The following is a 72,089-nucleotide window of genomic DNA, read 5'->3' as shown; positions in this document are numbered from 1 at the left end:
TGATATCTTTGTTCTTTGCCGACCATCTTTTATCCTTTTGTTTCTTAGTGGTGTTGGTAAAGGAGATTTATGAGTGCTTGGTTTATTTGTTTTCCTTCTTGCACTCATATCTCGTAATTGTTGGACTAAAGTTGTTCTTGATAAGCATATTCTCTTTATCTTAGTTGTGTTCTAAATGATATATAGGGAGTGAGGATTCCATGTTTGTGCATATTGTATTCAAATGCAAATATTATAAATTGTGCACGAACCTTGGGGAGCTTTCTTATTTTATTTAAGAGCACTATATCTCTCTTATCATGATATCTTTGTTTGTCCAATTGGATCTTTGATTGCTTGCTTTACTTGTTGAAGCTCATTTCACCATGTTATCTTTATGCAATCTTTGATCCTCAATATAGTTTGACTTCCTTCAAGTATTCATCATTGGATATGTGCACTTGATTCCACTCAAATTATGAGAAGTGCACACTTTGGGGAGGAACTCACATTATATTGGCCTTCTAAATTTTTCACCCATTTTGACAATCGATGCCAATGGGGGAGAAGTTTAGAGGGTTTAAGGGAATGGTTTTTATACTTAAGATTGGTTTGTGCTTAAGTGTTTTGCCTCTCATGCATTCCATATTTATATGTCTGCATGGTTGTATATATATAGTGGAAACTATCCCAAAGGTTAATCTTGACAATATATGCAATGAATTCATGTTCATCACACATGCATACATTGTGGGGGAGTTTTGTCTATATATATTGGTTCTACTCACATCCATTGCATTTGTTGTAGTTGTGTGAGTAGAGCCGGTTTTGATATGGGCTAGTAGCTTTGTGTTACTTGACCATATCAAATACAACCTCTTGTATACAACTTATTCTCGGATAAGTTGCGTACTTGTCACTAATATTCATTATATAAACCCTCTTATTGTGGTTGTCATCAATTACCAAAATGGGGGAGATTGTAAGGGTACATTGCCCCTATGTGTGGTTTTGGTAATTAATGACAACCCCTATGGACTAATGTTTTCATTGAGTTTATATGAAGGAATATTCCATAGGTACTACTTGCTCTCCATGTGTTGGATTCAAGTATGGATGCCATGAAGATAAAGGTATATCTTGTGTATTGGCATCAAGATCATCGGTATGAAGATATATATATGTGATATGATCAATAAGAAGAAATGAAGATGGAGTTCTTATGTGGGACTCAATATTAGCCATGCTCTATCTTATGTGAGTATGTGAAGATACAAGGTTGAGTTGGGCAAGTTCAAGATGAGCGTCTCAAGTGAATCACATACTTGAAGCTTGCCATCCATTTGATGATAATGGACTTGTGAAGATGTGCATCAATGGAGCTTTCCCATCATAGTGTATGGGGGAGCATTTGTGAGTCGTCACGAAGCAACATTGGTCAAGAGAGGCATTCCGGCTTGAGTGAAGCTTGAAGAGTTATCATCAAGATCAAGCGGGATGCGCAAGGCAAAGGTATGGCCTTGCTAGGTTTTCCTTTTACCGGTCTCAAGGTGGATGTTGGGAGACCGGATTATAGGATAGATAGCCGCACTATTAAGAGGGGCTTTCGGTTGGGTAACTTGATCACATCGTCTTAGGGAGCTCAACCCTTTGCATACTTTGCATATCCTTATTGCTTCTTGGTGTTTCTCTATGTGAGGTTCTTGAGCTTGTTGCTAGCTTTACAACAAGCCCAAGTTCATCGAAAACGGAGTTCACCTGCATCTTCTATTGCGTTTTCGAGGTTGGGTGATTTTACCGGTTATTCATGATATAAGGTTCTACCTTTTATATTCATGATAAAATCCCCTCCTACAGATTCTTGGTTTTTCACTTTCTATTAGATAGCATTCGTTGTTATCTTCCAAACAAAATTGGTTTCATGCGATTCGGGGTTCGGGAGCATTTGTTATTAAAGAAAAGATAAAAAGGGAAAAGAATAAAAAGGAAAAAGAATAAAAAAGGAAAAAGAAAAAGAAAGGGGAGGGGCAGCCGGCGGGCGTCGGCCTGCCGGCCACACGCCGGCCCACCGGCCAAAACCGGCAGGCGTTTGTGCTGCCGGGCGGGGTCCGGTGGGCTTCGCGGCCTACTCGGCCCGGGCGCCGGTCGCTGCCGGGCCACCCGGCCCGCCCCCGGCCAGGCCGGCCACCCGACCGGGTGGGCCTTAGGCGCCCCCGCGCGGCCCACCTTCCCCCGTGCGCTGCCTAGCTCCCCGCCGCCCCTGCGCGCCCTGCTCCCTTCCGGTCGGTGGCCCGGCTGGGCCGGATGGCTGACCGGCCTCCTCGGCCCAGCATCCGGTCAGCCGGCTGGGCCGCCGGCCTGGGACTTTTTTGGGGCGTTTTTCCTTTGTTTTTTTTCCTGTTTTTTCCCCCAACGGTTCTATTTCCACCTTAACTATAAATAGGCTTCTTCCACCTTGAGCTGAGGCAGTTCTTCCCATTCTCTCACCTCCATTGTTGCTATTTGAAGAACTTGCTCTCCCCCTTGATTCCTCCAACCATTCTTGCTCATATTTGAGGATTTGAGAGAGGAGATCTAGATCTACACTTCCACCAAACCGTTTCTTCTCTAAGTGAGGGAATCTCTTGGGATCTAGATCTTGGAGTCTTTGGTTAGCTTTCCCCCTTGTTCTTCCTCTCCAATCTCATCCTAGCATTCGTTGCTTTGGTGGGATTTGAGTGTGAAGGACTTGAACACCTCCGGTGTTCTTGCTTTGCATCATTGCATAGTGTTGAGCTCTCCACCACGATTTGTTCGAGTGAGAGACCGTGAGCTTGTTACTCTTGGAGGGTGACCTCCTAGTTGGCTTGGTTATTGGTGCTCCGGTGATCTCTTCAAGAAGATTGTGAAGAGGCCCGGGCTTCTCCTTCGTGGAGCTTGTGAAGTGGTTGTGGAGCTTGCCATCTCCGGAGCGGAGGAAAAACTAACCATAAGGAAAGGGCCATTATCCTTCGTGGGTGTGGTTCGGAGAATAGGGTGAGCCTTCGTGGCGCGGGGAATCCTTCGTGGGACCTCCACTCCTCCAAACGTGACGTACCTTGTTGCAAAGCAAGGGAACACGGGAATACATCCTCGTCTCCGCGTGCCTCGGTTATTTCTATACCCGAGCTCTCTTTCCTTGTGATAGCCATCGTGCTTGAAGTACATATATCTTGCTATCACTTGTGCTACATATATCTTGTGCCTACCTTGCTTAGCTCTAGTTGCTATTGTTACACTTAGTTGAGCTTAGCATATTTAGGGTTTGTGCTTGTAAACTAAACGATAGTTTAATTCCGCATTCATACAAGACAAATCCGCAAGAGTTTGTAATTGCCTATCCCCCCCCCCCCCCCCCCCCCCCCTCTAGGCGACATCTCGATCTTTCACTTCACAACATGATCATTCAAGATGATGTTTCCATGGCAATGTAGGCACCCGAGTGCAACCTCAAAGGAATCCCGATCGCGTCGAAGCTTTCCTTCAAACTTATCGACAGATTGAGAATGCCACGACTCGTCACCATTATGATCTGACAATGCACCACTGGAAGCTCCATGGTCATCGCCACACTTGATCCTACCATTCCATTGTTGAGACATTTAATTATTTGTTTTATGATTTGGAAAATATTGTTGCAATTTGGTTCAAACATTTGTTTATTTGTTTGATTGATGTAATAATTTGAACGATTATTGTGTGCTTAAAACTATTATTTACTTTATGATTGGTTATTCTATGTTTATGTTTTATATCATGTTGCATTTGAATACTGTGATAAAACTCTGATTTTACGGTTCAAACGCTGCTGTCGCAGAGCCTGCAAACCGAACATGTAAAACAGAGCCTGCAAACCGAACCTATAAAACAGAACGCAAAGCCGTATCGCCGCACATTATGAACTCTACGGAATGCTAGTGGAATGTAGATGAAACAGTTGGCAACATCCAGGACCTTTCCATTAGTGTAGTTACTGAAGCATTGGGGAGGTGTCTCAGGCCTGCACAAAAGATTTAGTGAGAAATACTAAGAACACAAAGGTACACATAAATGATTTCACGTAATTAGTCCGCCCATTTTCACAGTGAATGCAAAATCTTAATAATTTCCTTCCAAATTAATATTTTATTCTCTCCTTGGATTTTCCAGCTCCTTTTGCTCTGAATATTACGTGAGGTGTTAACTTCAAATATTAAACCAAGACAAAGTAGCAGCAATATTACTGAAGTATATTACTGGATGGATAAGCTTCATCAGATCTTGCTGTTGGTAAGCTTACCACACCAAATAAACTACTATCCTACAATCCTTAATGCAGTAAGCACCATACTACTGTACCAAACAACAAGATGGGTTCAACACAACATTTACTTAATGCTGCTATCCAATCGAAATACTAGCACCAATCCCAGTGTGATAACCAGCTAATCACCTATAACAGAGGAGGGGCAGAGCAGCAGCTCGTCAGGTTGGGAAGCCGGCACTCCGCAGTTCCGCAGCAGACTTCCTCCTGCCGGCACAAGAACACTGAACAGTGAAATACTGGAAACTGAGAAAAAAAAAAATCCAAAGGGTTCCTTTTCGGGGGAGCCCCCGGTTCCAACTTTTATATAAGACGAAAACTCCTTTTTTAGTGATGGATTCCAGTAGCCAAAGCAACCGAACCATAGATCCAGCTTTGCAGGACAAGCATAACGAAAGTTGATCAAACCTGATCCTCAACTATCGCTTGAATTGGAAGAATCAACAAACATGAACAAATTAAGAAATAATGCACGTACCTACATACGTGAATAATAAATTGATCTTCTAAACTTGCACAAAAGAAATCAGTAAATCTGACCACTTAACAATTCCTTGCACCATAATACAGAATACTCTTACATAGATCATATAAGAGGTCAAAGCAACCAGTCAATTGAAAAATGTTCAGTACACTTACAATTCAAAAATACTATCATGTGTTCAATAAAAGAATACTCTTGTTCATGTCATCCAAATAACGAACTTTTATGCACAAGCAGTAACCACTTCTGCTACCAATTTACATGTCCTTCTCAAGAAATGGCGTCATATATGTTCTGTGAAATAAAATGTGCACACAGATAAATAGACAAAGACGCCGTAAATGGCTCAACTACAAGATCCTAGATACTTGTTGATTGCATATTCCACAGAGTTACTTTAAATCACTCGGAACAAAACAGGTTTTGCAACTTTTATATAAGGGCCCTTTTTTGGGGGAGACCCGCTTCCAACTTTTATATAAGAAACCAAGCAGCAGTACGGTCTAGGATTACATGCTGCCATACTGGAACTGAAACAAAACTATACTACAGGAATTACAAGCCAGGTGAAATGAGGCTTCTCCTGAGTACTTACTTCTCGTACATTGCCTGCAGGTCGCCCTTGTGTCTTCCAAACACAGCAGGCGCAGCTTTCTGAACTGGGCTCTGCGTCCGAGAACTGGTCTGTGGCTTCCCCGAGCTCGCTGAGGCTGTGACTGCCTAAGGCGAGGCAACGCCTTGTTCCAAGTTTCAGCAGTTATTTTAGATCACAAATTCTGCGGTCTAAGGGCATGTACAACGCGAGGCATTTAGGTAGAGGCGCTAGGATTTTTCTCCCGGCTGATGGCGATTGTGGCATGCAAATCCCGGCCGCGGGCGCTTAATTACCAGCATCGATGCATAAAATTGCGTCGGGTGCTTAGTTTTTTTTTTCTTGCGGCATAAAAGGCAGAGGGAGCCGGTTAGCGAAAAACTAGAGGCGTGCGTTGCAGCTCCAGACGCTTAGAGGGACGCTAGAATTAATCTAATTTAGTAATCATTATTTTTATTTGCCTAAGCGCCTACCTAAATGCCTCGCGCTGTACATGCCCTAAGAAGTGCAGTGGGAGAAGTTGTGCGTGTTTAACCTTGTAATCATGTCGACGTAGCAGTAGATGCGCACCATATGCAGCACCACTGCTGTGGTCATCATCGGTGACAAAAGGCAGGCCGACGCCGCCTTGTGCGTCTTGTCCAGGGTCAGAGTAGGCAAGCATCCAAACAAGGGTAACCACGCCGGCGGCGACAAGCAGAAGCGGGAGATAACCACTAGCATCTGGTAGGCCATGTATCATGGCATTCCTCATATTGCATAGTTCCTCGACGATGACGAGGCTTGTCACGGACGGGCTGGATGATACCTGCGCATCGGTTGGCGCGGGGGTCGATCCTGTCGGCAGAGTCGTCATCTCCGAAGGGGTCTGCGTCGATGCAGGAGACATGCTGTTCGTCGAAGCGGTGGGGGTCGACACCGCCAGTAGTAGAAAAAACCTATTTAGTACCGGTTTTAGAGGGCTTTTTTTAACCGATTTTGAAGTACTAAAACCTCCTCCTTTCGTACCGGTTCCTTACAAACAGGTACTAAAGGTGCCTCCACGTGGACACGGAGGAGCCCGCGGGACTGGAGATCTTTGGTACCGGTTCGTAACACGAACCAGTACTAAAGGGTACCGGTGCTATTTTTTTATATCAATTTTCTTTTATCTATTTTACGCTCCCTCTTTTTATCTATTTTTTCAAATTATTTTCCAATCTCTCTTTTTATCTATTTTTTCAGAATTTCTAATATTTTAGTTATTTGATAAGTTTAGTCTCTAACTACATTTATGTCTAGTTAAATTACTTACTCGTGGTCAAACTTCCCGCTCGACCACACATCCTCTCACTACTCCAACACTAGCACGCTTAACTTTCGAATTCCTTCCCATCTCACTTCCAAGTGCTTCGCGCGCATGTTATTGATAGTAGTATCATATCAATCCTATTAAATGTTGGTCAGGATATCACACTTCTTTATTGTTTGAATTTCACATGATTATTTTAATAAACAACAATAAAGATATAAAAATAATATTGAATGAATAAATAAATAATAAATTTTTAATTATTTTTACTTTTTAAATATATTTTAAATTTTAATTTATTTTTGCAAAATCTAAAACGTAAAATTTTGTAAATCTAAAAATTTACTAACCAAGTAATAGTAATCTTTATGCAGGAAAGAATTATTAATTTAAATTTTTTAAAATAAAAAATATATAAAATCCTGAATTTTTGGCGAAAACTAAATAATCCTGCTTTCATATTTCCATTTGGAATTTTGAGAATCTAAAAATTATCTAACCAGGTAAACCCTCATGGAATCGGATGTAACTTTTTCCCACGATCATTTTGATATATTATACGCTTTTTCCGACATCGTAGGCAGAAGTTAATGCCATTTTACCTTTTTCTAAACTTTTTATGCAAAAAAAATCGAAATTCAAAAAAATCAAAATTTAAATTTGTTAATTTTACCTAATAGTAGGTTGCGTAACATACAGGAATCTCAAAAGATTTTATTTTTTGAATTTTTTATCATTTTCTTTTGTATTTTATAGAGCAAAAAAAAGGTGATCCAAGGGGTGTGGAGGTGCGTGGGGAGCAGGAGAACCTTTAGTACCGGTTCGTGACACGACCCGGTACTAAAGGTCTACCCTTTAGTACCGGTTCGTGTCACGAACCGGTACTAGAGGTTTTCCGGCTGACGCCAACCCTTTAGCACCGGTTCGTGACACGAACCGGTACTAAAGGTCTCACACGAACCAGTACTAAATGTTGCCGGTGGCCTGGGCAGTGCAACCGGTACTAATGCACCCTTTAGTACCGGTTTCTTTACGAACCGGTACTAGTAGGCGGGCATCTTGCTCGTCGTGGAGGGATCGTAGATCGGCGCAGGAGACGTGGTGCTCGTCGAAGCGGTGGGGGTCGGCACGGCGGGCGTCTTGGTCGTCGTGGAGGGATCGTAGATCGGCGCCGGAGACCCGCTGCTCGTCGAAGCGGTGGGGGTCGGCACGGCGGGCGTCTTGCTCGTCGTGGAGGGATCGTAGATTGGCGCTGGATACGCGTTGCGTGTGGAAGCGGTAGGGGTCGACGCAGCTTGCGGCGCCTTGCTCGTCGTAGAGGGGGCAGGGATCGGAGCAGGCTACGGCTCGCTCGATAGGTCCACCTCCGTGACCCGCAGGATTGGTCCCAAGACCGGTTCTCTGAACTTGTCCTCGACGACCGGCGGCGGTGGCGGCGGCGGGCGGGGCTGTGGGTATGGAGAGGGGCGGTCATATACATCCTTCCCCAGGCGATATAGCCTCAAGGATCTGCTCCTTGTCTAGGGTGGGGCCTGGGAGTCCTCCATTGCTGGGGGAGAGGAGGTGGCGGCCTGGCGGGGCGAGAGGGCGAGAGGAAGGAGAAGCGGAGGGAAGCTGAAATATTTTCAAGCCAAATGTGATGGCGCTGCGTTGGGGGGAAAGATACGGTTGGGGTTTTGGGCTTCCAGTTCCAGCTTGCAATCAACGGTACCTCCTCAAATCTCGGGCACACACGTGTCCAACATCTGTTTAGTCTCGACATGAATTGCGCTTTCTTCTAAAAAAATGGTTCTACCCGAAATGTTGTGGTACTAAGGCTAGTCATAATGCTAGTATCATGCACATTGATGTCATAAAAAATGCTAATGTGGTAGCTAATTAAGAAGGAGAGAGGAGATTAGAGTAACATAGGTAGATACCGTATCAGAACGCAAACAACGAGAAAAAGAAAAGTTAATGCTAAACAAAATCTTGTACACAAATTTGCATTGAGATTCTAAAAAACAGTAAATATAGCATAATTATGATACTACCCACTATAAAGATAGTATCATGTAGTAATATCATATACATTATACTACTTATACTACTACATGATACTTACCACTATGACCAGCCTAAGGTTATCCCTGTGAGATTTTCACTTTTATAGTGTATTTTGCCTTTTCTAGTTCAAATTTGTGTGTTAAAATTTACACCAGAAAGAACATAATATACTACTAGGATTTAGATGGGATCCCATTTCACACCCTAGGTGGGATTTCACTTTTAGTGTATTTTACCTTTTCTAGTTTAAATTTTTGTGTTAAAATCTACACTAGAAAAAATAGAATGTACTACAAGTGGGATTTAGATGGAATCCCACTTGACACCATAGGTGGTGTTCATGGGCGTAGCAACGCCTGAGAGCATCTTCAACAGCTGCCATAAGACGCGGCACAATAGTGAAGTGCTTTACCAGGCGCCCAAATAAATAGAGCGCATGTATCATTGCTTCACCAGGTGTTATAAATGCAGCGCGCTGGGGCCTCCAAAAATATCAAGCAACAACAAATATAGAACAATGAATATCAAGCACAAACATAAATAGTTTAAATATTATTATAATGCATGCAAATAGTTTATTGTCAATACAACAAATTGTGCATCAGGAATTGTGGGCGCCGATGAGGAGTCGGCGAACCAGTCACCTTGCACGCGGGAGGGGCGCTTCGAAAGGGACACAACGTCGGTGTGGCAACGGCGTGGCCGGTAAATGTTGTAGGTTGACCGGCAACGGTGTGGCCGATTGACGCTGTCGGGAGGGCGATTCAGCCGGTTCAACTCTCGGCGGCTAACGGGGAGTGGCACCGCCTTAGTTTTCAGCGTGGGAGTCGACGACGACACCGGAGGAGAAGGGTGGCGGAGGATTCGGCGGCGCCGAAAACGCGCGTGGAGGATTCAGGGTGGTAGTTGGCGATGTTGATTTTACTGATGGATATTGTAATATCCCAGGTTTAGAGGCAAGAAAAAGAGAGAACACGAGAGTGTGCATTGCATTCATGCATAGAAAATCCGGGGAATTTTCGCGCATTCATCTAAAACACAAAGTGATCGAGGTTTCTCTTATGTCGATGGAATAGATGTATGTCATCGACACAAGTGCGATAAATTTCGACATGACCTTTGTTGATTTATTATGTTTTCGAGGGAAATAGTTTGAATTCAAATTCAAATATGAATAACATGAATTCAAATAAAACTTGAATTGGAATTTGAATTCTAAACAATTATATAAATACAAAGTAAATATAAATATAAATGAGAATCAAATATTATAAATAATATTTCACATAAGTATTTCCTTTACAACATTTATTGAATATTACATCTTGGAAAAGAAATAGAGGATTACAAAGATAATAAAGATTGAATCCCTAAATCTTATCTTGATCTCCTTATTCTTCATTCCTTGCAAAAGAAACAACAAAGACAGAAGAAGTGTGTGAATGTTAAAATGTTTGCCTCACCTTTGGTGAGGCAATGTTAACTGTTGGAGACTAGCCATAGGAAATTAGGAACTTGTCCTAATAACCAAAATTTGATTAGAGGGAGAAGTGTTCTTTTTAGGCACCATTAGGGACAAATGGGATTTTTGGATCATGAGGCATCAAATAAGAAGGTAACTTAGGACGACTAGCAACACTGAAATGATCCATTATTCTAGGCAACAAAGCAACAATGTTTTTCTCTCTAATCTAGCTAGAATCCTTAAGAAGCCCACATATCTGTTAAAGGTGGATCATCCTTGACATGGAGAAGTCAAAACGATCCTAAGAAATTATCTATAAGCCACATATTAATTAAGCAATGCCTAATTAAATCATACTGATATTGGTCGGTTAAGTTCACATATTGATAATATTGAACATTGGACAATGCATAATAGAATGGTCAGGCAAGGGATAAAGATGGATCTAGTCATGCCTTGCACCAGCAGGCAAGGAAAGCCAATTTGACCACCTACACATGGAGAGAGGGGCCACCTGTAAGCAGCTCACACACACATGCAGGCTATGTGTTGTCAACCTCACAGTCACAGACAAAGCCCAAGTGTATAAAGGTAAAGCAGCAACCAGCCAGCCTCACCACTCCTTACCCACACCAGTACCTCAACTAGAAGCCAAGAACCACCAAGAACACCATCTGTTCTTCATGTATACCACCAAATCATCCTCGGGTAATGAACCAGGAAAATAGTATCAAGATCATAAGGGTATAACAGATACCAGGAGGAACCGGCTCAAGTCGAGGTGGTGAAGATCCAACAAGCCAGAAGATTAGCAAGATCATCGACAACAAGCCAATCTAGATCAAGAAGCTAGAAAGAGGTATACCACCAATCATGAGATGGATCTAGTGAAACCATTTCCAAAAGCATCATAGTATCCAATTTAAATGACTTATCAAACAGAAATCATTTGAGAGGATTTTAACATCATTTGGATCCAGTCTCAAGATCCTTGGCAACTTTAATTCTATTAAAGCTTGTCCAACACACAGTTCTGATAAACAAAACCATCAGCTATGCATCCTCTTTAACAAGGTACCACATCATAGTTCATTTAGCAAGATAGGCATAGGGAAAACTTTATAAAAAAGAAGCTACTTAAAAGAAACATGAGACTGTACCATCAGTTTGAAGTTCAGGAAACTAAAATGTCCTATCTGAACATATCCTATTTTTAGTAGTCAGCAGTGGCAACCAGTTAAGGCCACCTACTGCTGCTCTATTTCCAAATCCCACAAACACATGACTGGATCATGCATGCACATGATCTAGTAATCCTCAACAGCAGCAGCAAGAGCACTATAAGCAGGAGCATAAGCTCACAAGTAAACCATCATGCAACTCATCAGTTGCAAGCAACAATAGTTGCATCCTGTACATTGAAACTCACCAATAAGGTACACCAAAATATAACTCAATTTCTCCAATTAACCACTGTCATGTGGACAGTACAACTCCAACAAGTAGACGCACTTGCAATTCATACCAAATAAATTCAAATCATTTTCCTAGTTAATCCAACTAGGAATCATTGCTAGCATTTATTCATTGTCATATTGGACAGTTACAAGCAAATATCATGCCAACAACATAATCCTTTATTCATAGACAATAGTATCAATATAAAGCACAGATAATCAGAGACATAACTACACATGCTCGGAGGATTCACTTATCCAAGTTGAGGCCTTGGATCAAGCACAAGACCCTAGATTATCTAACAGTAGTATCATTTGATGATCACCTTTGACATACAGCAATCAGGCCAAGCACACACAAATTTTTGGCCGACAAATTTATAGCTATAGAGAATACAGAGAGGGAGAGAGGAGGGGTTTAGCTCATAGTGATGTAGCGGAGAAGTGGTACTCGACGCCAGGGTTGCGTCCGCGGCACCGTCCAGCCGGCGTCGAGGAGGAAGTAGTCACAACAGCACAGCACAACACCGCATCACCACACCACCAGGTCATCAACACACGGTAGCATCACCAATACACCACCAAGGAACCAGCACCACCTCACCGTCAGTACACTACCACGGCAGCAATGTCACAAGGCAGGAGATCAATGGTGTTCGGGTTGCAGCTACGCTGCCGTCCAGCGATCGTCGGAGAGGAGGGGGTCAAGCACCATCTCGTGAAGGAGGAGTTTTTGACGCAGCGGGCGCGGCACCACAACGGCGACCGCACTGGAACTACTGCTAGGGGTAGCAGTGGGTGAAGCCATGTGCGGAAGCAGATGGATTTGAGGTAGCGGGAAGTGGTGGTGGACTTCGTGGCGGAGTCGCGCCGATAGGCGGCCGTGCCTGAAGGGGGCCGACGGTGCCCAAATCAACCGATCAGCGCTAGGGTTACTAGGTTGGGGGCGAACGGAAGAAGCCACGGAATCAAATCGGCGAGAAGGAGTTACAGAGTTGGTCAAGGCAGACCAAAGCCCTAACCTGCCGGAGCCGGAGAGGGCCGACAGCAGCCAGAAACAGGCGGCGGCACGACGGCGCTTTGGGGGTGAGTGTGGGTGACGGCCGCGTCGCGGTGAGAGGGAGTTGGTGGAGGAGAAAGAGGAGAGGATGGCGAGACATAGTCCGTGAGCAGCGGCGCCAGGGTTGGCCGTCGGCTGGCCGGAGCGGCGCCGGAGGAGCACATCGGCGAGCCAGAGGCGGATCATGCGGTGATCGTGCGTGTGCGTGTGAGAGTGGTGAGAGAGAGAGGGGTCGGGTCGGGGCCTTGACTGGCTCGACCAAGCCGACTCAGTCGGACCGGGTTGGACCAGGTTTGGTTTGGGCCAAACCAATTGGGTCAGCCCATCTAACCATTTAGCTATTTTTACTTATTTATATATCTTCTAAATAAATTAAGTCATGAGAAATTCAAATATCAATAATTTTGTATAAAATTAAGAATTTGTAAATACAAGTGAAAACAGAAACAAATACTACAAAAGCCAAAGTAACATAATATGAACTCTTCACTAATATTAGAAAATCAATTCTTAAGTCTTAAATTGTTAAGACATAAATTCTAAAAATATATCGTCCTAATTATTTGAAAATAAGAATAATTGAAGAAAATATTAAATAAACATTAACTTGTATTCCAAGTTTATTCCTTAACCTTGATCAATTGTTCAAAGCATTATTTCTTTATATTTATTACCTTAAAATTGAATCACAAATAGAAAACCCTAATTCCACTAGGAGGGAAACTCTAACTCATAATTTTATGTGAACCCCTAATTACTTTCACTTAAACCACATGCTTTAAAACCCTAAGAACTCATAGAGTGTGATCTTATAAACTTTATCCTTACTCATAGATTCACACTAAGGGAACTAATGCATGCTCAAGTTCTACTAGAATAATACAAAACCAAATGCAAATAAAGTTATCATTTCATGTCCTCATTTTTGAGTAAACCTTATATGACCTAAATACTAAAAGTATAATTTTCTTGTTTCTATTTTCACATCAAGAAAATAGTAAATATTACTTTGTACTAAAATTTCATATAATACAACAATTGTTTCTTTATGGTTATATTTAATCATATGAAAACCCTAATTGTTCATTACTTCAACATATAATTCCAAAACCTATAAAAGAATTAAAAGATATATCCTTATTTCAAAAACTATTTAAAACCCTAAACCCTAACATGATATTGATAGTGAATGTCTTATCTTAAACAACCAATTTTAGAATTTTTAAGAAACCAATAAAAGTCATGTTTATATTCTACATATAAACTCCACAAAATAAATGGAATACATGTCCATGCCTTATTAGAGTTATACAAATTCCTTTTGCCAATAAGGTTGTCATTTCATGCACTCATGTTGAGTTGGCCTTATATGATCTAGTAATTATAAACCTTAACTTTTAATTCCATGTCATCAACCTTAAACCCCATTGTTTAGTAGAAACATAGAGATCAACTATAATATCAACCTTGTATAGTAATTCACTTTGCATGCTTATACTCAACTAAACTCTAATTGGTATTAATGAACTACCTAGTTTAGGAACTCATTATTGATTACTTGATGAAATAAATGGGAAGGTATAGTAAACTCTAATGGTTAACTCATGGAACCACTTTGATAACCCTCTTTGGATATGATAACCATGATCCATCGTAGTAATAAACCTGCCAATACTTGCTGCATATAGACCTATCCAACTTAAGAACCAACTAGTCTCTATCAGAAAACTAATGAATCCAATAGTAAACCCTAGGAGCCCCTAGCTCCTACTTATAATAGTTCTTGTTCTTATTTAACATGTTCTTCAAAAGTTATTCTTTTGAAGTAAATACATAAGTAAACCATATAAGTAAATAGTTCTTATTGGAACTACTTAGTATTTCTTAATCAATAGGTTCTTCAAAAGTTATTATTTTGAAGTATAATATAAATAATCATCAACCATGTCCTGTAGAACCTAAAAACTGACAACTACTCTTTACTTGTTATATAACCACTATTTCTTTGTGTGAATGCTTATTATGATGCATTATATATCTTGTTCATGCTATAATATCACCAACCCTAATAAGAAACTTGTTTGAGAACAATCCTAAAAGTGCAACACGCCCTAAAGAAATCTTTACAACTCATCCATCGTAAATCATCAAGGTTAGGTTACGCTCGGGACGATTGCATCTCATACTATGCATTATAGCATTTTTGCCGGTTCTTTAAACATTGTTCTTACCGGACAATGATGGTATTTCAGAATTTGGAGTTATCACGTATCGAAGCTTTTTCCTGCATAATCTTGCAGTCAAGAAAGGCAAGTTCATCGCTTCCTCATGTCATTTGATTATTTTTATCAAACTATATGCAAAGTACTATACTTATCACTCCTGCATTAAAAAGCAAACTATTATTTTACAATTATGAATATGACTATGTGGTGGGCAATGGAACCATGGTATGTGTTGATTGGTGGAGGTTCCATTGCAAGGGTACTATTCATCTAGGACTAAGTACCAATGTCGTCCAGTGATTCTAGCGCCGTACATATCGCGTTAACCATAAGATCTATAATGGCTCTGGGGAAGCCAGCTGTATCTTTTCCCTCTCGCATGCCAACGGACTAATGATAAGGGTTGCCTGTATCGGTCTATCTTTGGTAAAGGTGGGGACAGTGGTCCGTCACGGTCTACCATTAGATACAGGAGAGGGGGCAGACTTATTAATGGTCTATGTAGGATTGTAAGGGTTATCCGGAACGGTCTATCTATGGTGTATAGGACAGGGCACATGGGTTGTTCAGAATGGTCTACCTTAATGGTATAGGTGAGAACAAATGCCTGGGTCGGTCTACCCATAGATAAAGGGGAGGACATACTTACAAAAGGGTGGGTCTGCGGGGTCGCGGAGAAGGCAGTGTGGGCTTGGATCTTACACCTGGCCTCACACCAAGGAAGTGTGGACGGGAAAGAATTCGCCTGGTTGGCAACAAGGATAAGTTCTCTTATGGGAAAAGTAACGCACCTCTGCAGAGGGTATCAAACTGTGGCAGTCACTCCCTGTTCCGGAAGGGAACTACGAATGCGGCAGGAAAGGAACTCCGTGAAGTTCTATTCAACCTGTGAAGACTGACGGGCATAGTTTTCATAATAAAATAAACCTTTTGAAGAAATGTTTATGAAAACTTGCATTCGCCTATGACTTCCTGGTCTATGGCTGTAGCTAGTGCATGATACACCTATTTCCTAATATGAACTTGCTGAGTACGCTCGTACTCATTCTCTCCCATTTGAACCCCTTCTTAGATCAAGGCACTGAAGGAGAAACTACCGTGGAACTCGAAGACAAAGGAGTCAACTGCAACAAGATGAAGAATCCAAGCAAAGAAGTAAATGAAGTCAACTTCTGCAGCAACTAGAGTGAAAACTTAGACTAGTAATAGAAGGGAACCTTTCCCTAATCCTAGCACCTAAGTAGCTAGATTTTTATAGCAAGCCAAGTAGCTCTTAAGCTTGAGTTAGCAATCACTTACACTACGAGTCGTTCTTCTGGAGCTTTATTTGAAGTTTTACCTCACTGTAAAGTAGGAGACTGTGTTGATCTTCTCTAAACAGTTTGTGTATCCTTCTATAGACATGCCTTGGACTCGCATATGTTTCTGTTGTACCACTCTGAGGGATGTAATATGAGTGGAACGGTGTTTCACTTGTGTTATGTCAACGACTTGTGTACTACACCATGCAGTGGTACGCTGGGTCATCACATATATACTAGCTATGGTTACCGTACTCGTATAAATAGGGTATAGGCATATTTTTATATTTATTGGTAGTACACATACAAATTATATTTGTTAAGTTGTAGATAGGGCATGAGTATAGTATGTTACATACTATCGTTCTCAAATCTGGCCAAGATCGACTCAGAGTCTGTGAAAATCCCCAACCCCTCCCAACCCTAGCCGCCCCCAACCCCAACCCTCCTCCTCCCGCCGCTGCCGCCTGATACGTCTCCGACGTATCGATAATTTCTTATGTTCCATGCCACATTATTGATGTTATCTACATGTTTTATGCACACTTTATGTCATATTCATGCATTTTCTGGAACTAACCTATTAACAAGATGCCGAAGTGCCGATTCTTTGTTTTCTGCTGTTTTTGGTTTCAGAAATCCTAGTAAGGAAATATTCTCGGAATTGGACGAAATCAAAGCCCAGGGGCCTATTTTTCCACGAAGCTTCCAGAAGTCCGAAGACGAAACGAAGAGGGGCCACGAGGCAGCCAGAGCATAGGGCGGCGCGGCCCCTGCCCTGGCCGCGCGGCCCTATGGTCTGGGCCCCTCGCGCCGCCTCTTGACCTACCCTTCCGCCTACTTAAAGCCTCCGTGACGAAACCCCCAGTACCGAGAGCCACGATACGGAAAACCTTCCAGAGACGCCGCCAACGCCGATCCCATCTCGGGGGATCCAGGAGATCGCCTCCGGCACCCTGCCGGAGAGGGGAATCATCTCCCGGAGGACTCTACGCCGCCATGGTCGCCTCCGGTGTGATGTGTGAGTAGTCTACCCCTGGACTATGGGTCCATAGCAGTAGCTAGATGGTTGTCTTCTCCCCATTGTGCTATCATTGTCGGATCTTGTGAGCTGCCTAACATGATCAAGATCATCTATCTGTAATTCTATATGTTGCGTTTGTTGGGATCCGATGAATAGAGAATACTTGTTATGTTGATTATCAAAGTTATATCTACGTGTTGTTTATGATCTTGCATGCTTTCCGTTACTAGTAGATGCTGGCCAAGTAGATGCTTGTAACTCCAAGAGGGAGTACTTATGCTCGATAGTGGGTTCATGCCTGCATTGACACACAGGACGATGTGATGAAAGTTCTAAGGTTGTGTTGTGCTGTTGCCACTAGGGATAAAACATTGATGCTATGTCTAAGGATGTAGTTGTTGATTACATTACGCACCATACTTAATGCAATTGTCTGTTGCTTTGCAACTTAATACTGGAGGGGGTTCGGATGATAACCTGAAGGTGGACTTTTTAGGCATAGATGCAGTTGGATGGCGGTCTATGTACTTTGTCGTAATGCCCAATTAAATCTCACTATACTCATCATGATATGTATGTGCATGGTCATGCCCTCTTTATTTGTCAATTGCCCAACTGTAATTTGTTCACCCAACATGCTGTTTGTCTTATGGGAGAGACACCTCTAGTGAACTGTGGACCCCGGTCCAATTCTCTTTCTTGAAATACAATCTCTTTGCAATACTTGTTCTACTGTTTTCTGCAAACAATCATCTTCCACACAATACGGTTAATCCTTTGTTACAGCAAGCCGGTGAGATTGACAACCTCACTTTGTTTCGTTGGGGCAAAGTACTTTGGTTGTGTTGTGCGGGTTCCACGTTGGCGCCGGAATCCCTGGTGTTGCGCCGCACTACATCCCGCCGCCATCAACCTTCAACGTGCTTCTTGGCTCCTCCTGGTTCGATAAACCTTGGTTTCTTTCTGAGGGAAAACTTGCTGCTGTGCGCATCATACCTTCCTCTTGGGGTTCCCAACGAACGTGTGAGTTACACGCCATCAAGCATATTTTCTGGCGCCGTTGCCGGGGAGATCAAGACACGCTGCAAGGGGAGTCTCCACTTCTCAATCTCTTTACTTTGTTTTTATCTTGCTTAGTTTTATTTACTACTTTAATTGCTGCACTAAATCAAAATACAAAAAAATTAGTTGCTAGTTTTACTTTACTTGCTATCTTGTTTGCTATATCAAAAACACAAAAAAATTAGTTTACTTGCATTTACTTTATCTAGTTTGCTTTATTGTCTTGCACTCTATATTAAAAATACAAAAAAATTAGTTATTTTTGTTACCATGTCTAGCTCTGAACCTGTTACTTCTTCGCCTGAATAATTAGTCTTCACTTTTAAACAAGGGGATGAGGAGAGTTTTAAGGATGCTTGGTCTAGAATTTTTACTTCTTATCGTAAAACTGAACCTCAAATGACTCTAAGTTTGCTCCTTGGTAATTTTTATTTTGGTCTTATGGTTCGCTATAGATATGCTTTAGATACTTTAGTGGGAGGAGATTTCCTTCATTGCAATGGGGATCAAGCTTTTAATGCCATAAAGAAGTTGGTTGCATCACATGATTCAGCTAATAACTTTGATTCAGCCCTCACTAGCATATATAGTAGATTAAATAATCTCGAGATAAGTACATCTCGCTTGAATGATAACTATTGCCACGTTCGTAATCGTCTTGAACAAGTTTTAGTGAACTCTAAACTCTCATTGTGGGATCCTGCTGTTAAAATTGTTATCGGTGATCGAACTCTCCATGCCTACTGTGATATTATGTATGAATTTTGCCTTATGCCTGAAAGTATTTATAAATCTTTGAAACTTTGGGGAGTTGATGAAGGAGGAGAAGAAATAACTCTCATAGATAACTCTACTATAATTCCTAAAGGAATAGCCGCAGGTGTGCATACAACCATTCTTGGAAGGACAATATCCATTGATTATCTTGTTATTGAAACAGGAAAACTCACACTCGGAAGATCCCTGCTGAAACTATTGGGAGCAGTCATTGATGTTGGAGAAGGCACTCTGAAATTCACCTCTATACCGGGGGGAAATCATATATTTCCTAAACCCAAGGGAAAGAAAAACAATAAGAAAGGTAAGGGTAAAGCCCAAGGTAAGGTTGACACACCATCTCTCGATAATACTTGATACACACTTTCTGCGCCTAGCTGAAAGGCGTTAAAGAAAAGCGCTTATGGGAGACAACCCATGTTTTTACCTACAGTACTTTGTTTTTATTTTGTGTCTTGGAAGTTGTTTACTACTGTAGCAACCTCTCCTTATCTTAGTTTAGTGTTTTGTTGTGCCAAGTTAAGCCTTTGATAGTAAAGTAAGTACTAGATTTGGATTACTGCGCAGTTCCAGATTTCTTTGCTGTCACGAATCTGGGTCCACCTCCCTGTAGGTAGCTCAGAAAATTAAGCCAATTTACGTGCATGATCCTCAGATATGTACGCAACTTTCATTCAATTTGAGAATTTTCATTTGAGCAAGTCTGGTGCCATTTTAAAATTCGTCAATACGAACTGTTCTGTTTTGACAGATTCTGCCTTTTATTTCGCATTGCCTCTTTTGCTATGTTGGATGAATTTCTTTGATCCACTAATGTCCAGTAGCATTATGCAATGTCCAGAAGTGTTAAGAATGATTGTGTCACCTCTGAATATGTCAATTTATATTGTGCACTAACCCTCTAATGAGTTGTTTCGAGTTTGGTGTGGAGGAAGTTTTCAAGGATCAAGAGAGGAGTATGATGCAACATGATCAAGGAGAGTGAAAGCTCTAAGCTTGGGGATGCCCCGGTGGTTCACCCCTGCATATATTAAGAAGATTCAAGCGTCTAAGCTTGGGGATGCCCAAGGCATCCCCTTCTTCATCGACAACATTATCAGGTTCCTCCCCTGAAACTATATTTTTATTCCATCACATCTTATGTGCTTTTTCTTGGAGCGTCAGTTTGTTTTTGTTTTTGTTTTGTTTGAATAAAATGGATCCTAGCATTCACTTTATGGGAGAGAGACACGCTCTGCTGTAGCATATGGACAAGTATGTCCTTGGTTTCTACTCATAGTATTCATGGCGAAGTTTCTTCTTCGTTAAATTGTTATATGGTTGGAATTGGAAAATGATACATGTAGTAATTGCTATTAATGTCTTGGGTAATGTGATACTTGGCAATTGTTGTGCTCATGATTAAGCTCTTGCATCATATGCTTTGCACCCATTAATGAAGAAATACATAGAGCATGCTAAAATTTGGTTTGCATATTTGGTTTCTCTAAGGTCTAGATAATTTCTAGTATTGAGTTTGAACAACAAGGAAGACGGTGTAGAGTCTTATAATGTTTTCAATATGTCTTTTATGTGAGTTTTGCTGCACCGGTTCATCCTTGTGTTTGTTTCAAATAAGCCTTGCTAACCTAAACCTTGTATCGAGAGGGAATACTTCTCATGCATCCAAATACTTGAGCCAACCACTATGCCATTTGTGTCCACCATACCTACCTACTACATGGTATTTTCCGCCATTCCAAAGTAAATTGCTTGAGTGCTACCTTTAAAATTCCATCATTCACCTTTGCAATATATAGCTCATGGGACAAATAGCTTAAAAACTATTGTGGTATTGAATATGTAATTATGCACTTTATCTCTTATTAAGTTGCTTGTTGTGCGATAACCATGTTCACTGGGGACGCCATCAACTATTCATTGTTGAATTTCATGTGAGTTGCTATGCATGTCCGTCTTGTCTGAAGTAAGAGAGATCTACCACCTTATGGTTAAGCATGCATATTGTTAGAGAAGAACATTGGGCCGCTAACTAAAGCCATGATCCATGGTGGAAGTTTCAGTTTTGGACATATATCCTCAAATCTCATATGAGAAAATTATTAATTGTTGTTACATGCTTATGCATAAAAGAGGAGTCCATTATCTGTTGCCTATGTTGTCCCGGTATGGATGTCTAAGTTGAAGAATAATCAATAGCGAGAAATCCAATGCGAGCTTTCTCCTTAGACCTTTGTACAGGCGGCATAGAGGTACCCCTTTGTGACACTTGGTTAAAACAGTGCATTGTGATGATCCGGTAGTCCAAGCTAATTAGGACAAGGTGCGGGCACTATTAGTATACTATGCATGAGGCTTGCAACTTATAAGATATAATTTACATGATGCATATGCTTTATTACTACAGTTGACAAAATTGTTTCATGTTTTCAAAATCAAAGCTCTAGCACAAATATAGCAATCGATACTTTTCCTCTATGGAGGACCATTCTTTTACTTTCAATGTTGAGTCAGTTCACTTATTTCTCTCCACCTCAAGAAGCAAACACTTGTGTGAACTGTGCATTGATTCCTACATACTTGCTTATTGCACTTATTATATTACTCTATGTTGACAATATCCATGAGATATACATGTTACAAGTTGAAAGCAACCGCTGAAACTTAATCTTCTTTTGTGTTGCTTCAATGCCTTTACTTTGAATTATTGCTTTATGAGTTAACTCTTATGCAAGACTTATTGATGCTTGTCTTGAAGTGCTATTCATGAAAAGTCTTTGCTTTATGATTCACTTGTTTACTCATGTCATATACATTGTTTTGATCGCTGCATTCACTACATATGCTTTACAAATAGTATGATCAAGATTATGATGGCATGTCACTCCAGAAATTATCTGTGTTATCGTTTTACCTGCTCGGGACGAGCAGAATTAAGCTTGGGGATGCTGATACGTCTCCGACATATCGATAATTTCTTATGTTCCATGCCACATTATTGATGTTATCTACATGTTTTATGCACACTTTATGTCATATTCGTGCATTTTCTGGAACTAACCTATTAACAAGATGCCGAAGTGCCGATTCTTTGTTTTTCTGCTGTTTTTGGTTTCAGAAATCCTAGTAAGGAAATATTCTCGGAATTGGACGAAATCAAAGCCCAGGGGCCTATTTTTCCACGAAGCTTCCAGAAGTCCGAAGACGAAATGAAGAGGGGCCACGAGGCAGCCAGAGCATAGGGCGGCGCGGCCCCTGCCCTGGCCGCGCGCCCTATGGTCTGGGCCCCTCGCGCCGCCTCTTGACCTACCCTTCCGCCTACTTAAAGCCTCCGTGACAAAACCCCCAGTACCGAGAGCCACGATACGGAAAACCTTCCAGAGAGGCCGCCAACGCCGATCCCATCTCGGGGGATCCAGGAGATCGCCTCCGGCACCCTGCCGGAGAGGGGAATCATCTCCCGGAGGACTCTACGCCGCCATGGTCGCCTCCGGTGTGATGTGTGAGTAGTCTACCCCTGGACTATGGGTCCATAGCAGTAGCTAGATGGTTGTCTTCTCCCCATTGTGCTATCATTGTCGGATCTTGTGAGCTGCCTAACATGATCAAGATCATCTATCTGTAATTCTATATGTTGCGTTTGTTGGGATCCGATGAATAGAGAATACTTGTTATGTTGATTATCAAAGTTATATCTACGTGTTGTTTATGATCTTGCATGCTTTCCGTTACTAGTAGATGCTCTGGCCAAGTAGATGCTTGTAACTCCAAGAGGGAGTACTTATGCTCGATAGTGGGTTCATGCTGCATTGACACACAGGACGATGTGAGAAAGTTCTAAGGTTGTGTTGTCTTGTTGCCACTAGGGATAAAACATTGATGCTATGTCTAAGGATGTAGTTGTTGATTACATTACGCACCATACTTAATGCAATTGTCTGTTGCTTTGCAACTTAATACTGGAGGGGGTTCGGATGATAACCTGAAGGTGGACTTTTTAGGCATAGATGCAGTTGGATGGCGGTCTATGTACTTTGTCGTAATGCCCAATTAAATCTCACTATACTCATCATGATATGTATGTGCATGGTCATGCCCTCTTTATTTGTCAATTGCCCAACTGTAATTTGTTCACCCAACATGCTGTTTGTCTTATGGGAGAGACACCTCTAGTGAACTGTGGACCCCGGTCCAATTCTCTTTACTGAAATACAATCTACTGCAATACTTGTTCTCTTGTTTTTACGCAAACAATCATCTTCCACACAATACGGTTAATCCTTTGTTACAGCAAGCCGGTGAGATTGACAACCTCACTGTTTCGTTGGGGCAAAGTACTTTGGTTGTGTTGTGCAGGTTCCACGTTGGCGCCGGAATCCCTGGTGTTGCACCGCACTACATCCCGCCGCCATCAACCTTCAACGTGCTTCTTGGCTCCTCCTGGTTCGATAAACCTTGGTTTCTTTCTGAGGGAAAACTTGCTGCTGTGCGCATCATACCTTCCTCTTGGGGTTCCCAACGAACGTGTGAGTTACACGCCATCACCGCCGCCGGGGCAAAGACCTCGGGGCGTGGCGGGGGCTTTCCCTCTTGACGCGGATGGGACGGCGGCTGGGTCATCCCCTCGACGGCGGTGGCGGTAGACCTCCTCCATCCCGTGTGATGGCGGGGCGGTGGCGGTCGGAGGAAGAAGGGGCGGCGGTGGCCAGAGTGTTGCGGCCTCCCCTGCCTCCCGTCGGTGGCTCACCGGTGGTGGCTGGTGGTGGGACGGTTTGCGCCATCCCCTCCGCTTCTCGCCGGTGTGGGGTGGTGACCTTGGGTTTCTCCCGCGGTTCGAGGACGCCCAAGGCAGCAACCTCGGGTTCGATGGAGGAGGCGGCCTTCTTCTTCGTCGGAGGTGGTCGGCCAGGCTGGTAGTCCTGTGTGGGGGATCATGGGATCTCATACAGGTTTCCGGCGATGGTGATCTAGTCCGGGGTGTCATGGCGGCCGGTGAAAACTGAGCCTCGACCTCGGTCTTGGCGGATGATGGCGGCGTCGGTCGATGTGGTTACCTTGTCGAAGGCGTCATCTTTGCCCGTCTTGTCACTACACTCGGCGAGTTAGGGATGCACGGCTGCCGGTGAAAACCGTGTTCCGACCTCGGTTGGCGGACGATGGCGACGTGTCGCGCCGCAACCTTCTTGAAGGCATCGTCGACGCAGTCTGCGGTTTCTCACTCGTGCTGCTGATACGTCTCCGACGTATCGATAATTTCTAATGTTCCATGCTTATTTTATGACAATACCTACATGTTTTGTTCACACTTTATGCTGATTTTATGCGTTTTCCGGAACTAACCTATTGACGAGATGCCGATGGGCCAGTTGCTGTTTTCTGTTGTTTTTGGTTTCAGAAATCCTACAAAGGAAATATTCTCGGAATCGGACGAAATCAACGCCCAATATCTTATTTTGCCTGGAAGCTTCCAGAGCACCGAAGAGGGGTCAGAGGGGAGCCAGGGGGGCCCCACCCCACAGGGCGGCGCGGCCAAGGGGGGGGCGCGCCCCCCTAGTGTGTGGGTCCCCCGTGGCCCCTCCGACTCCGCCTCTTCGCCTATTTAGGCCTCCCTGACCTAAATCCTCGACACCGATTGACGAAACCCGAGAAAACCTTCCAGAGCCGCCGCCATCGCGAAACTCCAATTCGGGGGATAGAAGTCTCTGTTCCGGCACGCCGCCGGGACGGGGAATTGCCCCCGGAGTCATCTCCACCGCCGTCTCCACCGCCATCTTCACCGCCATCGCTGTCTCCATGATGAGGAGGGAGTAATTCACCCCCGGGGCTGAGGGCTCCGCTGTAGCTATGTGGTTCATCTCTCTCTTTATGTGATCTAGTTGAATATCATCTATGTGCTACTCTAGTGATGTTATTAAAGTAGTCTATTCCTCCTCCACGGTGTAATGGTGACAGTGCGTTCATCGTGTAGTACTTGGCGTAGGTTATGATTGTAATCTCTTGTAGATTATGAAGTTAATTATTGCTATGATAGTATTGATGTGATCTATGCCTCCTTCATAGTGTGATGGTGACAGTGTGCATGCTATGTTAGTAATTGGTGTAATTGCAATGATCTATCATGCACTCTAAGGTTATTTAAACATGAATATCGAATATTGTGGAGCTTGTTAACTCCGGCATTGAGGGTTCGTGTAATCCTACACAATTAGTGGTGTTCATCATCCAACAAGAGAGTGTAGAGTGGTTCTATTATGTGATCATTGTTGAGAGTGTCCACTAGTGAAAGCAGGATCCCTAGGCCTTGCTTCCAAGCATCGAATCTCCGTTTGTTTACTGTTTTGTTGCATGTTTACTCGCTGCCATATTTTATTTAGATTGCTATTACCACTCATATTCATTCATACCACTTGTATTTCATTATCTCTTCGCCGAACTAGTGCACCTATACATCTGACAAGTGTATTAGGTGTGTTGGGGACACAAGAGACTTCTTGCATTGTGATCGCAGGGTTGCTTGAGAGGGATATCTTTGACCTCTTCCTCCCTGAGTTCGATAAACCTTGGGTGATCCACTTAAGGGAAAACTTGCTGCTGTTCTACAAACCTCTGCTCTTGGAGGCCCAACACTGTCTACAGGAAAAGAAGCATGAGTAGACATCAAGCTATTTTCTGGCGCCGTTGCCGGGGAGGAAAGGTAAAAGGCACTCACACTTTGGATCTCGGCTACTAAGCTATTTTTTGGCGCCGTTGTAAGTGCTCGAAGCTATTTCCTTTAGATCCTGCAATTGCATCTTTTTGTTTCTTGTTTTACACTAGTAAGGCATAATGGAAAACAACTATGAGCTTTTTAATTTATTTCCTAAGTTAAGACATGAATTGTGTGATGCAAAAATTAAAGAACCTATGGAACCTCATTTGCATGCTAGTAGCAATGTTATTAGTATGAACGCAATCACTGCTAATGCTATGGAAAAGTCTAAGCTTGGGGAAGCTAGTTTTTATGATCTTTTTAGCTTCCCATCTTTAGGGGAGAAAATTTGCTCTGATAATACTTTATCTCACATATGCGATAACTCTAATAATGCTTGTGATATTTTAAATCCACCTACTACAAGTACTGCTTTCAAGATACCCATGAAAATTATTGAACGTGTTATGGATAACCGCTATGAAGGGGAAGGAACTGTCCATCCTGGAGATCATTTACTATTTTTGCATGAATTATGCGGGTTATTCAAGTGTGCAGGTATCTCTATGGATGAAGTGAGGAAGAAGCTATTCTCTGTTTATTTGTGCAGTAAAGCGGCGCATTGGTATAAATTGTTGAAGAATAGTCATTCTCTTGGTTGGGAGGAAATTGTATCTCTCTTTTACTCTAAATTTTATCCTCCTCATGAAGTGCATATTGATAGGAATTATATTTATAACTTTTATCCTCGTGATGGAGAGAGTATTTCTCAAGCGTGGGGGAGATTGAAGTCACTAATGCTCAAATGTCCCATTCATGAGCTTCCCCGTAATGTTATTATTAATAATTTTTATGCAAGGCTTTCAGGACATCACAAGGACTATCTAGATGCCTGTTCGGAGGGATCTTTCACAAGCAAGGAGGTTGAAGCTAGGTGGGATCTTCTTGATCGGATTGAGGAGAACGCTGAAGGATGGGAGAACAACAAAGGTAAAGAGTCAGGTATAAAATATGATTATGAATGCATTGAAACTTTTATGGATACTGGTAAATTTCGAAATATGAGTGCTACCTATGGTCTTGACTCTCAAGTTGCTGCAAATCTTTATAAAGCTTTTGCCTCTCATTTTGAATTGCCTAAGAAGAATTTTGATAAGTATCATGAACCTTTTAAAGATGCTTGCATGAAGGATGAAATTGTTGTTAATGATTGCAATAAACATGCTCAAACTCCTAAGACTTCCTATAAGCATGTTAATTTTTGTGGAATGCATAGACCTTGCGGAATTAATCAAGTCGAAGATGAATATTGTATCCATCATATTAATGAAAAAACTAGAAAGTGGGCTAGGGCTCTAGATGATCTTGGTAAAAAGGTTTGTGCCGACTATCCTTTTATTTGTGAAGTTTGCCATAGAGTGGGTCATTTTAATTTTCAATGCTCCTCCAATGATAATTTGAACCCCATGAGTGCTGCAAATTTGTATTGTGATGATGAAATTACTCCTAATCAGCATGGTGAACTTACTTTATTTTTGTGGTGTGAAGAACTATCAAGAAAAATCTCTTTGTTACATATGAGTGATCTTGATATTGATGATGTCCTGCATGGGTGTTTTTCTTATTGCATTGATAATAGCCATACAAATACTTACATACAAAATATTTTAGAAGATGACACCTTGCCAAAATATGATAGGACCGCTGTGTGTTTTGAACTAATTAATGAAAAGGAGGAATCCTCCCAAGTTTCTTCTATTATTTCTGAAAGTAAATCAGGGTATGTGGACAAGCCACCCTTCAAGCCTCTTCCTCCTAAAGAAGGGAACGAGGAGAAGAAGAAGAAGAAGGGAACGAAGAAGAAGAAGAAGAAGAAGAAGAAGAAGGAGAATAAAGAGAAAGAGGTAACGGCATATCCCCGCATGAATGAGATAACGCTAGGTAACCGTAAGTATGTTGCTCCTAATGATTATCATGATAATGAATCTGAATACAATGATCTTCCTATGCCCTTTACATACATTAGTGATCATGATTTGAAAGAGCACACTACTTTTGATATTGCAAATCTCTGGGAAACTAATTCTGAAAATGATGATGTTAATAATTGCCATAGTATCAGTACTATCCATGCTTCCTCCCATAATGATATAGAAAGCTCTAAGCTTGGGGATGAGGTGTTTGAAAATCCTTTTGCTACTGATCATTACATGTTTGATACATCTTCTTCTTGCAACAATGATGGTATGGTCACGGATGAACCTACTGTGAAAGATAACTATTCTATTTCTTATGATGACATTATGCCTCCGACCTTTGATGATTATTATAAAGAATGCTATGATATAGGTTATAACTATCCTTATGAAACTTGTCATAGTTATGATTGGATTGCCAAAAACAATTCCCTTAATATGCAACTTGTTTACCATGTTCAAATTCTTGATAATAATCTTGCTCCAATTACTATTAATGAGAAGAACTCTTCTTATGCCAAAATTAATGATACTTCTATGCATATGAACCATGATAAGAATGTTTTAAGTAATGGGTATATTGTGGATTTCATCAATGATGCTACTGAAAGTTATTATGAGAGAGGGAAACATGGTTATAGGCATCTTAATAATATTAAGTTTCCCCTCTTTATGTTGAGAATCTTGAAGTTACTCATGTTTTATCCTCTTATGCTTGTCACTTTGTTCTTCATGAATTCATTTGTGTACAAGATTCCTTTGCATAGGAAGTGGGTTAGACTTAAATGTGTTTTGAATCTGCTTCTTGATGCTCTCTTTTGCCTCAACTCTTATTTCTTGGGAGTGCATCATTGAAATTATTGAGCCCATCTTAATGGCTATAAAGAAAGAACTTCTTGGGAGATAACCCATGTGTTTATTTTGCTACAGTAACTTTGTTTTATATTTGAGTCTTGGAAGTTGTTACTACTATAGCAACCTCTCCTTATCTTTATTTTATTGCATTTTTGTGCCAAGTAAAGTCTTTGATAGCAAGGTTGATACTAGATTTGGATTGCTGCGCAGAAACAAATTTCTTGCTGTCACGAATTTGGGTTGAATTCTCTGTAGGTAACTCAGAAAATTCTGCCAATTAATGTGAGTGATCCTCAGATATGTACGCAACTTTCATTCAATTTGAGAATTTTCATTTGAGCAAGTCTGGTGCCTCTATAAAATTCGTCTTTACGGACTGTTCTGTTTTGACAGATTCTGCCTTTTATTTCGCATTGCTTCTTTTGCTATGTTGGATGGATTTCTTTGTTCCACTAACTTTCAGAAGCTTTGGGCAATGTCCAGAAGTGTTAAGAATGATTGTGTCACCTCTGAACACGTGAATTTTGATTATGCACTACCCCTCTAATGAGTTGCTTTGAGTTTGGTGTGGAGGAAGTTTTCAAGGGTCAAGAGAGGAGGATGATACAATATGATCAAGGAGAGTGAAAGCTCTAAGGTTGGGGATGCCCCTGGTGGTTCATCCCTGCATATTTCAAGAAGACTCAAGCATCTAAGCTTGGGGATGCCCAAGGCATCCCCTTCTTCATCGTCAAATTATCAGGTTCCTCCCTTGAAACTATATTTTTATTCGGTCACATCTTATGAACTTTACTTGGAGCGTCTGTGTGTTTTTGTTTTTGTTTTTGTTTGAATAAATGCTTGTGTGGGAGAGAGACACGCTCCGCTGGTTCATATGAACACATGTGTTCTTAGCTTTTAATTTTCATGGCGAAGGTTGAAACTGCTTCGCTAATTGTTGTATGGTTGGAAACGGAAAATGCTACATGTAGTAATTGGTATGATGTCTTGAATAATGTGATACTTGGCAATTGTTGTGCTCATGTTTAAGCTCTTGCATCATATACTTTGCACCTATTAATGAAGAAATATATAGAGCTTGCTAAAATTTGGTTTGCATGATTGGTCTCTCTAAGGTCTAGATATTTTCTGGTAAAGTGTTTGAACAACAAGGAAGACGGTGTAGAGTCTTATAATGCTTGTAATATGTTCTTATGTAAGTTTTGCTGTACCGGTTCATACTTGTGTTTACTTCAAACAACTTTGCTAGCCTAAGCCTTGTATTGAGAGGGATTACTTCTCATGCATCCAAAATCCTTGAGCCAAAAACTATGCCATTTGTGTCCACCATACCTACCTACTACATGGTATTTCTCCGCCATTCCAAAGTAAATTGCTTGAGTGCTATCTTTAAACACTTCAAAAGTTATTACCTCTTATTTGTGTCAATGTTTTATAGCTCATGAGGAAGTATGTGGTGTTTATCTTTCAATCTTGTTGGGCAACTTTCACCAATGGACTAGTGGCTTCATCCGCTTATCCAATAATTTTGCAAAAAGAGCTGGCAATGGGATTCCCAGTCCCAATTAATTAACTTTCATAATTTTATAAAAAATAGACACTCCTCCATGGTATGTGATTGTTGGAAGGCACCCGAGGATTCGGTTAGCCATGGCTTGAGAAAGCAAAGGTGGGGAGGAGCGTTATCTAAATAAAACTAAAATAAAAAGGCACTCCTTCATTGGTATGAGATTGTTGGCAGGCACCCGAGGATTCGGTTAGCCATGGTTTGTGAAAGTAAAGGTTGGAAGGAGTGCCACCCAAAAATAAAAATGTTTCATGGGAGCCGCTCTTTGAAGGTTTGTCTGGCAAGGGGGTTAGAGTGCCCATTACCATTCGTTGACAACAACAAACACCTCTCAAAACTTTACTTTTATGCTCTCTTTATGTTTTCAAAATAAAAGCTCTAGCACAAATATAGCAATCAATGCTTCCCTCTACGAAGGGCCATTCTTTTACTTTTATGTTGAGTCAGTTTACCTATTTCCTTCTACCTTAGAAGCAAACACTTGTGTTAACTGTGCATTGATTCCTACATACTTGCTTATTGCACTTATTATATTACTTTGCATTGACAACTATCCATGAGATATACATGTTACAAGTTGAAAGCAACCGCTGAAACTTAATCTTCCTTTGTGTTGTTTCAATGCCTTTACTTTGAAAATATTGCTTTATGAGTTAACTCTTATGCAAGACTTACTGATGCTTGTCTTGAAAGTACTATTCATGAAAAGTCTTTGCTATATGATTCAGTTGTTTACTCATTATCTTTACCATTGTCTTGAATCGCTGCATTCATCTCATATGCTTTACAATAGTATGATTAAGATCATGTTGGTAGCATGTCACTTCAGAAATTATCTTTGTTATCGTTTACCTACTCGGGACGAGTAGGAACTATGCTTGGGGATGCTGATACGTCTCCGACGTATCGATAATTTCTTATGTTCCATGCTTATTTTATGATAATACCTACATGTTTTGTTCACACTTTATGATGATTTTATGCGTTTTCCGGAACTAACCTATTGACGAGATGCCGAAGGGCCAGTTGCTGTTTTCTGCTGTTTTTGGTTTCAGAAATCCTACAAAGGAAATATTCTCGGAATCGGACGAAATCAACGCCCAATATCTTATTTTGCCCGGTGACATAGGCATCTCCAATGGGCCTGCCGAAGATAGTACCCGGGGTTTACTGAAGGCCCACTACCCGAAGAATAAGAAGATTCGGAAGCCCAAGATGTTGTTAAGGAAAGCTAGAGTTGTAATAGGAAGCATTGTTTGTAATCTTGCGGGATGAGTTAGAAACCTTCCCGGACTCTGTAACTTGTACAAAACGAATCCCTCGGCTCCACCTCCTATATAAGGGGGAGTCGAGGGACAAAGAAAGCATCGAATCATTGTCTCTCAAACCCTAGTTTTCATAATCGTCGAGTACTTTTCGGTTGAAACCTTCGAGATCTACTTGCCCTCTACTTCCAACTAAACCCTAGTCTACAACCCGTAGGCATTGACAAGTTAATACCTTGTCAATTGGCGCCGTCTGTGGGAATTAGAGGCGTCAAGGATACGATTTCGATGGCACGATCAAGATCTTCGACTTCATCAACCGCAAGCAGCGCAATGGATCGAGGTAAACAGATCGCAACTGGTCTTGTCGATTTTGTTCCTCACCCGCCCTCCCGTTTGGATGCATATGCCTATCTGGAGGAGCCTATGGAGATGACGTTCGGAAGATTTCGCTTTCGCATCGAGAAAGAGGGATCGTATCGTGTCGAGATTCCGATTTCGTCGGGATCGTCGGCGGTCGATTCCGATTTTTCAAGCTATACATCGTCAACGGAATCAGGAGAGGAAGAAACTTCGTCGTCACGCTTCATCAGCACTAGGGCAAGAGAAAAACTTGCCAAAATCTTCAGCGACATGTCGTTTGAGTCATCTGCGGACTCCTATATAAGCGATGGCTCAAACAGTGTCGACAGCTACGACTTCATCGACAAATCTACTACAGTGGGCAAGGTCTTCGCCAATCTTCATGATGATGTCACCAAACCCAACATAGATCTGAAAACAAAATATCATCAGATTTATGTCATCGGAGAGCCAAGTCGCGACCAGGAGGAAACATCTGAGGCTTTCGACGACTTGGGAAATCCATACGTCGATCCCTCTGATTTGCGACGAGGCCTAGGCAATAAATATATCGGGCCACAGCCGCGAGACAGAGTCCAACTCCCACAAACAGCATGGGATAGAGCCGCAAGGGCTATGGATGGCTCAGAACCAATGGCCACCACAGCCACGCTAGAAGAATTACAAGCATATCAATATAGGCTCGCACGCGCTGCAAGGGAATTGGAAAAACAGACAGCTGAGCTAAACAGAAGAAAGGAGGCAGCCTCTGCATCAAGTAGGCGAAGGGCAGAGCTGAGTCGACAATCTAGAACTTCGGGTGATAGCCACAGGGAAGCTCGGAACAGAGCAAGATCAAGGTTGCAAAACGTACCTGAAGGAGAAAGAGAGCACTTGGTTCAAAACCTCGACATGTCTTTTATGTCGATAGACACGAGAGGGAACATCATCCCCAAGACACCAGAAGCTGGGTATATGGTGACACAAGCTTTTATCCTTGCATCCAGACCACCCCCAGGAGATCCAAGGGAGGCATTGTATAACATGGCAATGGCAGGAGTTGGAGCCATGGGGACGGCGTTTGTATCAACACCTCCCGAAGGAACAGCAAGGCAAAATAGTCCACGACCTGCGACAGCAACAGCAGCAGCTCCCGAAGGACCAAGTGGAGCAAGGGACACGGCAGCACAAGCAAGGGTCGACAGAGCGCGACAAAGCAGAAGGGAACATCGACAGTCCCCAGAGCTAAACGACGAGGATATGTGTGGTTTGCCATGCTTCACAAGGAGAGTTCGAAAAACTCGAGTCCCTTCAGGATTCAAGTTACTCGATAACTTCAAGAAATTCGACGGCCTTCAAGATCCAGAGGATTGGCTAGTTGATTATCTCGAGACAGTGAAGCTCACAGGAGGAACCAGAGCAACAGCTATGCAAAGCATCCAGGTACATTTGAGTGGAGCCGCACGATCTTGGATAAAGAAACTTCCTCCAGGATCTATCGACAGCTGGGAAACCTTCGAGGACGTGTTCGTCAAGAACTTCCGGTCTACATGTAAGAAACCTGCGTCATTAGAAGAGCTGAGAGCGTGCCGACAAAAGCCAGACGAGCCAATGAGAAAATATATCCAAAGGTGGAATATCATCAAAAACTCGGCAGAAAATATATCTGACGAGAGAGCAATAGATGCGTTTGTCGCAGGGATCAGGCGTGGAGATTTTGTCGAGGATTTGGGGAGGACCAATCCAAAAACAGTATCCGCGTTAATGGAAATAGCAAATAGATGGGCAGATGGAGAAGATGCTGTTCACAACAAACGGCATAGGTCGCCAGAAGAAGAACGAGGTAGAAATTATCAACCAAGGCGACGATTTCCTCGGCAGTACTCGAGCTATGATGCTCCAGGACAAATTTCGGCTGGTTTCCGAGCGAGCGCAGGAGGAAACAACAGAGATGAATACCAGAGAAGCAACAAGCAACGAGGCGACAATAGAGATGACTCTCGAAACAATAGGCAAATTAGCGGGCCAAGGTTCCAGAGGCCTTTCGTGTCTCCCGAAGAGATGATGAACGGGCCGTGCCAGATGCATTGTTTCCTCGACAGCAACGGAAAAAGACAGTCAGGACACCTACAGAAGGATTGTCGCAATTTCCAGGCAATGCTAAGGTATGCAGGGCATGCTAATGCTCAGGCAGCACAGAGAAATCCTCGAGAACCAAGGAGTGAGATCCACTTGCCACCTCCTCCCGCGATTACGGACGACAATCGAGATCAGCTCAGAATAGCGGCAGCACCTCCACCACCGCCTTACGTTGATCCTAACTCTAACGGAGCGGTCTCGATGATTCAGAAGGGAAGGCCATCCAATAGAGCTTCCAGAGCACCGAAGAGGGGCCAGAGGGGAGCCAGGGGGGCCCACCCCACAGGGCGGCGCGGCCAAGGGGGGGCGCGCCCCCCTAGTGTGTGGTTCCCCCGTGGCCCCTCCGACTCCGCCTCTTCGCCTATTTAGGCCTCCCTGACCTAAATCCTCGACACCGATTGACGAAACCCGAGAAAACCTTCCAGAGCCGCCGCCATCGCGAAACTCCAATTCTGGGGGACAAAAGTCTCTGTTCTGGCACGCCGCCGGGACGGGGAATTGCCCCCGGAGTCATCTCCACCGCCGTCTCCACCGCCATCTTCACCGCCATCGCTATCTCCATGATGAGGAGGGAGTAATTCACCCCCGGGGCTGAGGGCTCCGCTTTAGCTATGTGGTTCATCTCTCTCTTTATGTGATCTAGTTGAATATCATCTATGTGCTACTCTAGTGATGTTATTAAAGTAGTCTATTCCTCCTCCACGGTGTAATGGTGACAGTGTGTGCATCGTGTAGTACTTGGCGTAGGTTATGATTGTAATCTCTTATAGATTATGAAGTTAATTATTGCTATGATAGTATTGATGTGATCTGTGCCTCCTTCATAGTGTGATGGTGACAGTGTGCATGCTATGTTAGTACTTGGTGTAATTGCAATGATCTATCATGCACTCTAAGGTTATTTAAACATGAATATCGAATATTGTGGAGCTTGTTAACTCCGGCATTGAGGGTTCATGTAATCCTACACAATTAGTGGTGTTCATCATCCAACAAGAGAGTATAGAGTGGTTCTATTATGTGATCATTGTTGAGAGTGTCCACTAGTGAAAGCAGGATCCCTAGGCCTTGCTTCCAAGCATCGAATCTCCGTTTGTTTACTGTTTTGTTGCATGTTTACTCGCTGCCATATTTTATTCAGATTGCTATTACCACTCATATTCATTCATACCACTTGTATTTCACTATCTCTTCGCCGAACTAGTGCACCTATACATCTGACAAGTGTATTAGGTGTGTTGGGGACACAAGAGACTTCTTGCATTGTGATCGCAGGGTTGCTTGAGAGGGATATCTTTGACCTCTTCCTCCCTGAGTTCGATAAACCTTGGGTGATCCACTTAAGGGAAAACTTACTGCTGTTCTACAAACCTCTGCTCTTGGAGGCCCAACACTGTCTACAGAAAAAGAAGCGTGAGTAGACATCAGCTGCTCCGGGGGAAACCCTAGGTCCGGGTCTCCCGGATCGGACGATGGCGGCGCGTCCTGCGTCGTTCTACCATCTTGGGCATCGTTTTTGGAGCAGCTGCTGTATGTTGGTGGCTTTCGGTGGAGTGGTGTTCATCTACCACATTGTTGGCGCTGAGTCTCAGTGGCATGGTGCTGCAGGGTATCGACGACAGATGCGAGATGATGTATACGTGCAGGAGGGTGGAGCCGTCTGGCGTCATGGTGGCATCGACGGCAGGTCTTGCAAGGTTAATGCGTTGATCTCTCTTGAAGATGGAGTCGAGGAAGACGGCGGGAGCAACTCCTGTGGCGTGTGCGTTGGCGTGCGTTGAGAGTCTGCTTGACTGGATGTGTTTCTCACCTGCTATTGGACGGTCTGAGAATGCACTTAGTTTTGGATGATTTGAGTTGGTGTATTGTCACCCTTTTCATCCCACTGTAGGTATAGTAAGGTTGCTTTGAGTTTGATCTTTTGTACTCCCTCCGTCACACGAAATAGGTGTCGGACTGGTTTTTTTTTGCAAAACGACCCTCACTAATTTCCGACCGAACCCCCGGTCCCTCCGCGGCTCACTTTGTCGCCCACGCGGTCTCTTCGAGCTCTCGCGATGCCGACGCCGACCGCCACCTTGCGCCGCCGGCCGCCTAGCTCCACCACCTCCCTCTTCCTCTTGCGCGCCAAGCCGCCGCCTTTCTTCTACCTCGGCGTGCTGCCGCATCCCTCCACCTCGCGCGCGTCCTCGCCGCCTCCCTCTTCCCCTCGCGTGTGCTCCTGCTCCAAGCTTTCATTTTTCCCCACTCCGGCGGCCGGATTTGCGGCCGCGCTGCTAGATCTTCGGTGCTTGTGGACGGAATCGGCTGCTGGCGACGGGTACCAGCTGCTGGCGACGGTGAGCAGCTGCTAGGGACGGCTAATGGTATCGATGGTGAGCAGCTGCTGGCGACGACTGCTGGCGATGGGGAGCTGCTGCTGACCAGTTCGTCATCTCCGTCACGTACGTCAACTACGAGAAGCATCCCCCAGTGCTGGAGCAGGTATGCTACTCCTCCATGGTTACGGCTTATTGCTTGCTTGGTGTACCGTATCTCCTTTTGCTAATTGCTAATTGCTAACCGGGAGTAGCATGGTCATTCCAGCTCTTACCACTCATGAAACAGTTGCTAATTTTCAGAGTTGCTAATTAATCCACTAGCAGCAGCATGGTTGTACTCCTTATAAGATTACTGATGTTGAGGTTATAGCTCTGGAATTCAACCTTGAAATATGATGCAGACTAGGACTACTGTATGTGTTGATTTTAATCTCTGTTTATCTCTGTGGAGTGTCGACTCTCTTATGAACTACTCCCTAGTTTACAGTACTCCAACAAGAGCAATGCAATTGAATTGCTGGTTATCTCTGAATTCTCATTGGTTCACATGGACATTGACTGAGTAATCATCACAATCATCCCAGTAATCATCATACTCCAGGAAGATACAGATTAATTTGTGTGTGAAGTGTGAACCTCAAGGTAGACATACAGTTCGAGATACTGGCCCAAATAGACCCAAACTTAGAAAGCAAATGTAACATGTTTTAGTTGCTTGTTTTATCTAGCAAGAAAAAAACCAGGGAAAGCATATGGGAGTAGTTTATGTCTGAAACCTGAATTGATGATAATACAGTGTACTTCAGGGAAAAAACCAAAAAGCCTTTTCTACTGTGCTACTGTAATTGATCTTACAATCATAATCAAACATCATACTCCGTCCCACTGTGCTACTGTAAATAGCCAACTGAACATCACTAGTGACTAACCATGCTACTGTACATATAGGATGTTGTCTTTCAACAAAGCACCACATTGGGTGAATCTAATTTTTTCAGACCACATTTTCTTTTTACAGACGTCATGCCCCTCGGTAACCGCGATGCATTCTGATCCAGGGAAGAGCTTTCGGAAGATGTAGACAAATATGCAGCATTTTGCTTCTTCATATCCGTTTGATGTTCAGTCACTGCAGAAAGGTATTGATTAGTTACTGCAAATGTACTCCTCTTGGTTACAAGCAGATTATATATGCAAGTAAACCTTACCGAAGCCATCAAAGGCAAACACATTATGGTCATTATTAACAGGGTACATCCTCTTGGTAGCACTATGGGCACTACTATTAGCTTCCTGTAGAAAACTTGAGAACCATGGAAACATGCCCTGCCTAACATAGAAGAGCAGATATGCTTCTTGGTTTAGTGCACTTGTCTCAGTAATTGAATCAATCTGCAAGTGAAAATATGTGTTATAAGGTGAAAATATCCGTGGCATGAAAAAACAAAGAACAATTAAGTACTAGCACTTACAAGTGAGTCATTCATCAAGTGCCAACTAGTTGGTGAAGAACGAATGGTGCACATGTAGTGGCCAAAGTTAGGCAAGCCAGAATGTTTAACAACGCCATACAAATCATATTTTAGGCCCTGATGCATGTTCAAATACAAGAAAAACATCAAAATATGCTTCATCGATAAACCAAGAATGGTGCACATCGAATGGTGCACATGTAGATCACCTCTTTGTCTGGGTTAGTGTGGAATAGTTGCAAATCAAGTTGTGATGGGTATGCCACATGTTTATCAATTTTCTCAATGTAACCATCAAGGGTAACTGTGAAGCGCTTTAGTTGAAATGCTACCACACCTGGTGTTGTATCAAGCACAAGCTGTTTGTCCTTGCACACTTGGCCATTACAACTTTCACATTTTAGCTTGTTCTCAGCATCACCTAGTTGTTCCACCTTAGTAAAAGACTCCAATGCAGCAACAAGGTCATCAACCTCATCGATCTCCAAGCTGATATCAAGAGAGGGCTCAAATGTCTCTGAGCAGTGACCGCAATCATGGCATGTCAACTATATGAAGAGAATTGTATTACTCCAAATAAGCCATAGTAGTTTGAACACAACTAAGGAATAAGAAGTACAGTACATACCAGGCTTTTCAGTTGACCTCCAAACACCTGCTCGACAATACTTTCCCCATCAATTGATTTGGGATCAAGGGTACACTTGTGCAAATTTTCCAGCAAGCAACTTAATAACTCATGTGCATCCTCTTGTTGGCCTGGTATAAAAGCTGGAGATAATTCTTGTAAATCTTGTTAAGGAATTGACAGTATGTAAAAAATTCACCAAACTTAAATAAAGCAGAGGAAACATATAGTCAATCAAAAGGATACTGCTTAAATTATTTTTGAACCTTGCTGGCACTAAAACAGACCCAGGGCTTTGAATTGATTCTTCCATTTGTGCTTTTGGGGCGCATAAAGAACAGAACCCAATTTCATCATCTACATGGTAAGAGTAGAACATATCATGCAAAGCAAAGCCATTAGGAGAAATCATGCCATTAGGAGAAACAATACATACATGAGCATGGACTGGAGTGGCCAGTGCAATGAATTTTCTGAAATAGTGGGACAATATGAGTCATGCATTGAAGAATTGCATTTAGAAAGCACGTGTTGCCCATATTCCGAAGACCAGCTCCCTGCACAAAGGAGTGTTACAAAGTAATAACGAATGAACACTAACATATTACACTAGGAGTACTATGTTACATACCACTAAATGGGGTTTCCTCAATGAAATGGAAACTTCCTTATTTTCCTTTTTATGGGAGTTTTGCTGCTTAATTTTAGGAATGGGCGCTGATTGTTGCTTAGCTTGCACCTGCATTAATTTCAAAAAACAAATTGTATGAGCAACACTAGTTAGATTTGAAATTCAAATTAGTCTATCTGCATCTTTACCTCTGCTGCTTTGATAAGGTCTTTAGTTTTTACAAGTAGGTCCGCCGAGATAGTTAGAGGGATTCCTAGACTACCTTCTGCCTGGAGGCGGTTCTTATTCATGTGAGAGATTTCGTAGTCTATCCCTCCTCCATTTTCCATCACCCCAATCATACATGATTGGAGTGTCACGAAGGTTCGAGAGAGTTTGTCGACCTCGTAGTTATTATATTCTTTCTCCACACCTTCTATCAACTCTCGAATATTTTTTGGTGATCTAGTATCGGTGTGAGACTCCAGAGACCTAAAGAGGCCTAGATCTAGCGCATTTAGGTCCGGACTGTTTGGAGGTTGCTGCAACAACTTGATGTCCAAATCAGTCTGTGCTACGGCCTGTCGAAAACCCTCATCATTAGGGAGGACATGAGGTTTGGCATTGTCCTGTTGGATGAAGATTGTTCTTCCTACATCCTCATCAGGCCACTTGTCCTGGATGGCAGGAATCACTAGCTCGCAGAGATAGTTCATCATGACATCTCGGGTAACTTTTACGGGTTTTACCTCGATTGTCCCCTTTTCTCTGTTCTTACTTTTTTTAGCAACTGGAATTTCCTTTACAAATGCCCAAGTTCCAATCTTGCCATCAAACGTGACTATGTCACCTTCACCATACCTCGGCCTAGCAACCACAGTTAAGAACATCACTTTGGCGATGTTGTTCTTGTTCTTCACCGTGCGCAAGGGTTTTGGTTCTTTGGGGAGCAGGTAGTACGTGTTCCTCACCCTACTCAGAATGAACCATTTCTCATCTATGTGGACCATGTCGTCCATAACCTTGAATGTTGGCTCGGGAGATGGCAAAGAGTTCTCATTGAGCATAGCGAGGCAGAATTTCATTCTCTGGACCTTGTTTGCTTCTGTCAACAACGGCTTCAGGGTGTTACTGTGTCGATTCAGCTCACCCCACTTAAACCTTCGGTGTAAGGTTGTGCGGTTAACACCTAGTGACAAGGTATCAACTTGTCAATGCCTACGGGTTGTAGACTAGGGTTTAGTTAGAAGTAGAGGGCAAGTAGATCTCGAAGGTTTCAGCCGAAAAGTACTCGACGATATGAAAACTAGGGTTTGTGAGACAATGAATCGATGCTTTGTTTGTCCCTCGACTCCCCCTTATATAGGAGGTGGAGCCGAGGGATTCTTGATGTACAAGTTACAGAGTTCGAGAAGGTTTCCAACTCCTCTCGTAATATTACAAGTATTCTTTCCTAATACAACTCTAGCTTTTCTTAACTAACAATTTGGACTTCCGAATTCTTCTTATCCTTCGGGTCGTGGGCCTTCAGTAAACCCCGGGTACAATCTTCGGCAGGCCCATTAGGGGTGCCTATGTCAGTAGCCTCCGAGATTTTGCTTGAATCGTAGAGTCAGGGAAAATCTCCACCTTTATATTTATTTGATAACTCTGAACTTTTATCATATATTTTCGCATACAAATTTCTATATTGTACAGGGATAATGGTAATTGGGGCTAGTTCATCTGACGGATCAGGTACTAATTAACTGCTCTAGTGGCAATCCGCAAAAACCTACTTCAAGATCACGTCCCTGGACATGATCTCGGGATACTGGTGTAAACTTAGACAGGTGCCGCTTAAGGTCTTACCATTCTGTCGAGTCCCAGTCATATTTATCGGATACCTAACGCGTCCGTTAGGATTTTTCTTCGTATATGTTGATACGAATAAAAGTAGCAAACCGACGTCAGAGACGGTGCTACGCCGCACAGAACGGATCCGGGGCCTTACCTTCGCAAAGTTTTGCGGCATTCAGAAATTGTTCGCAACTTTGGCGTTCTGAGAATATATTGTCGAGTGCTTTTTCGGCTGTTGGAATAGCACATTTTATTGAGTCAACGGATGACTTATATTTCTCTCCCGATGGGAGTATATGTAGAGTTATGTATATAACTCGAAATATGCTCACTTTTTCTTCTTCCTTTTCTCTTTCTTTTTTATAATTTCATCGAGCACGCGAACAGCGTTCCCGATGGGAGTAGCCCCGAGGCTACAACCAAGGACTTGTGCTTGGGTGTAGGCTCCACGCCTTATGTCGCTATTTTTTTTACCTGTCGCATAATTTTTCAAATCTCTCGGGTGTGCGAACAGCGCTCCCGATGGGAGTAGCCCCCGAGGCTATGAACAAATACTTGTATTTGATCATAGGCTCTCGCCATTTCTATTTTGTCTTTCTCGAATTTTTCATTTTTCCAAAGTAGCCCCCGAGCATTTGATCAAAAACTTTGTATTTGATCAAAAGCTCTCAAAATAGTCCATCATCCTTTGCTGTCGCATTTTTTTTATGAAGTTGCTTAGTCGAAACTTCCTCTTGTTAATGTGACATTAGTGCTGACGATAGCCACGACCGCTGTTCCTGGAAAACGCGAGAAGTTCTCTCTCACTACCTTGCGGGCCCAAATTACGCATTGTATTGACACGTCGCGCAAGTGGGGGACACACGTCCTCCGCTTTTCTTGGCGCACGTACTGTAGCGCCTGTGCTTTCTCGTCTGTATAAAATTACTTTTTACCCCTTGTCCACGTGTACACCATCTGTCCCGTAATCTCTCAATCCAACGGCGCGTCGATTCACCGCACCTCTATAAAAAGGTATCTTCTTCCTCCTTCAGTCTTTTCGCACGCGCCACACCTCTGCTTCTCCTCTGCCAAATCCTCCATTGCTCCCAGTGCTTCAAGCTCGCAACCACACTCACACGCTGCTCCACTAAGCCCATTGATGCCACCACGCGCTTGTTTGACCAGGCACAGCACTCCTGAATCCAGGATGGCGACAGCGGATCTGGGAAGTGCTGAGTGGGAGAGATCCAAGATCTCCGCCCAAGATATGAACTTGCTGAAGAAGATGGGGTTCAACACGAAGGAGAACTCGCTCCGCTTCCCCAAAGAGGAGAGCTATCCAAGGCCTCCAATCGAGTATCGGGTCAGTTTTGTTGACCACCTCATCCGAGGTCTTTCTCCCCCAATCCACGAGTTTCTTCGTGGTCTTTTGTTTGTCTATGGGCTTCAACTGCATCAGTTGACGCCCAATTACATCCTCCACGTCTCTATTTTCATCACATTGTGTGAGTGCTTCCTCGGGGTCCAACCTAATTGGGCTCTGTGGAAGCGTATTTTCTGCCTCCGACGTAATGGCTCCCACAACGTCGCCTACAATATTGGTGGCGTTGTTATCTGTGTTCGTTCTGACGTCGAATATTTCGACGTCAAATTCCCCGACTCTGTCCAAGGTTGGCGGAAGAGGTGGCTGTATGTACACGAAGAAAGCTCCAATCCTGTGGAGGACAACATCGCCCCTTTTGATGGAGAAGCCAAAATCCTTCGCCGCCGTTCTTGGGATGCCGAAGCAACTGAAGCTGAGAAATTGGCGACATAAGCGCTAATGACCCGCATCCACGAGCTACAAAACACCCGCGGCAAGGAGCTTTCGGGTATTGAGATCACGGCGTATTTCCTTAGGATCAGAGTGCAGCCTCTCCAGGCTCGCAAAAATCCCCTCTGGAAGTATGTTGGTGAAAAAGACATCGACAGGCTCTCAAAAGATCTTCCTCTGAAGGATTTTGAGAAGCTTATCCGAAGAATCTCATCGCTCAGCAAGAAGGATCCAATTCCATCTTCTTGTCGCATTACGCCATATAGTGGCGCCAATCCCCTCCCCGAGGTAATTTTTCCTTTCGTTTACTATATTGTCTCCTCGAATTTTACTATTTATCGACTACTATCTTTTGAGCTTTTTGCACAACATCGTTTTTTATCGACATTCTTTCTTTGTTTTTTCTCAGGGTCACCTTGTTCTTGTTTCTCTTCCTCCTCTTCCTGAGGGTGGAGAGGTTGAAGACCGTACAGTTGTCGATGATGACAACCAGGGTACCTCGCGCCCTGAAAGTGAAGTCGCGGGTTCTCACAAATCCGCGACTTCCTCTGAAAAAGACGCTGATTCTGAGGCAACTGCCTCGACACATTCCCTTCCTCCTGCTGTTTCTCCAAGGAACAAGAGGAAAAGGAACGACGTCGAAGATTCCAGCACCTCCAAAGCCGAAGAAGCTGCTCCTTCAAATCGGAAGGCAGCTTTCGATCCATACCTTGACGCCCTCGTCAGCTCGTAAGTTACCCCTTGCTTCTTACTGTTTTGCTTCTTGAAGACTTTTGTCTATCTCGCTTCTTATACTGTCGCCATTTTACTGTAGTGGTGACGAGGAAGAAACGCCAGCTATTGACGCGACTGCTCGAACGAGTACGTCGCGTACTTTAGTTGTTTCTGAAGTGCAAGTTGAAGGAGAAGAATCTTCGCCTCCTCAACAAAACACCGACGAATCTACTCCTCCTGCAAGCCCCCATGTCCCTTCGCCAAAAAGGGCGAGGGTTGAATCAATCACGGAGCCTACCTTACAATTGGGTAGCTCCTCGACTCCTCTTTTGGATGATGTAAGTCCTTGAATACTTTCTGATGCTATCGATGTTTTCACTGTTTGCTTCTTTTCACTTTGTGTTGTCGAGCTTTTGACTATATTGATGCTTTCTTTCTCTATCTTTCTTTAATAGCCTTTGATTAAGGAATTCATCCGCTTCGGTGCCCAATTCGTCGGGTACCGTGAGTATGCTAGCAAAGCTGAAGGTAATGTCTTTCTGCTTCTCTTTACCCATGACTTCTCACTCCTTTCTTGTCGTGATTTTGACTGGTTTTGACTATTTTGGCAGAAAAACTTGCGGAAGCCAACAAACGTGCCGGCACACTTGCTCAAAAATTGGAGCAGAGTGAAAAGGCTCGTAAGAAGGCCGAATCAGATGCTAATAAGGCTAAGGCAGATGCTGAAAAGGCCAAGGCAGGTGCTGCTGGTGTTGAAGATCTTCGGAAGAGGCTTCACGACGCCGAGACTGCTTTGAGCGACAAAATAGCTGAGCAAGCTGCTCGAGAGGGAAAAATCCTCAATCGCTTGGAGTCACAGAGTCGACGTTTTGTTAGTAAGTATTCGAATACTTGTGCATATCCTCGGGTTACTTCACATTTTCTAAGCATTCCTTATCGACGAACTACTCTTTGCTTGTTTTCAGGGAGAACTCATCAAGAGTACGTGGTGGATGGTCCTGTAGGCGACGAGCTTCTTGACGCGCTGAGCCTTCTCGAAATCCATGGGGATGAAGCACGCGAAGGCCTTACTGATGCTGAAGCAGGTCTGTCGAAGCTCTTCCCTTACTTCTTCCCGAAGAAAGAGGAGCCCGACACTTTTGTTGCTCTTGCCAAAAGCTTCAACGTGCCAGAAGATCTTGGGCTTAAACTTCGTCAAGAAGGCCTGAAGGTTGGAGTAGAAGGCACCATCACGCTGATTGTTGATAGCAAGCAAAATGTCGACTGGACCAAGGTTGGCGACATAGGGCAGATGGAAACGAAGAAGTGGCAATCTCTCATTAGAGCTGCCAAACCTTCCTCAAAGCCAATCCTCGCCTATCTTGGCGTGAAACCAACTCCTGCTCCAAGCGCATCCAAGCCGGAGGTCAAGTAGACCACCCTTTCTTTCTTTTCTTGTTTCTTTTGATGATGTCGCCAAAGTAGCTTTGGCGACGCCTACCCCAATAGTTTATTAGGGCTTTCTCCATTGTAATGTCTTGTAAACATTCTGAAAATCAATGGAATTCTATCTTGCTTGATGATTGATGTCGAGCCTTTTCTTTTCAGTTGACGTTCGATAACTATACGCCAACTCCTGCTCCTTCCGATGTTTTGCCTACTTCTTCTCACTCGAAGAAAACGCTTGTAGATAGTGAACTTGGTGAAGATTCCTCGAGTAAGAGTTTATCGCAAGACTTGGAAGAACTTCGTCAACAACTTCATTATGCGAAGAAGAAAACACTTGTGATGATGGAGCAATCTCGCAAAGCATTCGAAAGAGAGAAACTTGCCCTTCAACAAGCTCGAGAAGCCATAGCTGCCAAGGAAGCCGCCGTTTCTGAAGCTGAAAAGGCAACCACTCGAGAGAATTCCATGCTTGAATTGATGAATGAAGCCAGTGCTGATATGTCCGGTATGCTTTTTTTAAACCAGAACTTCTATCTTTCTGCTGCATCCTTTTTGAATTTCTTGTGCTGTCGCCAAATAGGTTCCTTTCTCGACGTTGCTGCTGAAGACGAAAGGGTAAACACGAGGACCAATCTTCTCGTTAACCTTTCTCTTGATCATGGTTGTTTGTTCTGGGCCACTCCAGAATGGACCCGACAGATTGTCAGGTTTCAAGACCGTGCCTGTCAGGTTCGCGATTTCCTTGATCTCTCCACTAGAACATTGTCCCTTGTTTACAAGACAATGTTTCCTCGGGACGAGGCGCCCGAAACTCTTCTTGGTTTGATGGAAAAATTTCGGGATGCTCCTCGTATTCATAACTTTGTGCGAGCTCAATTGACTGCTGGAGCAAGATTTGCCATGATCATGATACAGATCTGTCATCGAAAGTTAGATCTGACGAGGATTGTTTCCAAATGTCTGGCCAAGAAGTCGAAGCGCAAAAGTAACGTTGATGAAATCAATGATATTGTGACTCCTGTAGCCGAAGAAATGATGGACGAACTTCTTCGGATGGACTCTGAATTTTTTGTCAAAGGGAGCTATGCTGATCACAAGACGACTGCTGCAAATAACAAAGGTCTATCCATAGATAGTATATTAGGCATTTGACTGAATTGTACTATATTGCGAGGAATCATGTTTATATTTTTTGTCTAATTCTTTGAAGAAGTTGTCTATATTGTGAAGTGTAATCTATATTGCGAAGCCCCCGAGCCTTTGGTCGGAGCTTATACTATTTTTTGTCTCGATGAGTTTTGCTATTTTGCGAGAATATATATATTTTGTTGTCGTGGATTATGAGCCCCCGAGCCTGTCGACAAAAAACATGTATGTCACCAATATCTTTTACTATATTGCAGCACCGCGAGCCCGCCTCATTAAAAACCTTTCCAGCCCCACTCGATGCCCTGAAAAGGAAAAGAGTGCGTCTAAAAACTCACGGGCGTTTCAGTACATTGTATTTTTACAAAGGAGGACTATATTTCGACTCTAAGCGTAGAATCGCCTGAGCTGCGCCACATTCCAAGGGTTTTTCTCGGGAAACCCTGTCTTCTTGTCCTTGATCCTGTATGCTCCTCCTTCGATTACTTCTGTGACGATGTAAGGGCCAAGCCATGGCGACTCGAGTTTTTCAGTACTTTGTTGATTGAGTCGTAGGACTAAATCTCCGACCTGAAAAGATCTTGGCCGCAGCCGTCGGCTGTGGTAGTTTTTCAAGTCTTGCTGGTACTTAGTGACCCGTGATAGTACTTCATCTCGAGCTTCATCGAGTGCATCGACATCGTCCTCCAATGCTCTTCTGGAAGTTTCCCCGTCATACTCTGTGACTCTTGGGGAATCATGCTCTATTTCGATTGGTAATACTGCCTCAGCTCCATGGACCAGAAAAAAGGGAGTTTCCTGTGTCGCTGTATTTGGCGTTGTTCGAATACTCCATAAAACACTTGGCAACTCTTCTGGCCAAGTATGTCGAGCTTTTTCCAGCGCTCCAAGTAAGCGCTTCTTGATGCCATTGCAGATGATACCATTGGCTTTCTCGACTTGGCCATTGGTTTGCGGGTGCCCGACTGACGCGAAGTGCAATTTGATGCCTACCTCTGCGCAGTATGCCTTGAATTCCTTGGACGTAAAATTACTGTTGTTGTCTGTGATGATACTATGAGGTACCCCAAATCGAAAAACGATGCTCTTCACGAATTTTATTGCTGATGCTGCATCTGGTGAATTTATCGGCTTCGCTTCTATCCATTTGGTGAACTTGTCGACAGCGACAAGCATATACTCGTATCCTCCTGGCAAAGCCTTGTGCAATTTTCCCACCATATCAAGACCCCATTGAGCAAAAGGCCAAGACAATGGTATTGGCATCAGCTCTGCTGCCGGAGAGTGCGGTTTTGCTGCAAATCTCTGGCACGTGTCGCAAGTTCTTACTATCTCCTTTGCGTCCTCGATTGCTGTCAACCAGTAAAATCCGGCTCGAAACACCTTTACCGCGATAGCTCGACTGCTTGCGTGATGACCACATATTCCTTCGTGTACATCCTTTAAGATTATCCTCCCTTCTTCGGGTGTAACGCACCTTTGCAGCACGCCTGAAATACTGTGTTTGTACAACTCCCCTTTGACCACTGTAAAGGCTTTGGATCGTCGAATAACTCGCCTTGCTTCAACTGGATCGTCGGGTATCTCGTTCCTTAAGATATGATATGTACGCTTGCATCCATGGGACCTGTACCATCATTACCAGCTCCTGGTCCTCTTCTTCTTCTAGTGCTTCCTTGGGAGGCGCCGAAGTTTTCTCCTCCTTTTCCTTCTTCTGCGCCTTCTTTGGCTTTGTGGATCTCTCAGCTATCTCTTCCCAAAACACACCTGACGGAATTGCGAGGCACTGCGACCTGATGTTTGCGAGAACGTCGGCTTCATCATTGCTTAGCCTGCTGATGTAATTTACTTCGCATAGCTCATTGTACACTTCCTTGTATGCCACCATACTGTCATTGACTGCATCACATTGGTTCATGACTTGCTGAGCCACCAACTGCGAATCGCCAAAGATTTTTAATTGGTTTGCACCACAAGCTTTCGCCATCTTCATCCCGTGTATAAGAGCTTCATATTCTGCTTCATTGTTAGAGGCGTTTGGGAACGTCATCCGTAGGACGTACTTCAGTTTGTCGCCTTCTGGTGATATGAGTATCACGCCTGCCCCGGCTCCTTCTACCCTTTTGGACCCATCGAAGTTCATAGTCCAAGTTCTCGATAAGTCTGGGGGTCCTGTATTTTGCAACTTCATCCACTCTGCGATGAAATCTGGCAGAATTTGCTACTTTATTGCTTTTCTTTTTTCGTACGTGATGTCCCGAGGAGAAAGTTCTATTCCCCAAAGGGAGACACGACCTGTAGCTTCTGGATTGTTCAGTATATTTGATAGAGGTGCTTCATTGACCACTACTATCGGGTGTGCCGAAAAATAGTGTCGCAATTTCCTTGCGGTTGTGAACACTCCATATGCTAGCTTCTGGTACTGCGGGTACCGCTATTTTGAAGGCGACAGAACTTCACTAATGAAATATAATGGCCTTTGCACTCCATGGAGTTTTCCTTCTTCTTCTCTTTCGACAACTAGCACCGTACTGACCACCTGAGGTGTGGCTGCAATGTATAACAAGAGGGGTTCCTTCTCTTTCGGCGCCACCAAGATCAGTGGTGTCGAAATTGTGCGTTTAAGATCCTCGAAGGCTCTATCTGCCTCTTCGTTCCACTGGAATTTCTCTCCTTGCTTGATTAAAGCGTAGAACGGTAACGCCTTTTCTCCTAGCCTGGCGACAAATCTGCTTAAAGCTGCGACTCGCCCAGTTAACTGCTGTATTTCTTTCAACTTTGTTGGCTTCCTCATTGTTACGATAGCTTGAATTTTTTCGGGATTGGCTTCAATCCCTCTCGCTGAAACTAGGAACCCAAGAAGTTCTCCTGCAGGGACGCCAAAAGAACACTTTGTTGGGTTCAACTTGAGGCAAAACTTGTCGAGGTTGTAGAAAGTTTCCTTCAGGTCCTCGATTAGCATTGTTCCCTTTTTTGAAGTTATCACGACATCGTCAATGTAGACTTGTACGTTTTTCCCGATCTGTGTTGCTAGACACTTCTGCATCATCCTCTGGTACGTTGCTCCCGCGTTTTTCAGACCAAAAGGCATTGTTCTATAGCAAAACACGCCATAGGGTGTGATGAACGCTGTTTTGACCTCGTCTTCTTCTTTCAATCTGATCTGGTTATAACCGGAATATGCATCCAGGAAGGAAAGACGTTCACATCATGCCGCGGAGTCGATAATTTGATCGATCCTCGGGAGGGGAAAGTGATCCTTTGGACAGTGTTTGTTGAGACACGTAAAGTCGACACACATGCGAAGGACTTTAGTGTTTTTCTTCGGGACCAATACTGGGTTTGTGACCCATGTGGCCTCTGTATGCAGCTCCTTGATGAAACCAGCTTCTCTCACTCGATCAATTTCTGATAGCATAGCTTTCCGGTTTGGCTCCGAAAAACGTCGCAAAGGTTGTTTGATTGGTCTCGCTAATGGATCCAAGTTTAGGTGGTGCTCGGCAAGTTCCCTGGGTACTCCTGGCATGTTAGCTGGACACCATGCGAAGATTTTCCAGTGCTCACGGAGGAACTCGATGAGCGCGCTTTCCTATGCGAGGTCCATGTCTGTCGCAATGGACGTCGTCTTTTTTGGATATATCGGGTGAATCTGCACCTCCTTAGAATTTTTCGTGGTGTTGAAAGTTGATTCCTTGTTAGGCCTTCCGACATCTGGCAACACATCATAATCAGTCGTGAGCCTTGACGCCAAGTACTCTGCTTGCATCCTGAAGGTTTCTGAAAGTCGATGAAAATCCTTGTCACATTTATCGGCTAACGCGAAGCTTCCTTTAACTTTGATTGGTCCCTTAGGTCCAGGCATCCTCCACAACAAGTATGTGTAATGTGGTACCGCCATAAACCTGGCATATGCTGGGCGCCCCAACAAAGCGTGGTACTGCGACGGGAAATCCACGACTTCAAACTCCAGCCTTTCTATTCTGTAATTCTCTCGGGTCCCAAACTGAACGTCGAGATTGATCTTCCCCAACGGATAACTTGGCTTCTCCGGTGTGATGCCATGGAAACGTGTGTCGGTTGGTTTCAGATTTGCTAGAGATATGTTCATCTTTCTTAGTGTATCTGCATACATAAGGTTTAAACTGCTGTCTCCATCTATGAATACTCGAGATACGTCGAATCCTGCGATTACTGCTGGTAAGATGAGTGCTGACTGCCCTGGTCGAGGAACTTGTTGTGGATGATCCGCTATTGTGAAGCCAATGTCTAGCCCTGACCAGTTAAGGTACTCAACCGTTGGTGGAGGCATTTTCTCTGCCATGAACACCTGTCGCGAGATTACTTTCTGAGCTCTATTGGATGGCCTGCCTTTCCGAATCATCAAGACTGCTCCATTGGAGTTGGGATCAACGTAAGGTGGTGGCGCTGGTGCTGCCGCTATTCTGAGCTGATGTCGATTATCGTCCGTAATTGCGGGAGGAGGTGGCAAGTGAATCTCACTCCTGGGCCCTTGTGGGTTCCTATTTGTCGCCTGGGCATTGGCATGCCCTGCCCACCTTAGCATTGCCTGAAAATTTCTGCAATCCTTCTGCAGGTGTCCTGACTGTCTCTTTCCATTGTTGTCGAGGTAAAAATGCATCTGGCATGGCCCATTCATCATCTCCTCAGGGGACACGAAAGGTCTCTGGAACCTAGGCCCATTGTTTGGCCTGCTATTTCGGGAATCATCTCTATTGTCGCCTCGCTGCTCGTTGCTCCTTTGATAATCATCTCTATTATTTCCTCCAGCGCTTGCTCGAAATCCAGCCAAAATTTGGCCGGGTGCATCGTAGTTTGAGTACTGCCGAGAAAACCGATGTCTATTTTGATAATTTCGACCCTGGTCTTCCTCTGGTGACCTGTGCCGTTTGTTGTGAACAGCATCCTCTCCATCTGCCCATCTATTTGCTATCTCCATTAATGCGGATACTGTCTTTGGGTTGGTTCTCCCCAGGTCCTCGACAAAATCTCCTCGTCGGATTCCTGCGACAAACGCATCTATCGCTCTTTCGTCAGATATATTCTCTGCCGAATTTTTGATAATATTCCACCTTTGGATGTACTTTCTCATTGATTCATCCGGCTTTTGTCGACATGCTCTCAACTCCTCTAGTGATGCAGGTTTCTTGCAAGTAGACCGGAAATTCTTGACGAACACATCCTCGAAACTGTCCCAGCTGTCGATGGAACCCGGGGGAAGCTTCTTTATCCAAGATCTCGCGGCTCCACTCAGATGTACTTGGATGCTCTGCATGGCTGTTGCTCTGGTTCCTCCTATCAGCTTCACCGTCTCGAGGCAATCGACTAGCCAATCCTCTGGATCTTGCAAGCCGTCGAATTTTTTGAAGTTATCAGGCAGTTTGAACCCCGAAGGGACTCGAGTTTTTCGGACCCTCCTTGTGAAGCACGGCAACCCGCACATATCCTCTTCATCTAATTCTGGGGAGTGCCGATGTTCCCTTCTATTTTGTCGTGCTCTGTCCACCCTTGCTTGCGCTGCTGTGTCTCTTGCTGCACCTGTTCTTTCGAGAACTGTTGCTGCTGCCGCAGGTCGTGGACTATTTTGCCTTGCTGAACCTTCGGGGGGGTGTTGATGCAAACGTTGTTCCCATGGCTCCAACACCTGCCATGGCCATGTTGTATAATGCTTCTCTTGAATCTCCAGGAGGTGGCCTAGACGCGAGGATAAAGGCTTGTGTCGCCATATACCCAGCTTCCGGTGTTTTGGGGATAATGTTTCCTCTCGTGTCTATCGACATAAAAGACATATCGAGGTTTTGAACCAAGTGCTCTCTTTCTCCCTCAGGTATGTTTTGCAGCCTTGATCTTGCTCTGTTTCGAGCTTCTCTATGGCTATCTCCCGAAGTTCCTGATTGTCGACTTAGTTCTGCTATTCGCCTGCTTGATGCGGAAGCTGCATCCCTCCTTCTTCTATTCAGAGCTGCTGTCTGTTTTTCCAATTCCCTTGCAGCTCGCGTGAGCCTATATTGATATGCTTGCAACTCTTCTGGCGTGGCTGTTGTGGCCATTGGTTCTGAACCATCCATAGCTCTTGCAGCTCTATCCCATGCTGCTTGTGGAAGTTGAACTCTAACACGTGGTGTAGGCCCGGCGTATTTATTGCCTAAACCTCGCCTTAGGTCAGAGGGATCGACATATGGATTTCCCAAATCGTCGAAGGCCTCCGATGTTTCCTCCTGATCGCGGCTTGGCTCTTCGATGGCATAAATTTGATGATATTTTGAGTTTAGATCTTTTCTGGGTTTGGTGACACCATCATAGAGACTGGTGAAGTCCTTGCCCATAGTGGTAGATTTGTCGATGAAGTTGAAGCTATCGACACTGCTTGAGTCATCGCTTATATAAGAGTCCGCAGATGATTCGAAGGACATGTCGCTGAAGATCTTGGCGACCTTTTCGCTTGCCCTGGTGCTGATGAAGCGTGGCGATGAAGTCTCCTCTTCGCCTGACTCGATTGATGATGTTGAGTTCGAAGAATCGGAATCGACCGCCGATAATCCCAATGAGATCGGAATTTCGAGACGATACGCTCCCTCCTTCTCGACGCGAAAGTGGAACCTTCCGAACGTCATCTCCATAGGCTCCTCCAGATACGCATATGCATCCAAACGGGAGGGCGGGTGAGGAACAAAATCGACAGGTCCAGTTGCGATTTGTTTACCTCGATCCATCGCGTTGCTTGCTGTTGACGAAGTCGACGATCTTGAACGTGCCATCGAGATCAGATCCTTGACGCCTCTAATTCCCACAGATGGCGCCAATTGACAAGGTATCAACTTGTCAATGCCTACGGGTTGTAGACTAGGGTTTAGTTAGAAGTAGAGGGCAAGTAGATCTCGAAGGTTTCAGCCGAAAAGTACTCAACGATATGAAAACTAGGGTTTGTGAGACAATGAATCAATGCTTTGTTTGTCCCTCGACTCCCCCTTATATAGGAGGTGGAGCCGAGGGATTCTTGATGTACAAGTTATAGAGTTCGGGAAGGTTTCCAACTCCTCCCGTAATATTACAAGTATTCTTTCCTAATACAACTCTAGCTTTTCTTAACTAACAAGTTGGGCTTCCGAATTCTTCCTATCCTTCGGGTCGTGGGCCTTCAGTAAACCCCGGGTAGCATCTTCGGCAGGCCCATTAGGGGTGCCTATGTCACCTAGGGCCTTCGCTAAAGATCGGATCGTCCTCCTTTTATTCAGAGGGATTGTCGGTACCCTCAAGAGGCCCAAATCTATTCTCTTACGGCCAACATGACCTTTCTTTTGGTTCGAAACATCAACTCTTCGTTTCCCTTCTGCAATTTGATCCTTGCCCAATTTCCACACCCTTTCGACTGTTCGTATACTTGTGTTGAGCATTTCTGCTATGAGTTGCTTATCCTCTTTCGTAAACCCTCCATCTCTTCTTCTGATTACTTCTAAGGCAAAATAAAGACCATATCTTTCCTCATCTCTCAGTTCTTTGCCTCTGTCCTGCTCTAGCATCGTCTCATCACCTTTGCCTCTGTCCTCTAGCATCGTCTCATCATCTCTGCCTCTGTCCTGCTCCAGCATCGTCTCATCACCCTTGCCTCTGTCCTGCTCTAGCATCGTCTCATCACCCTTGCCTCTATCCTGCTCTAGCATCGTCTCATCACCCTTGCCTCTGTCCTGCTCTAGCATCGTCTCATCACCTTTGCCTCTGTCCTGCTCTAGCATCGTTTCATCACCTTTGCCTCTGTCCTGCACTTGCATCTGTTGTGACGGGCTCAAATTAAGATCAATGACAACATCCTTGCCTCTTTCGTGCACTTGCATCTGATGTGATGGGCTCAAATTGAGATCAATGATAGCATCCTTGCCTCTTTGTTGCTCTTGAATCTTGTCACAATGTACTCTCATCCGAGGGAATCCCAGTCTCATATGGATCAAAGGTTTGGAGAAGATGTCCTCTTGGCGCATTCTGCTGTATCTCCACACATATTTTGCACTAAGAGGTGCTTTCTTCCTCTTGGAAACAAGCATATATAGTTTGCCGCCATCAATTTGTTCCTTCATATAGCTGTGCAGAGAGAAGATTAAATTTAGTCCACATGATGAGCATCGAACTCCTTCAAAAATCACAAAAAGAATTGGAACTTACTCATCGGAGAGAATTAACGGATCATCATATTGGAGTCTCTTCTTGTTGTTTATTCTCTTTCGCTTGTTATCTTGTACCCCTCTTGTTCCCTTGACCATATCCTACAAAAATATTCATGCTATAAAGAATATACAACACCAAAACAAATGCAACAATGCTATAAAGAAAATGATTATGCCAACAAAAAGAAAGCATGATCTTGTTTTACTTTTTGGAGCCACGGTATATGAATTTCTGAATTTGTTAAGTGATAATTACAGTATATGAATTTCTTAATACAAACAGGAGTACTCTGTCAGTTTCACTGTGTATGATATACTGACAACTACAAGCAACATGTTACTGACAACTACAAGCAACATGTTACTGACAACTACAAGCATCAGGTTAATGAAAATGCCTTTCCCTCTTATAATTTCTAGGAGTAGCTTCTGAATATTGATCGGTTACTGACAACTACTCCGGCGGTTAATGAAAATGCCTTTCCCTCTTGTAATTTCTAGGAGTAGCTTCTGAATATTGATGTTGTATCCTGCTTTATCAAGCTGTTGTTATGCAACCTAAAATGACTGAAGTCAATGCAGCGAGACTGTTTATCATTGTTGCAGGATATGCTGGAGTCTCTTGGAAATACAAAATGATGATGTATCCTGCTTTATCAAGCTGGTTTATCTGATGGGCTCCCTAAGTTTGTGAAGGCTGAAGGATATGCTGGGTAAGTCGATGCAAGGAAACGAAATATTGGAATCTATTGTTCTCACTCTACTGAAAAAAATGTTGGGTATGCAGATTGTACAAGGGGATTGTTCCACTATGGCAGTAAGTTTCTGTTCCTGCTTATTGTAACCAAAATTTTGTTTCATTCTTAAAAAAAAATGTTTGGCCTCCTCGTAGACATCTGCTACTCTGATTCATATATAGATATAGATCTTGAAAACTAGCTATCTTGTTCTTGGAGGACTAGCTATCAAAGTCAGGCATTTACTTGCACAACCGTTCTTCTTGAGATCACAGTATGATTTCCAAGATTTTATGTGTGCATATAGAGATATTTTTGCACTGCTTGAGATAATGGTGCTCATTGTTACTGACAAAGTACAGTACTTTCAGACAATACAGTAAGGAGTACTTTCAGATAATGGTGTTCATTATTGCTGAAACATATGATGTGTATCTTTTTCAATACATGTACAATCTGCAGGTTATTACAGTATCTCAGGATCTACAGCTTCAGCTCCAGCAACATCAGGAGTATGCCAGGAATGGGGTACCTGCACAGGCTCCAACAGCTTCAGCAGTTGGTCTTCGACAGCAAGATTGCCCGCCTCCACTCCATCAGGGTCTTCCACCTCCACTCCTCGAGCTCTAGCGGCGCCAGTCTGCGAGAGGTTGCCGACGCGAAGGGTGGGAGGTCGCCAGCCCACCGGCGTGGGCCTGTGAGCTTCACCGGGTGGCCCGCCGGCTCCAGCCAGCGAGGGGTGCGGGACTCCGCCGACACCAGGCGGCGAGGGGCGAGGGACTCCGCTGGCGCCAGGCTGCGAGGGGTGCGGGACTCCGCCGGTGTCAGGCTGCGAGGCGCGCGGGACTCCTCCGGCGCCAAGCTGCGCGGCGCGTGGATCTCCGGCGGCGGAGCGGAATTTCGGCGGCATCAGGCTGCGCGGGGCGGAGAATTTCGGTGGTGTCAGGGCGGCGCGATCCGCCGGCGGGAGTCCCCCGCTGCCAGGCTGCACGGGGCGCGGAACTCCGGCGTCGTCAGTGGCGCGCGATCCGCCGGCGGGAACCAGCTACAGCGAGCCCGCACACGCGATCCTGGGAGATACGATTGGGGATTCGATTGTGATGTTTTCGAAATACTAAGGATTCAATTGCAAATTACACTAGCCCACCGACACCTATTTCGTGCCGGAGGGAGTATTTTTTCTTGTAAGATTTCGTGAATAATCTAATAAAAAAGCCGTGTGCATCCTTTGGATGCAGAAGCTGGGGCGATATTTCCCCCTTTTCGAAAAAAAAGAGTATAGTATGTTACATGGATATATCCATATGCTACCTAGTTATACTAGTTATACTCACATGTCAACGTATGCAGCCGAGAAGCCCTGTAGCGCGATGTTCAATAGCAGTCAAGGCCTCAAGGGAGGTGGGCGTCCGAATTCTTGTTGACTTATGAGTTACTAGTAGAAGATTGTGATTTCTGAATTTGATAATTATTATATACTTAACTACTCAAGAACTTTTTATTAAGTTTAGAACTTTAGATAATTAATATATTTATTATCAAATGTGCTACCTGAGAATGTAAAATCGTGAATAACTTGTATACTATTGTTGGGTACACAATGAGTACGGAAACCTTCGCGTATCGATGTGAGTAATGTTTCATACACATGGGTATGAGTACGGGTAGAAATTTGTATCCACTAACTATACATGTATAGGTATAGAGATGTATGCTCCAATTACCCGCTCGGGGACCGGGATGGAGCTCGAAAGGGGGCGGGTGGAGGGGGTGGAAAGTTTGAACTCGAATGGCGAGAGTGGGGTAGAAATAGGTGCGGGTATTCGGTGGTAGCTGACAGAATCCTTTCTGTCCCTCCTTTTCCCTTTTCGGAAGTGTGGATGTGCTCCCGCAATTTTCATGGTCGGCTGCGCTGGTGCAAACAAAGATATCTTTTTACCTTGTTGGAGGACGAGACGAAGATGACTCCAGAGAAACGACCGTTTCAGCAGGACCAGGCCCAAACGTGCTTCGAGAACTTTGCGGACCATGCATTTTCTACCTCACCGGATCTAGCTAAACCTCATACGATCAAGCTACCTGTCAACACCCGGATTTTTAAGTCCAGATGCCTATTATGTCATTCATCGCAATCCCAGGAATATTGTTTTTGCGAGACATAATAGATTAATATCACAACACATCATTTATTACAACGCATAATTGTCTTACAACAAAGGATCACATGATCCAGTCTCATTACAATACTAGATGATCCATTGATCAATTACAAAACACATAGCGGAAGCGAAGTAGCGTAGCGGTCGTGGTCCATCTGTTCCACAGGCAACTGTTGACGTCAGGAGTGATCCTAGTTGTCGTGGACGTCCTGCTGTCCTTCTTCCGGGTTCTGGTACTCCTCTTCATAGTCTGGCCATTTGAATAGCCAGGGACAAAGCCATGAGTACTTTAAAGTACTCGCAAACTAATACTAAGGTAAACACTATCAACTATAGTAAGGGGGTGCTAAGCTCTAAGTTTCATTTGCATAAAGCTAGTTTTATTTCATAAACACTTTAATAATCAAAAACCTTCATTTGCTCAACTAACTCAAGCGGGAACATTAGTGTCATTCCCACAACTCAGTTGTGATTCAAAGTCAAAGTCACCTTTCAATTCAAATCACAAGTCACCATTCACCTTTTCAAGTTCAAAAATCACCCTTCACATGTCACCTTTTGAAAATAGTCTGATGACGGAACAGTATGGCCTTTCCAACCGTCCATAACCGTGGACGCGGCTATTCGAATAGATCTACACTCTGCAGAGGTCGTACACTTGTGCCACAACATTTGCAATAATCCGTCAGGGTTAACTGGCCCTGATTTACCACACTCCGTGTGCGGACTACCAACCATAACCTTTCACTTACATATCTTAGTATAGGCATCTCTCCCCATGAGCTTGGCCTCCCAGTGAAGACAAACTGTCAGCCTGGGAACTGCACAGGGCTTGGGCCGGACATTCACCTCATTTCACGTCATATCACATCACTTCAATTTTGTAGAGGCAGCCTCCAGCATAACCCCGATGACGCTTGTTTAGAGGGAACCCATACTAAGATACATAAACTTCTAGTTAAGCCCTACCCATATCAGGTATTGTGGGGGTACTTGCAAAATTGGAATGGTATCGCATCCAAACCCAACCATCAGTTTTTGTAAAATTCACCAAGTCATTCACCAGTCATATTCACCTTCAAAATCTTTCAATAGAATGACTCATCATTCCAAGGTTTTCAAAGTCTTTTCAATTCACAAGTTCCCATCTAGAGTAGTCAATTCTGATATTGAGCACTAGCAACTAGTCCTGAGGGATGCTAAATATCTTGGAGCTTGCTAGGCTAATTTTGATACTCTTGTAGTACTCTATTTCTAGACCAAAGTTAACTATAAAAGCAAGTTATAAATAATCAAAAACCAAAGCTTGTAAGAATAAAACTGGGAAATAGGATCATAAGCATAAAGTAAAAAGTAGTGGTGGGTGTGCCTTGCTCTAGTAGAGCTTTGCACTTTGCAAGACTATTAGCTTGCAAGGGTGTTAGCTTGCATTGGTAATAGCTTTCAAATAACATAGCTTGCATTGGTAATAGCATGCAAGAATACTAGCTTGCCTTGGTTGGTGTATTGATCAAAGTGGTCTTCTTCTCCTTCTTCTTGGTAGAATACCTCCTCTTCTTGATAGTCCCCGGTACTAGCGTCTATAAACGAATACGAGGATACAATCACCAAACAATTCATTGGCTATTCCAAACATCACATATATTCACACAAACTATTCTATTCACACTATTAATACAATTTGGTGCATTGGTGGTATTGCTTTGAGGAAGAATAGTTTCCTCTCATTGAATCTTCTTTAAGATTTAATTTCTCAAATCATCACACATGAATTTATGTTGACCTAGGTCAACCATTCATCATCATCACTTGAGAAAATGATTTAAATGAGGTAGGGATACCTCATACCATTTAATAGTGACTATTATGATTTAAATCTCCAAGTATTTCATGTGAGAGTTTTTGACCCGGGTTCAAACTTCATATGAAAGTACTTGGGACAAGATTTAAATGAAATAAAACACCTCATATAATTTACACAAGTAAACTAGCATCACTCATTACTATTAAGTGGGTCAAAGTGTTGTTATCTTATTTAGGAGAAATAATTTCCTCTCATACTAAATAAGGTGTTGCTTTTAATTATTCAGAGATATAACTTCTTCTCATTGTCTCATTAAGATTTAATTTCTCTTATGAATAAAATATGACCTAGGTTGACCCAAGTCAACCTCTTCATACTTATCATTTGAGAAAGTGATTTAAATGAGGTGAACACCTCATACCTTTTAATCCTAACAAGGTAAAGATTTAATATCATCAACAATTCATATGAGACCTAAATGACCAGAGTCTCTACCTCATTTTGAATTGTTCATGACAAGATTTAAATGAGAGAAACACTCCCATAGGATTTAATAATTTGTTGGAACAATTTTAAAAGCTACTAAGGCAAACATTTAATATTAAGTGAACAAATGTGAGGCCAAGCAACCAGGGTTATCACACTACTTCATACAACTTGAGAGGATGATTTACATGAGGTGCTACACCTCATACTATTTAAATACTATTTTTGAAAAAGTTTAAATGAGCTAGAAATGGCCAGATAGCCATTATTTGAGTTTAGCCCAAGATCATATGAAACAACTATAGTATTTTATTACATAATAAATTAGACCACATCAAATGTGATTTTTGAGAGGTGGAACCACCTCAAAATAGTTTATGGTTGATTTTTAAGATTTATTTGAAGTTTGAAAAGTTACTGATTTGTTATTTTTACTATTCAAATTCTACAACATATTTTGATTTGAATCCAGTGTGGTTGGATGGGGCCTTTCATGAGCTTTCTAAAACATTTTGATTTGCAAAAATTGAGTTTGTAGAATTTGAGCTATTCAAATTATAGGATAGACCAGTATTGATTTTCCAAACTAAAAGAATTAATTGAATTCAAAAACTGGGCCAGCGCGGGAAAAGGGTTTGGGCCGGCCCAGCTAACGCTCCACACGCAGCGGGCCGACTGACAGCGCGGGCCCCAGCTGTCAGCCCATCTTAAAGCACCGAACCGGTACGCGTGATCTAAACCGCACGATCAGACGGAGATCGAACGGACCAGAGACGGCTTCGTCTCCGGCGAGAGGGGAGGTCATCGGCGATGCGGGCAGGGGGTCGACGGCTTACCGGCGGCGCGGCGAGGGTCGGCGAAGCGCGGAGAGGACGTTGTCGAGGAAGGGGAAGCAGCCTGTAGCAGTTTCGCGTGCTGGGGAGGCTCCAATCGTCGCAGAGCTTCCGCGGGCTCCGGCGGCTTTGAGCTCGCGATTCGAGCTACTCCGGCGAGGTGGAGTGGAATTGGATGGGGGAGAAGGATCAGTGAGGAGAGGGGAGCAGTTTGTCTGAAGAGAGGGAGGGCTGAGGGGCGCTATTTATAGCTGGCGAAGGTGGCCGTGGTGTGCTGTGGAGGGGCGACCATGGCGACGCGTCTACAGGGAAGCTCGGGGACTGGCGATGACGCGAGCGTGTTGGCGTTGTCATGGCGGTCACGCCAGGCGTGATTGTGGTGAAAACGAGGCACTACAGCGGCGGTGAGCTTGACGGGAGCTCTCGGCGATGGCGGATGGTCGTCGGAGTGGGCGTCGCCTGCGGCGTTCCCGCGGGCCAATGGCCATGTCCGGGCGATCGCGGGTGACGTGAGGACGCGTTTGGTGCAGCGAGCAAGGGCGGAGGTGGCGCGAGCCGATGGCACGACGACGTGGCCAGGCGTGTCCGCGGCGCTCGCCAGGCGCGTTCCGGCGCGCATGTGCACGCCCTGGGCGCGTCTGGGCGTCGCGCTCCTGGTCACTGTGGTGCATGAATCGACCGGGGCTGGTGTCCATTCGACGCAGTGGAGTGTGGGGAACACCAGGGACATGCTGGTGCACGTTGGGGAGGGCCAGAGATGAGGATGGCATGAGGGTGGCATTGCCATGCCACGGCATGGCCAGCCTTGGTCAATGTCGAGCAACAGAGGTGGTGGCAAGTGGTGAAAAGATGTGGTGAGGTGAGAGGGGGGTCCAGGGATGCAGAGAGGGCTCAGGCTTGGACTTGGTCTTCTCCAATTTTCAGCATGGGCACGATTATATACCCTGCCTATAAGGTGTTTGATGAAATGCCCGAAAGAGAAAAGTTTCAAAATTTTGGAAATTCCCTTGGTGGATCTCCTTCATATAATCATAGAGATAGAATGGTGGTGGTGGTGGTCAATTTGGTGTTGATTTGCAAGTTTTCAAATTTGGGGTTGATCTTCTCTTTATTTCAAGGTCTCCTCTTGCCTCCTCTATTCTGGTCAACCTAGGCAGAGTCAACCCTAATGGTCAACATGAAAGTTGTTGACCTTGACATGGTCTTGGATGACATGGAGAGAGTTGACCAAGTTTGGTTGAAGAAGGGTCAAAACCAGGGGTGCAAAGTGGGGAAGAAAATATAAAAGTGACATATGACCATTATCATATGTGATTTGAAAAAAAGAGATTTCCTTTGATTGGATTCTTGTTTCTTTGATGCAATTGTGTTTGTTTATCAAATATAAGTATTCTACAAGCAAGAGATCAAGCCATGGTGGCCTTGGTTGAAGATTTGCAAATTTGGCTCTATGTGTGTGTGAGTGAAAATGGGATTTTCTCCCCAATTGATTTCTCTCCATTTGATTTGACTTTTGTTGACTCTAAATTGGTTCTTATAAGTTTAGAAACATTTTCAAACCATCGAATCCATTTCAAAAGGTCTTGATCAAAGATTTGCAAAATTGGCCATAACACATTAAGAGGTGATGTGTTAAGTTTTATTATTTTTGAAAAGGGTTCACCTTGCTTCACTTGGGCATGGGTTAGGGTCAATTTAGTGTTATATTAGGTTGAGAGATGGTTTCACACCATTTGGTCAAGGTTTAAAGCCATAGGTCAAAGTTTGGTGAAATGGCTATGTGGCACATATGCTTCTATGCATATGTTTAATTTGATTTTTGATTTGAGTGTTCTTGGCCCATTTGATGTTGTTGAGTGTTGAAATGGTATATGGAAGTGATCCATCCATTCACAACAAGTCTTAGGGTCAAACTTCTCAAATTCACAAATTTGCACTTTTCTCACATATGCCTCTATGGCATTTTTAGTTTCTTTTTATTTTCTTTGGAAACCACTTGGATTTGGTTTGATAGGTACTAGGTAAGGTGTAAGAAGGTTTTCCAAACCTCTAAGCAAAGTAGAAAGGCTTAGGGTAAAATTTTAGAAAAATAGCCATAGGCACATATACCTTTTTCTTATTTAATTCTCTTTTTATTTCATTTTAACTAGGGTGGTGAGAAGAGGGGTGAGGTTTAGGGTTTTGTGGGGTTCTCAAAGGTTCACCACCATTTAGCATAATTAATAAAGATAGGGTTCAAGATTTACCTATTAGGGCTATATGTCCCCATAGGTCTTTTATTTTATTTTGTGTTTCTCAAAATATATCCAAAATGAATTTTGGAGAAGATTAGGGTTTAAGGTTTTTCTTATTTGAATTATTTTTCTTGTATTTTATTTGATTGGTGATCTTCACTTGATCACTTTGGGGTTTTAGGGTTTAGCACATAAGCATAATAACACTCATCATGGCAAAACACAAGATTTAAACAAGGTCTATATGTATCAATCTTATTTTAATAAAAGTTTTTGTTGGTTCCAAAATTTGGAACTAGGGAAAATTCAATTTGTTTGTTTTGAAATTTTTGGGTTGTTACAAACCCTTCCCCCTTAAACAAATCTCGTCCCGAGATTTTAAGAAAAGTTAGGTTCCTAAGAGAGATTGAGCATTTTAATAACAGGAGGACATACTTGGCATTGTCTGGGGTGCTTCCTGAGCTTGATGGCGATCATGTGGTAGAAACGTCCGTTGTTGTTGTTCTGGTTCCTTCTTCCAGCAAAGCGGCGCTGTTGTTGAGCAGGTGCTGCGGTATTGGCGGCAATCCTGGCAAGCTTCTTGGGGCACTCCTTGGAGAAGTGACCCACAACTCCACATTCATAGCAGTTGACGGTGGACTTGTCTTTGGGGTTGACGGGGGTAGCATTGCTTCCAGTCCTCGGGGCGGTATTGGGGTTGTTGTTGTTTCCATTGTTGTTGCTGTTGTTGGGGCGGTTGTTGTTGTTGTTGTTGTTCCCTCCGTGCTTCGGGGTCCTCCGTTGTTGTTGGTGTAGTTGGGGCGATAATTCTGGGCAGGGGCTTGTTGTATCTTGGGGTGAATCCTCCAGAGGAGTTATTTCGATACTTCTGGTTATGGTGGGGTCCACTCTGGTTCATCATTCTTCTCTTGCGGTTTTCGTTGGCTTTGATGCAGCTTTCCTTCCATCTGTATGGCTGAGTCTACCGGGGCTTCTAAGTCGTGAACGGAATGTTCACTAACACGGTTGCATCTCGTCGTGCGATCCGTTCGAAATCTTTCCTTTCGCTTCTCATTGGTGTCGGTCTCATCCGGGGCGTACCTTGACAGAGTAAGAAACCTGTCGCGGTATTCCACCACGGACATTCTTCCTTGCTTGAGTTCACGGAACTCGTCTCTCATCTTTTTGATCAGTCCTTGGGGCACATGGTATTTGCTAAACTTAATCTTGAAGTCTTCCCAGGTCATCATCTGTCCTGCATTCATGGCACGGGTGCTGGTCCACCAAGCTCTGGCTGGTCCTGCCAGATAATGGGTGGCAAACAGCACTTTCTCTGCGGCTTCAACTTGCGCAACTTCGAGGTTGTTCTCCATGGTGCGGAGCCGGTCATCGGCATCGAGGGGCTCTTCGGTCTTGTTGAATACCGGAGGGTTGGTGTTCGAAGTTCTTTAGCTTTGATCCTGGGTGATCATGATGGCCTTGATTGTTCTGAGCTATACATTTGCGGTGCCGCAAGGTTGGCTTGGCGTTCAGCTCTTTCGACTTCTCGGTCTGCCATCATTGTCTGCAGCAGTTGCATCATCGCGTCGTTGGTGCGATTGGGAGGGGCCATCTGAACATGGATGTAGATGATAAGATAAGAGGGAATTTTCTATGGTTTGTTTTGTTAAGTTTAAAAGTTCATAAAATTGAAAACTTGAGTAGTGTTGCGGGGGTAAAAACCAACAACACTTTTTCATTCATACCAAGCATCATACATTACAAATCTAACACACCGTTGGTTTGAAGAACCATTCATCGCTCTACGATACAAGGGGGATCCTGATACAACTCACACCTACTTAAGTGCTTGGGTGATACTACTCTTCAGGGGGGGGGGTTTCTTCGTCTTCACGGGTGAGGTGCTTGGCGAGAGGCGAGGGCGTTGTCCAAATCCCTGCGGGTTTTGTACTGCCTGAAGTCCTGAGGTGCTTCATAGGGGTTCATCTTTGGTTGTGGTGGGGGCATGGTCATTGATCTTCCCATGGAGTCATGTCTTGGGTAGTAAATGAAGCGAGTGTTCTTGATCTTGTCCTCATTTTGTCCACACAGACGGGAAATTGCTTCTTGCATAGCTTTGTCTAGTCCTTCCTTCCAAGTGTTTCCCGTTACGAGAAAACCATATGGTTTCCCATCTTTGGGGCATCAAGCTTCCTTCGTAGATCAGTAGAGACGTCCCACTGAGGTGGTTCTCCTGACTGAGCCTTGAGGGGTATTCCGAAGAACTCGGGATACGGGTGTCCCAGATAGTCCACCAGTTGCTTCAATTCCTTTTCGAAACTTTTGTCGTCTCCGGATCCAAGCTTATAGGACTCCCATTGGTACTTCATCTGTGAGCAAAGAGGAGGAGTAAATTTAGAGAAGTATTCAAGTGTGCAAAATTTTAGATAGTGCTACAAAGAAAGTAGAGTATGAATTTCTCATTTTGAAAAAGATTTCAAGGATAAGAGTGAGAATAAGTTTTTCACAATTATTCACTTCTTTGGTTTTTGAAGCTAAGTTTTGCAGACGTCCATTCTAACTAGGGTCTCCTAAGGTCAAACAATGGCTCTGATACCAACTTGTCAACACCCGGATTTTTAAGTCCAGATGCCTATTATGTCATTCATCGCAATCCCAGGAATATTGTTTTTGCGAGACATAATAGATTAATATCACAACACATCATTTATTACAACGCATAATTGTCTTACAACAAAGGATCACATGATCCAGTCTCATTACAATACTAGATGATCCATTGATCAATTACAAAACACATAGCGGAAGCGAAGTAGCGTAGCGGTCGTGGTCCATCTGTTCCACAGCAACCGTTGACGTCAGAGTGATCCTAGTTGTCGTGGACGTCCCGCTGTCCTTCTTCCGGGTTACGTACTCCTCTTCATAGTCTGGCCATTTGAATAGCCAGGGACAAAGCCATGAGTACTTTAAAGTACTCGCAAACTAATACTAAGGTAAACACTATCAACTATAGTAAGGGGGTGCTAAGCTCTAAGTTTCATTTGCATAAAGCTAGTTTTATTTCATAAACACTTTAATAATCAAAAACCTTCATTTGCTCAACTAACTCAAGCGGGAACATTAGTGTCATTCCCACAACTCAGTTGTGATTCAAAGTCAAAGTCACCTTTCAATTCAAATCACAAGTCACCATTCACCTTTTCAAGTTCAAAAATCACCCTTCACATGTCACCTTTTGAAAATAGTCTGATGACGGAACAGTATGGCCTTTCCAACCGTCCATAACCGTGGACGCGGCTATTCGAATAGATCTACACTCTGCAGAGGTCGTACACTTGTGCCACAACATTTGCAATAATCCGTCAGGGTTAATCGGCCCTGATTTACCACACTCCGTGTGCGGACTACCAACCATAACCTTTCACTTACATATCTTAGTATAGGCATCTCTCCCCATGAGCTTGGCCTCCCAGTGAAGACAAACTGTCAGCCTGGGAACTGCACAGGGCTTGGGCCGGACATTCACCTCATTTCACGTCATATCACATCACTTCAATTTTGTAGAGGCAGCCTCCAGCATAACCTCGATGACGCTTGTTTAGAGGGAACCCATACTAAGATACATAAACTTCTAGTTAAGCCCTACCCATATCAGGTATTGTGGGGGTACTTGCAAAATTGGAATGGTATCGCATCCAAACCCAACCATCAGTTTTTGTAAAATTCACCAAGTCATTCACCAGTCATATTCACCTTCAAAATCTTTCAATAGAATGACTCATCATTCCAAGGTTTTCAAAGTCTTTTCAATTCACAAGTTCCCATCTAGAGTAGTCAATTCTGATATTGAGCACTAGCAACTAGTCCTGAGGGATGCTAAATATCTTGGAGCTTGCTAGGCTAATTTTGATACTCTTGTAGTACTCTATTTCTAGACCAAAGTTAACTATAAAAGCAAGTTATAAATAATCAAAAACCAAAGCTTGTAAGAATAAAACTGGGAAATAGGATCATAAGCATAAAGTAAAAAGTAGTGGTGGGTGTGCCTTGCTCTAGTAGAGCTTTGCACTTTGCAAGACTATTAGCTTGCAAGGGTGTTAGCTTGCATTGGTAATAGCTTTCAAAAAACATAGCTTGCATTGGTAATAGCATGCAAGAATACTAGCTTGCCTTGGTTGGTGTATTGATCAAAGTGGTCTTCTTCTCCTTCTTCTTGGTAGAATACCTCCTCTTCTTGATAGTCCCCGGTACTAGCGTCTATAAACGAATACGAGGATACAATCACCAAACAATTCATTGGCTATTCCAAACATCACATATATTCACACAAACTATTCTATTCACACTATTAATACAATTTGGTGCATTGGTGGTATTGCTTTGAGGAAGAATAGTTTCCTCTCATTGAATCTTCTTTAAGATTTAATTTCTCAAATCATCACACATGAATTTATGTTGACCTAGGTCAACCATTCATCATCATCACTTGAGAAAATGATTTAAATGAGGTAGGGATACCTCATACCATTTAATAGTGACTATTATGATTTAAATCTCCAAGTATTTCATGTGAGAGTTTTTGACCCGGGGTTCAAACTTCATATGAAAGTACTTGGGACAAGATTTAAATGAAATAAAACACCTCATATAATTTACACAAGTAAACTAGCATCACTCATTACTATTAAGTGGGTCAAAGTGTTGTTATCTTATTTAGGAGAAATAATTTCCTCTCATACTAAATAAGGTGTTGCTTTTAATTATTCAGAGATATAACTTCTTCTCATTGTCTCATTAAGATTTAATTTCTCTTATGAATAAAATATGACCTAGGTTGACCCAAGTCAACCTCTTCATACTTATCATTTGAGAAAGTGATTTAAATGAGGTGAACACCTCATACCTTTTAATCCTAACAAGGTAAAGATTTAATATCATCAACAATTCATATGAGACCTAAATGACCAGAGTCTCTACCTCATTTTGAATTGTTCATGACAAGATTTAAATGAGAGAAACACTCCCATAGGATTTAATAATTTGTTGGAACAATTTTAAAAGCTACTAAGGCAAACATTTAATATTAAGTGAACAAATGTGAGGCCAAGCAACCAGGGTTATCACACTACTTCATACAACTTGAGAGGATGATTTACATGAGGTGCTACACCTCATACTATTTAAATACTATTTTTGAAAAAGTTTAAATGAGCTAGAAATGGCCAGATAGCCATTATTTGAGTTTAGCCCAAGATCATATGAAACAACTATAGTATTTTATTACATAATAAATTAGACCACATCAAATGTGATTTTTGAGAGGTGGAACCACCTCAAAATAGTTTATGGTTGATTTTTAAGATTTATTTGAAGTTTGAAAAGTTACTGATTTGTTATTTTTACTATTCAAATTCTACAACATATTTTGATTTGAATCCAGTGTGGTTGGATGGGGCCTTTCATGAGCTTTCTAAAACATTTTGATTTGCAAAAATTGAGTTTGTAGAATTTGAGCTATTCAAATTATAGGATAGACCAGTATTGATTTTCCAAACTAAAAGAATTAATTGAATTCAAAAACTGGGCCAGCGCGGGAAAAGGGTTTGGGCCGGCCCAGCTAACGCTCCACACGCAGCGGGCCGACTGACAGCGCGGGCCCCAGCTGTCAGCCCATCTTAAAGCACCGAACCGGTACGCGTGATCTAAACCGCACGATCAGACGGAGATCGAACGGACCAGAGACGGCTTCGTCTCCGGCGAGAGGGGAGGTCATCGGCGATGCGGGCAGGGGGTCGACGGCTTACCGGCGGCGCGGCGAGGGTCGGCGAAGCGCGGAGAGGACGTTGTCGAGGAAGGGGAAGCAGCCTGTAGCATTTTCGCGTGCTGGGAGGCTCCAATCGTCGCAGAGCTTCCGCGGGCTCCGGCGGCTTTGAGCTCGCGATTCGAGCTACTCCGGCGAGGTGGAGTGGAATTGGATGGGGGAGAAGGATCAGTGAGGAGAGGGGAGCAGTTTGTCTGAAGAGAGGGAGGGCTGAGGGGCGCTATTTATAGCTGGCGGAGGTGGCCGTGGTGTGCTGTGGAGGGGCGACCATGGCGACGCGTCTACAGGGAAGCTCGGGGATCGCGATGACGCGAGCGTGTTGGCGTTGTCATGGCGGTCACGCCAGGCGTGATTGTGGTGAAAACGAGGCACTACAGCGGCGGTGAGCTTGACGGGAGCTCTCAGGCAGTGGCGGATGGTCGTCGGAGTGGGCGTCGCCTGCGGCGTTCCCGCGGGCCAATGGCCATGTCTGGGCGACTGCGGGTGACGTGAGGACGCGTTTGGTGCAGCGAGCAAGGGCGGAGGTGGCGCGAGCTGATGGCACGACGACGTGGCCAGGCGTGTCCGCGGCGCTCGCCAGGCGCGTTCCGGCGCGCATGTGCACGCCCTGGGCGCGTCTGGGCGTCGCGCTCCTGGTCACTGTGGTGCATGAATCGACCGGGGCTGGTGTCCATTCGACGCAGTGGAGTGTGGGGAACACCAGGGACATGCTGGTGCACGTTGGGGAGGGCCAGAGATGAGGATGGCATGAGGGTGGCATTGCCATGCCACGGCATGGCCAGCCTTGGTCAATGTCGAGCAACAGAGGTGGTGGCAAGTGGTGAAAAGATGTGGTGAGGTGAGAGGGGGTCCGGGGATGCGAGAGAGGGCTCGAGGCTTGGACTTGGTCTTCTCCAATTTTCAGCATGGGCACGATTATATACCCTGCCTATAAGGTGTTTGATGAAATGCCCGAAAGAGAAAAGTTTCAAAATTTTGGAAATTCCCTTGGTGGATCTCCTTCATATAATCATAGAGATAGAATGGTGGTGGTGGTGGTCAATTTGGTGTTGATTTGCAAGTTTTCAAATTTGGGGTTGATCTTCTCTTTATTTCAAGGTCTCCTCTTGCCTCCTCTATTCTGGTCAACCTAGGCAGAGTCAACCCTAATGGTCAACATGAAAGTTGTTGACCTTGACATGGTCTTGGATGACATGGAGAGAGTTGACCAAGTTTGGTTGAAGAAGGGTCAAAACCAGGGGTGCAAAGTGGGGAAGAAAATATAAAAGTGACATATGACCATTATCATATGTGATTTGAAAAAAAGAGATTTCCTTTGATTGGATTCTTGTTTCTTTGATGCAATTGTGTTTGTTTATCAAATATAAGTATTCTACAAGCAAGAGATCAAGCCATGGTGGCCTTGGTTGAAGATTTGCAAATTTGGCTCTATGTGTGTGAGTGAAAATGGGATTTTCTCCCCAATTGATTTCTCTCCATTTGATTTGACTTTTGTTGACTCTAAATTGGTTCTTATAAGTTTAGAAACATTTTCAAACCATCGAATCCATTTCAAAAGGTCTTGATCAAAGATTTGCAAAATTGGCCATAACACATTAAGAGGTGATGTGTTAAGTTTTATTATTTTTGAAAAGGGTTCACCTTGCTTCACTTGGGCATGGGTTAGGGTCAATTTAGTGTTATATTAGGTTGAGAGATGGTTTCACACCATTTGGTCAAGGTTTAAAGCCATAGGTCAAAGTTTGGTGAAATGGCTATGTGGCACATATGCTTCTATGCATATGTTTAATTTGATTTTTGATTTGAGTGTTCTTGGCCCATTTGATGTTGTTGAGTGTTGAAATGGTATATGGAAGTGATCCATCCATTCACAACAAGTCTTAGGGTCAAACTTCTCAAATTCACAAATTTGCACTTTTCTCACATATGCCTCTATGGCATTTTTAGTTTCTTTTTATTTTCTTTGGAAACCACTTGGATTTGGTTTGATAGGTACTAGGTAAGGTGTAAGAAGGTTTTCCAAACCTCTAAGCAAAGTAGAAAGGCTTAGGGTAAAATTTTAGAAAAATAGCCATAGGCACATATACCTTTTTCTTATTTAATTCTCTTTTTATTTCATTTTAACTAGGGTGGTGAGAAGAGGGGTGAGGTTTAGGGTTTTGTGGGGTTCTCAAAGGTTCACCACCATTTAGCATAATTAATAAAGATAGGGTTCAAGATTTACCTATTAGGGCTATATGTCCCCATAGGTCTTTTATTTTATTTTGTGTTTCTCAAAATATATCCAAAATGAATTTTGGAGAAGATTAGGGTTTAAGGTTTTTCTTATTTGAATTATTTTTCTTGTATTTTATTTGATTGGTGATCTTCACTTGATCACTTTGGGGTTTTAGGGTTTAGCACATAAGCATAATAACACTCATCATGGCAAAACACAAGATTTAAACAAGGTCTATATGTATCAATCTTATTTTAATAAAAGTTTTTGTTGGTTCCAAAATTTGGAACTAGGGAAAATTCAATTTGTTTGTTATGAAATTTTTGGGTTGTTACACTACCCAATGGGGGACGTCCTCCTGCGAGCGCGTCCATGCCGTTGAGGGGGGAGCTGCCGCCCCTGCCGACCTGATCTCCCTCCACCGGCGTCCTCTCCCACCACCGTGACCCGGCTTCCGCTCCAGGCCTCCTGCACACCCAAGCTCTCAATGGCCACTTCGACGGTGCTCCCCGTGCCGGCCCCGTCGGCCGCCCCGGCCCAGCCGGCCGCCTCTTCTTCCGCGTTGGCCGCAGCAGCCCTGGCCTCCCGCAAGGCCGCCCCGACCGTTGGTGGTCGTTTGGCTGGTTCTTGCCGCCCTCATAGGCCTATGGCGGCGGCTGCACAGCTACCCTGCTCGCCATTTGTCCCTGCTGTTGAGACCATCTTCAGGCAGCTGAAGCCCCTACCAACATCGAGCAGCGCTACTGCAACTCAGGTGGGCGATGCTGATGAAGGTACTGATGGTGATGTTGTTGCGCGGTCTCCGCGGTTGCTCCCGGCTGCTACGCAGAAGGCCAACTCCAATGGGATCCTGCTCCAGGCAACGCCGGCTCCGATCCTGCCCGCCACGCTGCTGGTTGGAGGTGGGCATGCGGAGGCTGCGGAGTCTGCGCCCGCGGCCCTCCCCGTGCCGCCTGTGCCTGCGCCCCTCGTCGCATCCTGGGTTGGGGCCTCCGATGCAGCCGACAGAGAGGAGGAGGAGGAGGAAGAGCTTGTCCCCCGGACACCGGGGTCTGTTGATGATGGCGCTGAGGCGGGGATACGGGCGCTGCCCCTTGCTGCCGTGCCATGGCCTGCATCCTGGGTATCCGCCGTGGACAATGACGATGAGGACGATGTAGAGGTTCTGGTCCCCCGGACACCGCCGGCCACCAAGACCTTCGACGCTGCGGCCGCTGCTTTCAAGGTTGGTGGCAAGGTGGTGGAGTGTGTGGCGGATGAGAGTGGTGGATGGCAGGAGGTGTTGCCGCGCCATGGCCATCGCCGCCCGACTCTGCCAGTCCCGCCACCTTCTCGGCGCCCTGTCCCCGCTTGGCTCAAGGGGAGATGCTGCAGATGCTTAGCTCCTGGTCACCGCGCTGCCGTTTGCTGTGATCCCTTCAGGTGCTCTCATTGCCTTGGGAATGGGCATCGGGCACGTGACTGCCGTAACGCTTGGCGCCCTCTGAGCTCGTTGGCAGGCCATGTCGCGTCGCCGCCTCATCATGCGCATGCTCACCGTCGGTCTTCATCCGCGACTATTGGTGAAGAGGTGGTCACCTGTGTTCGATCTTCAGTCGCTTCTTCTCCTTGCCAGCGGAGCCACTCTCCGCCTGCTCAGCCTCGTCGTCCTTCATCGCCTCGGAGTTGGGTTGAGGTCGTGGACCACTCAACGGTGGTGCCAAGACCCTCTCCTACGAGTTGCGAGCAGTTCAAGATCAACACCACTCTGGACTCTCTCTTTCAGTCCCAGG

This window comes from Lolium perenne, chromosome 2 (genome assembly GCF_019359855.2).
Source record: "Lolium perenne isolate Kyuss_39 chromosome 2, Kyuss_2.0, whole genome shotgun sequence".
In the NCBI taxonomy this organism is placed as follows: Eukaryota; Viridiplantae; Streptophyta; class Magnoliopsida; order Poales; family Poaceae; genus Lolium; species Lolium perenne.
Note: the sequence above shows the minus strand (reverse complement) of the source record.